Source organism: Cottoperca gobio, chromosome 9, assembly GCF_900634415.1.
Source record: "Cottoperca gobio chromosome 9, fCotGob3.1, whole genome shotgun sequence".
NCBI classification, from domain to species: domain Eukaryota; kingdom Metazoa; phylum Chordata; class Actinopteri; order Perciformes; family Bovichtidae; genus Cottoperca; species Cottoperca gobio.
Genome location: NC_041363.1, coordinates 25,554,155 through 25,619,952, shown reverse-complemented (window position 1 = coordinate 25,619,952; position 65,798 = coordinate 25,554,155). Strand labels below are relative to the sequence as shown.

General features: G+C 38.7%; 4 protein-coding genes across 5 annotated transcripts; all 4 read left to right on the top strand.

The window, feature by feature from the left end:
- Positions 1–8,350: 8,350 nt before the first annotated feature.
- Positions 8,351–22,069, top strand: gramd2b (GRAM domain containing 2B). Its single transcript, XM_029440416.1, has 14 exons — positions 8,351–8,427; positions 9,316–9,435; positions 10,739–10,826; positions 13,204–13,273; positions 14,302–14,405; positions 15,393–15,488; positions 15,680–15,751; positions 15,974–16,063; positions 16,738–16,849; positions 17,462–17,608; positions 18,494–18,569; positions 19,076–19,180; positions 19,913–19,994; positions 22,028–22,069. Exons 1-14 carry the CDS (start codon positions 8,351–8,353, stop codon positions 22,067–22,069), a joined length of 1,281 nt encoding a protein of 426 aa, XP_029296276.1.
- Positions 22,070–23,693: 1,624 nt separating this feature from the next.
- Positions 23,694–26,145, top strand: LOC115013747 (testis-expressed protein 43-like). Its single transcript, XM_029440226.1, has 4 exons — positions 23,694–23,735; positions 25,148–25,256; positions 25,409–25,581; positions 25,696–26,145. The coding sequence occupies exons 1-4, from the start codon at positions 23,704–23,706 to the stop codon at positions 25,739–25,741; spliced, it is 360 nt and encodes a 119-aa protein (XP_029296086.1). The 5' UTR covers positions 23,694–23,703; the 3' UTR covers positions 25,742–26,145.
- A 2,784-nt stretch (positions 26,146–28,929) lies between these two features.
- Positions 28,930–50,802, top strand: LOC115014098 (solute carrier family 12 member 2). Its single transcript, XM_029440749.1, has 26 exons — positions 28,930–29,373; positions 32,278–32,403; positions 32,486–32,561; positions 33,321–33,416; positions 33,856–33,995; positions 34,142–34,252; positions 34,375–34,483; positions 34,622–34,749; positions 35,689–35,773; positions 36,388–36,536; positions 38,841–38,948; positions 39,344–39,467; positions 39,574–39,675; positions 40,487–40,642; positions 41,933–42,032; positions 42,189–42,300; positions 42,408–42,548; positions 42,884–42,990; positions 46,091–46,170; positions 46,256–46,396; positions 46,678–46,791; positions 47,865–47,976; positions 48,072–48,158; positions 48,911–49,046; positions 49,146–49,213; positions 50,151–50,802. The coding sequence occupies exons 1-26, from the start codon at positions 28,930–28,932 to the stop codon at positions 50,284–50,286; spliced, it is 3,288 nt and encodes a 1,095-aa protein (XP_029296609.1). The 3' UTR covers positions 50,287–50,802.
- Positions 50,803–52,041: 1,239 nt separating this feature from the next.
- Positions 52,042–58,319, top strand: nudt12 (nudix (nucleoside diphosphate linked moiety X)-type motif 12). 2 transcript variants are annotated; one of them, XM_029440751.1, is made up of 8 exons: positions 52,042–52,165; positions 53,732–53,965; positions 54,559–54,862; positions 55,464–55,728; positions 55,873–56,040; positions 56,724–56,837; positions 56,942–57,141; positions 57,961–58,319. In XM_029440751.1, exons 2-8 carry the CDS (start codon positions 53,760–53,762, stop codon positions 58,066–58,068), a joined length of 1,365 nt encoding a protein of 454 aa, XP_029296611.1. In that variant the 5' UTR covers positions 52,042–52,165; positions 53,732–53,759; the 3' UTR covers positions 58,069–58,319. The 2 variants fall into 2 exon arrangements, with proteins under 2 accessions (XP_029296611.1, XP_029296610.1); XM_029440750.1 differs by having other exon boundaries at positions 52,051–52,165; positions 53,751–53,965.
- Positions 58,320–65,798: the final 7,479 nt, after the last annotated feature.

The window sequence follows — 65,798 nt, the reverse complement described above, 5'->3', positions numbered from 1 at the left end:
TTTAGAAACAAAATATTTGGGAGGCAACTTTTGCACTGTTTAAAAAAATTGGGGCTTTTAAAACTTTTTAGAGGCACTTTGCTCTCTGTAGGTTATTTTCATATTACACATTTCTGATGTGTTTAATCTCAAATTTCTCTTCAAAATAAAGACTTTTCTTCTTTAAAAGAAATAAAAACGGCTGACAACTACGAGGACGAGGTTATGTCTAGAAGGTTTGCAAAACTCGCAAGATTGTTAAGGTTAGGCATTGAAACTGTACAATAAACTCAAATGGTGAATTAGCCTAATTAGTGCATAGATTGTATACAATTAAAAGGTTTAATAATGGATTAGGATATTGGCCTTGACTGGTGAATATATATCATTTTTGATATATGCAATTGTTGCCCCTCGATCACATTTTTAGGGCCATTCTGAGATTCCTCGTAGCATTTTTGCCTTTTGCCCCGCCTCCAATGACCCAAACACTTTTTATGAGTATATTGTGTTTTTTTTTTTTATTGCTGTAAAAGATATATTGAAAAGGTTGCATACAGTAGACAAATCCAATGTGCTAAGTTTTCCAAAACAGGTGACAGTAAGTTACATGAGGAAAGTAAATGGTAATAAAGAGGTTTTATTTACACTTTGCAGATAACAATCTAAGGACAGCCTTCGGCAGTTAACAAAAGATAAAACTGTACAATAAGATCATTGAAATAATTAATAGACTGAAAAGCTAAGTTCAACTTCACAAATGCATACATTTACTTATGAACGTTTATACCTAGAAAAACAATGCTTAAGGTTCAAGTAATTCACTAGAGAAATCTGACCTGCATGAAAAAGTCTTTGTGTCTCTTGTAAGTCTAAGCTCAGGCAGGCTTTCCCTTGCTTTAGAAAACAAAAAACAAAAGTGAATGAGCAGCACTCTACACAGTAAGGGGTTTTAGCAGGAAGATCCAGGGAATTGAAATAATCCTGCATACTAACTGCATAAAGGCACTGTGACAGAAAGTCTCGCATTTCTGAAATATTTGTAAAATGATAAAGATGATAGTAAAATCATCATCGTACAGTATGACAGGAAGCACGATTCAGACTCAGTGCATTCATTATCATAACAAGGCATGTGTTTTACATTTTGAAACAAAACTGTTGAAAAATTTGTAATCTCCTGCCAGCAAAGCTTGAATGGGTCCAGTACGGTGTCTGAGAGAACTATATATATATGTTTGAATGCTCTTTCATGCATGCAGGTTGTAGAAAGTCCTCTTTACAAAAAGATGTTTATTTGTATGAAGGTACATGGAGAACAAAACGCTGCACAATGGTTCGGCCAGACTGACAATGTGGAGGTCAGAAAGAGACAAAGAAGAAATATCTGTCATTGGTAAAATAAACTGGAAGTTTAGCATCAAAATGTGTGCTCCAGTAATATAATATACATTATTACGAATAAAATGGGCAATTCTGCATCCTGATAGTATTTCTACATGTTGTATTGGTACTTTTACTCAACCCTCTATGGAATGATGCTAACACTTTGGTACCTTTACTGAAGTAAGATTCTACTGTAGGTTATTTTCATATTACACATTTGTGTTTAATCTCAAATTTCTCTTCAAAAGAAAGACTTTTCTTCTTTAAAAGAAATAACAACGGCTGACAACTACGAGGACGAGGTTGTGTCTAGAAGGTACGGCAAGATTTGCGAAACTCTTGCAAGATTGCTAAGGTTAGGCATTGACCTTGAATGGTTAAGGTTGGGATCGGTTGTAGGGTACCAAATCTCGCAAGAGTTGTCGGGCAGTTTCGCAAATCTAGGGTTACCTTCTAGACAAGACCCGAGGACGACAACAGAACTGTGGCAAACAGCCAATCAGATTGCAGGCAGGAAACAGCCAGACAGCCTCTTTGTGGCTTCATGGTTGTGACGAAGAAATAATATTTAGCTGAGGCGTCAACACAGACAGGAAATCATTATCACTTAAGGGACAGGTGGTATATTTAAGCAATAGCTCACAACAGGCCATGGTATATGTTCATTATATCACAGTTAAGGGGCGTGATAACCCCCTTAACTGTGATATAATGACCATATATCACGGTCTGAAGTGAGCTATTGCTTTTATAAAACGGTTACCAAGTGTGGCAATATGAAAGAAAAATACACACTCCAATTTAAATAGTTTTTATTATTAAATAATGATGCTCAAAATAAAATAGTCCCTCCGTTGCCTTCTGCACAAAACATAGTGCTAACAGCTAGCGCGATAACAGCTAGCATGCTAACAGCTAGCGTGGTGTTCTGTTCGTTTCGTTTTTTTTCCATTTGGTCTACCTACTAGACCAAGCTTCCAGTTTGTGTTCGGGAGGCAGATACACTATCCACATTTAAGAGTAGGCTAAAGACTTTCCCTTTTTGATAAAGCTTATAGTTAGGGCTGGCTCAGGTTTGCCCTGGATCAGCCCCTAGTTATGCTGCTATAGGCTTAGACTGCCGGGGGACACCTCCCTGCTCTCTTTCTTCTCTTCCTCTCTCCTCCCCTCCCTCTCCCCTCTTCTCCCTCTCTATCTGTATACCTAAGAACCAATCAGATTGCTTGATTTGACATGTCCGTTTTATAAATAGATATAGTTTACACCAGGAGCCCACAATCAGCACAAAGACATTTGATAACAGAATATGAAACTTTAATCATCCTGGATAAACTGGGTAAGTATTTAACTGTATATGGTTCTGAACAGTGTTATTGCAGCTGGAGGGGGACGGCATTTGTTCTGAATGAATTAGGTGGAAGTTAAGAGATTATTGTTTGGGAGAAGCTCTTGAAAGTTTATTTATGAGGTTGAAATGTCCAATGTGGGTGTCTGAATGCAAAGATTGATATATCAATATTTTTGCTTTCGGAACAAGTATTTTGTGCCAGCATTCAGAAGTGTTTTGGCTTGGACCTAATTTATTCTATCTCCCTATGGACACATAGGGAGATAGCCACCTGCTCTCATTAAAAAACATTTTTTATTACATTAAGAAAAGTACATTTTGAGCCTAATTTGGTTTCCCGTCAGGTACAGAGCGATCAAACTGACTTAGGTGTGTGTCAATGGAAAAATAGTTGTTGTACCAGCCACAGATGTCATTACAGCCAACTTAATATGTGCACACCTTCAATTCAAGATAATAACAATTACATTACAAACCAGCATCAGATTTAAACATGTCTTGCACTATCTTTACATTGGACAGTGGTGGGAAAAGTACTCAGAATGGTCTAAAAGTATTTGTTACATGTGAAAGTCCTGAATTCTAAATGTTAATTAAGTAAATGTATATAAGTATTATCAGCTATTTTAATTTTCCAAAATAATTAAAAGTAACAGATACTCATGAAGCATAATGGCTCCTAAAAGAAAATTATAGTATTCAGTTTTTATCACTAATAAAAAGAGCATTTTCTGTAGTTCATCAATGTGCAAATTTTAGATACTTAAAAAACTACTGGGTACATTAGTATTGCATCATATTTTATATTTTTATTTACAAAGTAGCTAACAAGATTTACTACTGAGAGGCAGTGGAGTAGAAGCATAATAGCAGAATGGAAATATTCTACTAAAGTTGAGTACTGAGATTACTGAGTAAATGTACATCCACAAATGTAAATGTACATTTGGACGCATCCCTATAAATGTTGGAGGGGTGTTTTAAAATGTAGAGAAAAGTTTTTCAGTGAAAGCACAAAACCCAGTCAGCTTGTGTATCATTGACCAGAGTCCCTGATAAGAGATGTTGGACAGTACGAGGAGGAAGAGGGTTCAGTGAAATGTGTACATTATATGACTGTTGTCAAACTAACAGAGCCAATGTACTGTACAGACAGTCACAGACAGAAATATAATGTTAGGGGTCGAGGAGGCGTGTCATTTGTGACCATGACATGTCCTGCAGTATATATTTGAGGGGGGAAAATGGAACAGTCACACAAAATTAATCCCAAACAGAAAATGATATTTTGACGCTGCGATGGAGAACTACAGTGTACGATTCCTTTTGAGTTAAAAGGAAGAGCACAATGCCAAAATCGGCCCACGCTCCGTCCAACACAACTGGACATTACCGGTAAGGAAACCTTCATTCTTTTCGTAAAATACTAATCTGCTGCGTTCCTTTTCCCAGAAAACAAAACTCTCAAAAACTGAAAGTCTCCATTTCTTTTCAATGTGAAGCTTTCTGCACAACACGTGACAGAAATGTTCTCTGAAGTTAAGCTGCCTTCACATGATGGGAAATGTTCTCCGCGCTCACCTCGAGGTGAAGGCAGCTAGTTAGTTTTGTTTCTATGGTGACCTCCTCTGCTTGCCCGTGCCGCTTCATACAGCTGTTATCTCATTGGTTGCTCTCTGAAACAGTTGCAATTGAGGTCAAAGTTGAAATATTTTGAACTTTGAGCGTAATGCAGCGCTCGGTGGCAATTTCGAGCGGTGTGCTGGTTTTACCGCTGATCATGTGAAAGTGGCTAAAAACAACATTTGAAAAAAATGTTGTGTTGTATTACGTGTTATTTAAACCTTAAACAAGCACTCCACTGATTTAGCATTGCACTCTTGTCAGACTCACCAAATTGTATCAAAATTGATGCAACAGAATCCAAGATATTTTCTTTTTGTCAAACCTGGTGCCTACATTACCCACGAAGTAACTTGAGCACTGACAGCTCATTTATGTGTGTTGTGCTAGTACAGGCTAATGTAGCCTGAAGAAGTAGTTAGCAGCGAGCTAAGTCTCATTTCTTTTTAATTCAAAATCTCCAGATGTGTTACATTTTCAAACTTCTTCAACCCCAACCGACAGCTGACAGAAGTGACATCACTTGAAGACATTTCTCAGACTTCCCGCAGCTCTCTTCTCACACTAAAGGCTTTATAAAACCTTTTTTCACACAAGCAGTTGTACTCCCCAACACCTGGAAACACACTGTGATCTGTATCAATCAGTGGAGTTCCTCTTTAATATAACACATTTCCTTCTGTGGAACCACGCTGCATCTTCTATAGCTTGTCATGTGGATGAGTGTAAACCGAGTTTTAACATCAGAAACATCTGTCCTGTTAGAGCAGTGATTCCCAAACGTCTTCCCTCAGATTCCCCTCCTGCAGATAAACATATTTAATAATTTGAAATATTGTCAGATAATAACGAGGAACCTAATATTGCTTTTCCTTTTACAGCTTGAAAAAAGATCATAGTCAGCAGACAAACGTGTCCATGTTTTTGGAAGCAAACCCTGATCTGCAGTTCATTAAGTTTGTGTTTGAGTTTCAAAGGTCTCTGTTTACACAGCGTAACATGCAGGAGCCTCATTCAAGTCACTCAATCTGTATATGTAATAACCCAAAAACTAAAGTCAATTATACTTTCTCAACTTTATTTCATGAGCAGTTGGAATTAAATTATCCAGCACTTGGTCGGGCGTTCAAAAGTATGTATTGTTCATCAAAGAAACATATAATACACACATAAAGATAAAATGTCAATTTATAACATGAATAAAGAAAAAAGGGATATTAATTATTACAATAACAAATCCATTAGTATTAGTATTATAGATGAACAGCCTCCAAAGTTAGACATAATAAAGAACATAGAAATAAATATTCAATGACAATAAATTATTGTGTATCAATATGATACTCATCTAATCATTATAATATATATATTATATATATTATGATTCATGTTGGGATTATGAAGGAAATGAGACAAACTGGAAAAAAGATGAATCAGCAAAGTTGAAAGTAGAACAAAACTGATTTTTCAAACAAATCAACACTGTTTGTATTTCAAAGTGCAGCATTGTGTGTGTGTGTGTGTGTGTGTGTGTGTGTGTGTGTGTGTGTGTGTGTGTGTGTGTGTGTGTGTGTGTGTGTGTGTGTGTGTGTGTGTGTACATTCACTTGCCAGCTTGTCAGTCTGTAAAGAAATTGACCTGACAACAAAACAAATATCTGATACAAATCTGTTTGCTGCTTGAGGGTTGGAATTATTTTTAGGTTCAATGAATAGTTTGAAAGTGACGGAAGGTAACAAAGTGCATTTACGCAAGTACTGTTCTTAAGTACAATTTTGATGTATACTTTATACTTCTACTCCACTACAAAGCAGATGTAAATAGTGCTTTCTTTGCAGCTTCAGATTGCTAATGCAAAATATAATCAACAAATAGAGAGCGGTAAGACACAGGGTCAGCAGTAGAGCCACGCCCCAATGATGATGTATTCTTATTATAGGTTAAGATAAGAAAAGACTTTACTGATTTGTGGGGGAAAGTTCACCAGCAGTGCAGTAAAGTCATTAAAATTAGCTCCTCCTCCTACCAGCTGAAACATTAAAGTGATGAACACATTATAATCTAATAATTCAATATATATTATTCTAAAAAAGGGCCATTTTGCATACTTTAAGTATATTTAAATGCTCATACTTATTTACTTTTACTTCCGTAAGATTTTAAATGCAGGCCTTTAGCTTGTAACAGAGTATATTTACACTGATGCATTTCTACTTGAGTAAAAGAGAACTTCTTGCACCACTGTTGAAAACTGCCATGGTGGTGGATACAGTCAGGTATAGGTTTGTTGTGTTTCTGTTGGAACCACACACTGAAACCTAATGGAGATGAAATAAATAATTGGCTTAACCAGTTACTCTGCTGCTTCCACACTGACCAACTACAGCAACCAAACAGGCTCAAAACCCAAACTCAAAACTAGGTGGAGACCAATGAGGGCCAGGAGATGACATCACAATAGTGTTCATTAAAAACTTCAATATTCAATAATAAAACGTTTTCATTCATTCTGTTGTTCTCTGCCACTAGCCAGCCCCCACGCTGGTGTAGCGTGGAGCAGAGACCCCCTACTGCAGGGGTCGGGAACCTATGGCTCGCGAGCCATATATGGCTCTTTCGATGACGCCATATGGCTCGCAGACAATTTTGAGCCCTGTTTCGCATTTTAATCTCATAGTTGTTGTTGTGTGCACTTCCAACCACCAGGATGACACGGTAGCTTTTTCTTTGGTCATTTTATTACAGATGTTTTACTGAAAATATATTGAATGATCAGAAGCTAAGGTAGCATGACTGAATAAAATAACGAAGGACAGACAAAATGTTTGCAGTACAGTAGCAAGAAATGGGATGCGACCCAAGATTGGATTACCAACACAGCAAAGTGGGAAACTGCCTGGCACCTCCCAATCCTCAATAAGCCCCAGGGTCACTACGCGTCAATGGATTTTTGTTCATTTGAATAAAGTGCAATATCAACTATCAGCAATTATGAAGCCATGTCTTGTAGACCAGCTCTTTGAAAATAAAAAAAGGTTTGAGACCTTAATTATTTTACTTTATATTTATTGATAATTTATTTATTCAGAATTTACCCTAAATGATGAACAATTAAGAATTAGTCTTCAACAGTATTTTACCAAAAATATCATATCTGATGCCAGCAAAGCAAAATTAAATCATCAGATTTTTGAAGGGAGTCTGGTGACTTTCTCCCTGTAACACAAGCCTCTTATTCTATACTTACCTGCTGAAAACACAAACTCACAGTTTCCTTGTGAAGAAAGCACAAGTGCACAGGACTGCAGGCACTGCAAAGTGATGCAACTGTCCTGCATGTATCTTTACAGTAAACATTAAGCAAATGATAAATGTAAAATAACAGTAAATGTTGATTTTATCAACATAGGGAAACTGATCGGACCTCTTCCTGTTTGTGCAGTCATTAAAGGTAAAACACTGAACAAAAGAGAAGGAAGTTTATTCCTGTGTAAACTGATCTGCATAGGAAATCACTGTGTTGTGTGTGTGACACCAAATATATCAACTTCTGCATCTGTGAAGATTTAATCTGAATATAATAGAAACATTTTTTTTTAAAGTGTACAGCAACATAGAAGACAGCAAAAATTAATCTTAACCGTCCAAACAAAGCTGGATAGATCACTGATCAAAGGTTTAAATGCTCGCTCTCTCTCTCTCTCTCTCTCTCTCTCTCTCTCTCTCTCTCTCTCTCTCTCTCTCACACACACACACACACACACCACACACACACACACACACACACACACACACACACACACACACACACCCACCATACTGCTGTCTGATTGGCTGTGACATGTGAGACAAGGAGGCCCAGCAGACACTCCCACAGGCAGGTGAGGGAGGGTCAGGCTGTAGGGTCAGTTCACCTCTCAGTTCTCAGAGAAGGACAGGCAAACAGACAAACAGACAGACAGACAGGCCGGCAGGACAGACGGGTGTTTGGTTGGTCAAAAACGGTTGAGCATGATGACAGAACATTGTGTGAAACTGCAGGACGATGCCATGAAGTATAACAGAGGAACTGCAAAGCATGAGGACTATCAGTGAGTTTGTGACTGCAAGAAGAAGATAAAGCAACATACTGGATATACTGGAATTAGGAGTAACATAATTGTTTTAATAAGTAGTAGTATTTGCATGATGGCATTAGTCGTACAATGAGTTCAAGTAGTAGTTATTATAGCAGATGTACTTCTATGAGAAACTAATACTGGCTGATTGACAGAAAACTAAAAAAGCCATGTATTTTCAGGGTTCAGCTTCTCAAATGTGTTGCTTTTCTTGCACAGCGTTAGGGTTAGGTAAACTAGAATATTAATTGACAGGTTTATTTTGTGTAAAGTGTCAATACATTCTGTAAGAATTAGATATGTTTGTAATGATCTTTTACTGTTGAGTTTTACAACTCTGTGCTGCACGGCTTCTGTGTTTAGGTGCATTATGTTATAATTTCACCAACTTGTATCTGCATCTGTTAACTCTTTATGAAGATCCAACATGATGATCATTGTCATATTATATTTATGTCTTATTGCTTATTGCTGTTCTGCATGTGTCAAAATATGGTTATAGTGAGTATTGCTTGGCTGTGTTTTGTTGCTTCATGTTGCTTACATGGCTACATGTACTGAATAGTGGATATTGTTGTAATATTTTGCTGTTTCTTGTTGTCCTGCGTGGCTTGAAAATGCTTTTATTGCTGCTTTTGGGTGAGTCTGATATGTCCTTAAGTGGAACTAAAGTGGATATAAACCAAGACTAAACTTCAATTATGAGCCATTCTTGCTGTATGTACAGCACAGGATACATTTATTCCACCTTAACCTACTTTCTCCATGCAGCGGCTCCTGCCTGCTGCCAGTTGCTGTTAAATAAAGTATCTCTGATTATTTGGTTGTGTTGTCTGAATGTTGTTTTCTTGCTGTCGGTAGTTCAGATATAGAAAACATGGAGGAGCGGCAGAGGTATGAGCGGATGGTCAACGAGCCTGTGCGGGCCATGGATCCGGAGCAACAGGAGATGTCGGGCAGGAGGAAACCAGTATTAATCAGGTAAACTATATATAAAATAAAATATCCTGCAAAACGCTTCACATACAGAATATAACAAAATAAGAATCAAACGAGAGTTCCAACTTTACATCCTGTCATTCAATGCCTGTGCACATCGGAGATAATTAAGTGAGAGTTTTCTCTCTAATAACATTAAATTATGAAATTGATGTGATGTATCAGAGGATTTACTGTGAGGAGCCGGGTAATTAATTAAGACTTCAACTGCAAAACAAGTGTTAAAATCCATCAGTGATGCAGCCGGAGAAAGTCTTCTGCTATCGTAACATTTTCACAGGAGTTGGTCGAGACCAACTAGAGATAAAGGAGTGTGAACATGAACGCAAACACGACTCCAAAAGAAAGATGATGTCGCTCTGTCTCTGTTGGATGTGTAAACAGTATCTGTCAGCTTGTCGTGATGTTTCTCTGCGTCCGATCGTTGTCCTGTGGTCCTATGATCATGAAGGCTGGGTCATGACTGAAAGAACGAGATCACGGGTACAAGCGGCAGAAATAGGTTTTCTCAGACGGGTGGCTGGCGTCTCCCTTAGGGTGAGAAGCTCAGCCATCCGTGAGCGACTCGGAGTAGACCCGCTGCTCCTTTGCGTTGAAAGGAGCCAGGTGAGGTGGTTCGGGCATCTAGTAAGGATGCCACCTCGGCGCCTCCCTAGGGAGGTGTTCCAGGCACGTCTAGCTGGGAAGAGACCCCGGGGAAGACCCAGGACTCGGTGGAGAGATCATATCTCCTCACTAGCCTGGGAACGCCTCAGGATCCCCCAGTCGGAGCTGGAGGATGTGGCCCGGAGAAGGGAAGATTGGGGTTCCTTATTGGAGCTGCTGCCCCCGCGACCCGACCCCGGATAAGCGGTAGACGATGGATGGATGGATGGATGGATGGACGATCGTTGTCCGTACGTCCGTCTGTCCGTACGTCCGTACGTCCGTCTGTCCGTACGTCCGTCTGTCCGTACGTCCGTCTGTCCGTACGTCCGTCTGTCCGTCCCATTTCATGAATGCAAAATCTCAGGAATGCCTTGAGGGATAATTTGAATAAAATGTTATATATACAAATTTAAATAATATAAAATATAGTACTGTGGTAGACAGGTTGTGCATTATTGTACTAAATGTGATGAGAACCAGTTATTATAATAAGTGTTACATTTAATTTATGTAATTTAATTTACTTGGTGACCTATAATAAATACTGTTATATGAATATGTTAGAGTACAAAGGGCCACAGACAAGCGAACGGTCATGTAAGGTGTAATATAATGTGTTGGTTCTGTCTGTCTGCAGATCAAAGACCTTTGACCACTCTCTGCTGACTCAGGTTCAGACAGAATCAGACCCAAAGATAGAGAGGAAGAAGTCTCACTACAGCCAGGTGAGCTTGCATGAAGTCAACTCTGACACATATTTTATTACGGCTATAAACATTACGGCACGTGAAAAACTCTCAGACAGCTGAGTGATGTCATACTGTATATAATTTCTGCTGACTGGAGTTTTGTAATAAACCAGAATCTATATCAAGTCTTTACTTTAAGTGATATTCATGCAACTTGTGATCAAATGTTACATTAATGATGTTTATGCTTAAAACTTATTCTTCATGGTTATATTATAATAATTCAACCATCTGTTAATAATAAAGCCAACTAGAGTATGTTAACCTGTTTATATTTTATTTGTAGTAATTAGAGTATTCTAATGTATTCTTTATATTGTGTATTGTATATCTCTCTCTTCTATTGTTGATATATTTACTGTGTAGGTTTTACTGAAACTCTGAGAGTCTAAATAACTCTGCTATCTAATAATCTTCACGTGGGGCTTAGATACAGTATCTGTGTTTACTGAGGCACTGGGGACTGTACAGGACGTTTAACGTGAGTAATTGATAGTTTCTACATTGGCTTGGGTCCGGGCGGCAGAGACCAAGAAACGACTCGTGTTTTTGTTTCGTCACTATGTCGGTACAGAGCGTGCAGTTGCTCCGGCGGCTCGGATTCGGCCGGAGAAATTTTCGCACTGGTAGTTACTGAGGGCTGGTGATGCGCTGGGTCCATACCTGTCAACAATCCCGTTTTTCCCGGGATTATCCCATACTTTTCCTTCTATCCCGTTTTCCTCCCGTTTAAATATTTTGCCGTAATAACCCCGTATTTTTAACCTTTCAAAAAAGGCCAAATTAAAAAAAGTGTACGGTGGCCTCCGGTAGAGCAGGTGGCAGTATTATGTTTAACATGAGCTGAAAAACGTTATCCACCAGTAAACACACAGTAGAAGAAAACAGGAACAATAACACAGAAGGTGAAGACGAAAACATATGGATGAGAGTCACAGTGAACGGGAGATAGATGGAGACGCAGTTGTACCTGCCAAACAAGTTAAAACTTTATGTAAGTACCAAAGGAGAGGAGACCTTCCCTTATTTATTAAAAGCAGAGTCGGGAAAACTCGTGCTTTTTGTAAAGTGTGCCATTCAGATGTTAGCATCGCACACGGCGGAATAAACGATGTTCGCCAGCAAGAACAATCGTCCAAGCACAAGCACGTCCAAGAGGCACAAAAACATATACTGTCAATGACTTCATGGGTGACAAGAACTGTGTCGGAGGCAGACCAAGTGACCAAAGCTGAGGGAAAGATGTCGATGCTTTGCGCCAAAAATAATGTAGCCTTCAGCTTCTGCGTTGATTTCAGTCGCAGTGTAGCGGACATGTTTCCAGACTCTGACATCGCAAGGAAGTCCTCGTGGGGGAAAGAAAAGCCTTAACTCATAAAAACTCATCAAACATCAAATAAATTGATGATATTAACTAATAAATAAAATACATAAATCTTATAAACATGTCTGTACAAGTAATACATACTTTAAATAAAAATGTATTTCCTGAATGTATATACCTGTCCCTTATGTGTTTACATTTACATTACATGGGGGCTGGGTGGCTGAGAGCCTTGAAGGTATGGATGGAGTCCGCCAAAAGATGTCCCTTATTTTGAAATTCCAATGTTGACAGGTATGGCTGGGTCTAACCTGTGTAACAGCAGTAAAAGAAAGTTTGACGATCTTGGGGGTGTCAGCTAAATTGGTGCGATCTGCAAACTGCTAACAGTAGATCTGTTGCTCCCACTGGTAGCTGCTACTTGCGGGATGCGAACGGTGAGGACGAGGTTGAGGGTGCGAGTCATTTTCTTGTTTCTGCCACTTTGGAGTCAGGCAGCTGTACTTCTTCTCTCTCTGTACTGAGGCAGACTGGAGCTACAGTGACTCACTATCACCTCTAGAGGAACATTTGGTATTACAGGACTGGACGGGCCTGTTAGCATGCTAACTTCAGTAGATATCTCTGCAACACAACACAGAGAAGTCTTTGACTTAACATAAACATTGTAACCTCTTCACACTCTGTTGATAAAGTTAGTTCATTGTTTTAGGTTTAAATTCTGGCATATTTTATACATTGAACGTTTAAGTATATTTTGATTGTTATATGTACTTTTATTATAAAATGCCACAAAATATCAAACTAAACATCGACAGCTTAAGTACAGAAAGAGAAATTGGGCTTTCAAAACCCCAAGTCTGCCAAGACCAAGTAGTTTCTACAGCTCTTGAAATATAATCAATAATCACATTTGCAGTCAGCACTCTGAAATATGGATTGTGTGTGTGTGTGTGTGTGTGTGTGTGTGTGTGTGTGTGTGTGTGTGTGTGTGTGCGTGTGTGCGTGCGTGCGTGTGTTGTGTTTCAGCTTTCAAAGAGCAACTGCCAGTATCATAAAATATTTAAGGAGATCAGCAAAGAGGAACAGCTCAGACAGAGTAAGTCATTAATCATCACAACTATCCGCTCCACCTTAAATACTGGATGAGGGATTAGATAATATCTGAACATTTGATACCTCCAAGCTTTTTTTAAACACTAGGTGTTGTATTTATGGGGTTCTATTAGCAGAAATGGAATACAAAATTGATAACTATGTTTTCATTAGTGTATAATCACCTGAAACTAAGAATTGTTGCTAGCTCAGAATGAGCCCTTTACATCTACATAGGGAGTGTGTCCTCTTTACAGAGTCCACCATGTTGCACCGTCAAGTTTCTACTGTAACTCAGAATGGACAAACTAAACCACTGTAGACACACTTGTAAGCCTCCACCTGAATTGTGTTACTCCTAAAGTCCTTCTTAAAACAACCCTGACATAAGTATATGCACATTGAAATACATTTTGGTAGTAATTGAGAGATCCATTCCTAAAGTCATTTTAGTGTGATGGGGGGCCTAAATCTAAAGTCCTCGTTCAAAAATGCATTATTAACATTATGTTGAAATTAATATGAGGCTGCAAGAGTCTGATTTTGACAAATCACGTGTATATCTTTGTATATTCACGTGGTGTTTAAGTATTACATTCCCACTGTTACTGTCCCATAGCAAGGAAACACTGTGGAAGCACAAAGAGAGAACGTCATGATACAAACACTGTAACTTTTTAAGATTCCCACCTGATTTGTCTAATAGCTTAATAATGTCTAATTAATGTCTAATAGTCTAATAACTTTATTGAGAATAATTACAAAGGGATCTCTTCACAGGCCAGTTTGGACAGGAGGAATAATCACACTTACCAAAAACTATTTGAATGTACATGTGTGCCCATCAGTTTTGTAACTTTCAATGCTTATAACACAATTCCAGAACTAATTCTAAGTAAATCAAGTAATTGTGAATAATTTCACCTCATTTAACTTGTTTGAGTTCAAATCCTTGTATCTTTTTAACGAAACAAACCCTTTAAAAATGAAGTGTTCCCCTCAGTAACCTGATGCTATTCACCTGTTTGTCAGGTTACACCTGCGCTCTGCAGAAAGACATCCTCTACCAGGGACGCATGTTTGTCTCTGACCACTGGATCTGCTTCCACTCCAAGGTGTTTGGCAAAGACACAAAGGTACCGTGAACTGGGACAGAGTTTACTGTTGTTGTAAAGTACTGTTTCCTTTATGTCAGAAAACATCGAGCTGCTACATCGCTGTGGAAAAGTGGCCTGAAGTTTTTTATCCCAGAGGTTTATCTCAGTTGCGTCTCTCGTTCTCTCGTCTCTCCACTTCTTGTTTCTTCTCACACAGAGACTTCACAGTGTTACAGAGAGTCTGTGTTTTGCTGCTGTGGTGTAATACAGCTGAATATCTTTGTGGTGAATACAGTGAGGTGCCAACTGCAGCAGGTTTGATTTGAGGAGAAATGTTTGAGCTAAATTATTAACATTCACCGCGGGAAGCTTCACAGAAAACCATCAGTTCAGCACACAGATGACAGGATACATTCATTTTGATCACAACTTACTGTGTAGGTCGTCTGTTTGACTCTCAAGAACATGTAAACACATGGATGGATTAGTGAATGGGTCTACCACTGTGTACGTGTACGCATTTGTACGCATTTACCAACCAGGAAGAGACTCAAAGTGACCACAATGAAACATAAAACAGCTGCAAAGAGACACAAAACAACAACAAGAGCTTAAACAACTATAAAGTCCGTATGTCTTGCTCTTATGTAGGAGAGATGTTGGGGCCTTTTGCATGTCTGTGCCCACGAGCCCATTGTCTCATCATCCTACCATGAATAAACATGACAAAGAAGAAGTTGGTGAGGCGAACATTTACTGGGATCCAGATATCTCTGTGTCCTGGTGAACACAGTTTACACGATTTAAAGCAACAGTTATATCTGACAGAGACACTGCAGCTGCTTTGCTTCTGGTCTCAGCTCATACTGTGAAACAGGGTTTTACCTCAATCACCTGATGTGACTCCATTTCTTTGATTGATGAGTGTGACCACTACTTCCCACAGGATGAGTGATTATGTATCAACAGAGTGTAAAGTAGTCCCTGCAGGGATGACCTGTTCATCCTGGTCTTTGTCCGTCCCAGATCGCCATCCCAGTGATGTCCGTCACGCACTTCAAGAAGACCAAAACGGCCATCCTGCTGCCAAACGCCCTGGTGATCGCCACCGCTAACGACAGGGTGAGAAGGAGCATTTAAACTGTCGGAAGTATTCCTTTAAAATCTAGAATGTTTTGTAGCAACCCAACCTGAAGGGCGTATGCAATGTGTGTAGTGTGCCTGCTCTAAACAAGTTCAACAGTTTTGGTCAATCAACAGTGTGATCTCTCTAAATAAGTGTCCCACAGTAAAACGTGTGTGTTTCGTTTCAGTACCTCTTCGTGTCCTTCCTGTCCAGAGACAACACCTACAAGTTCTTGATGTCCATCTGCTTTCATCTGGAGGTAGGACAGATTTAGCACACGCAGCTATATCTTTTTAGACTTTTTTCATGGTTTCAGTGATTTTAAAATTGTATTTTATTATTTATTTCCATCATGGTTAGAGTTAGTATCAAGAGACAAAACATTGCAGCAACTTCATGTTTTTGTGATATCAACTTAAGAATATTTTGAGCATGGCAATGTAGTACTATAGCTTATTGTATATTATATGAAAATGTACAGGAGAAGAGTCCATGCAGCAGCCCCGTCCCCTGCTCAGCTGAGAACAGCTTCAGAGGTCAGAGGTCACCTCTGCAGCCTCGCTTCCCTCTGGTAGGTCAGAGTTCACCAGAACAACACTAGCTACAACATGATGAATGTAGTAGTACTCTATAGTATAGTAACTGGTAATATATAAACTGTATACTGTGACTTTACATCATACAAACATCACTGGTACAATGTTCTTCCCAGAGAATCTAAAAACAAATATTAAATTAAGGATGAAGTTGTGGAATCTTTTTTTTTTTAAATAAGAGCTGATTCAAAGGTGAAAATAATACCATAAAATAATGTTTATGTTTTCTTTTTCTTTCTACTCCAATGCATTCAGCTTACATAAAGTGAAGACTCGTGGGAGATGTAGTTAAAATGTTAACAAAATACTTGATAAATGGATAATCTTATCCTAAAATATGAAGATAAACAAGACAGTAAAAGCTTTCCAACTGCAAACTCTTTATATTCCATATTGTGCTATTTTTAATTATATATTCTTTTTCTGGGGGGGTTAACTGTATCCAAGAGTAATTGTTGTGTCGTCTCTTCCTCGCTGACCTTCAGCGTCAGCCCAGACTTCATTTTGTGTTGCTCAGCTTCTTTCTTTCTTTTTTATTATCCCTCCTGCTGACAGACATGTAACAAGATTGACATTTAGATTTATGCTGCTCAATAAGTGACTCACCCACTGACCAACGTATTGTCTGTGTGTCTGTGGATTTCTGCAGAATTTTCCAGGTGACTTCTGTGATCTGGACGTAGCAGTGAGACAGAGGAGGCAGGAGATGGAGGAGAGCAGCAGCTCGGACTCCCAGACCCCCGACTACGACAAGATAGCAGGTTTCACCAACCGACCAATCAGCAGCAGCGTAGCAGTCTCATACTAATGAGCAGCTCATATTTTTGAGGATCCACAAATATTACTCCTGAAACTCATCTCTAGCTGTGAACAAACTCTAACAGCTTTTACTAAATTAGCAAAAACACATCAGTTTGAATTTCAGCTGAAGCGGCTTAAAATGTTTCTTCTTAATTCTTTATTTATTTCAGTGCTCTTCCTTCTCCAGTGTTTCACCTCCATCTCCCTCGACCCTGCCTCCACTGGTTGTGTTCACATTTCAACTATACAGTGGTGATCCGAAGCTCCCCCCCCCCCCCTTTTTATTGAATTCATCACTCTAACAGGCATCGAGGATTATTCATTACACCTGAGAAAAGCTCAAGAGAAGAGATGAACAGTAGAGGGATGTAATGTAACACCTGGACAGGATCAACTGTTTAACAACGAGGAGAGAAAAGAAAAAGCTTGAGTGTCTTGTTACGCGGTGGAGTTAATTTACCAGCTGCACCAGCAACAGCTACACAAAGCCAGTGTTGCTCCAGGACAGAGTCAGGTTTTCCAGTGAAAAGTCTTCCTATTCACACCGCTCCCCCTACTTCCTGTCTCTCCAGAGTTTCCTGTTCCTCCGTTTCTGGATGTGGTGAAGCGCACAGACAGTGCAGCTCCTCCTGAACATAAAGACTATCAGCACAAAGTGAAGAACCAGCACCAGAACAAGCAGAGCCCAGACACCCAGCAGCACCACACACACCACACTGGTACGAATACAAATACAAATACGAATACTGCTTCATTGTACAGTTAATGTTACTGCTCATAAGCTTTCGTCTGTTCCGTATTAACAATGAACCCAAATCTATTCCTGAAAACATTTCTATACAGTAAGGGGCAATGCAGCTGCTGAATCTTGTTTCATTTTAGTACTACATGGCTTAGTTTGACAGCTTGGTCCAAGATTAGTGAGCCAGGCTCATCATGCTGGAGGGACTCATTTACATAAAGTCTAGTTTATGCAAAACCGAGCAGCGAACGCACCACAACTCCCCCCCCATACTCGCCACAACACTCCCACAATGCAATGCGTGACTACTCCTCCCCCTGCGCTCCATAGGAAATGCGGCGTAATGTTAAGATAATATAAACCTTTATATATCCGGAGGGATATTGTTGAAGTTGCAACTTCTATATAGAAACTATATACAATATAAGAATTATTTTCCATAAAAACTTAAAAATGTGCACAATGCCATCAATTGTATCTTAGTGACAAATATCAACCCAAGTTGCTTCTTACTGTGTTTCACAAATTAATAAAGGACCAATGAAGTCTATTTTTATCTTACAATAATAAACAGAAAAGTATGTCAGCTTACTGCTTAGTACTGCTATTTTATACTATTTTAATTCTGCTATTTTTATAATGGTACTTATTATTTACATGTAAATACATGTAAATGCTCTTATTTTGTCCTTGTACTAATTGTTATGTTTTTGCTGTGAAGCACTTTGGGCTGCAATTCTTGTATGAAAGGTGCTATACAAATAAAGATGATTATTATTATTATTATTATTATTATTAGTGTTATTATTATTATTATTATTATTATTATTATTATTATTATTATTATTGTTTCTGTTTCCAGGCAAAGAGCTGGCGATTGACAGCAGAACTGTGAAACCAGTGTCCCTCAACGCACTGCTGTTTGTCTACCTGCTACTGTGAGTTCACTGCCATTCATTCATTCATTCAATTCTTCAAATGTTATTTCTTTCATTTAATTTATTCTATTTGTCTATGATTCTTACATTCAGTCTCTCAGTTTGTATCAGTGAATTATTTATTAATATTCATTATTATTAATATCATTCATTCATCCATTAAATTGTATATCCATTCATTCGGTTGTATGTCAATAGATTTATTTATTCAACTATATTAAACATTTTCATTTTTATTCACTCTTTCATTTATACACAACCAACATTCAGTAATTCATCATGTATTTATTCTTCTATCCACTTTTATTCATTCATTTATTAAACATTTTGCACATCCAGTCCAAGTCGATACAGTAACTTCATTAAGTTTTTGTTTTTTGAATTATTTTCACTCACACGTTCACTCACCTTTCTTACTCTCAATCCCTTCTTCAGTGATTGATTGTGTGTGTGTGTGTGTGTGTGTGTGTGTGTGTGTGTGTGTGTGTGTGTGTGTGTGTTCTCAGAGTGTGTGTCCTGGTCTTGTCTTCCTGTTACCTGGCCTTTAAGATTGTCGCGTTGGAGCAGAGACTGACGAAACTCGGCTCCATCTCCGAGTTCACGCACCAGGAGTGAGTTCACCACCTGTCAAACTTTATGTACAAACTGAATTGGAAGAGATGGAGAAATATATTTATATATAGTTGTTTCTACTTGAGGAAAAACCTCACCTCAGCCTCTTCAGTTATTCAGATTGTCTCAACTTTAAAAGTATCTGCAAATCTGCCAAAAGTCTCCCAAGGTTGGCAAGAATGGGACCAATTAGCTATGATGAGATAATATTTTCCAACACAGGGGAATTGAAGTGTCACAGCAGCAAAAGGAAGAACAGGAACATATGCACAGTATATATATATAAATAACCTTAAAAAATGACATTACTATTTACATTAAGTAGAGCCAAAATCATGAAGTCACATCGAGGTTAGCCTCTGGGAAATGGTGTTCCTTAAAGGCCACCAGAGAACAGAAATAACTATCTTACTTACTTCAGTTCTCTGTAAGCATCTGCTGTATATAGATACAATATGGAGCATGAAAGAAATAGAAAGTATTAAATTACGTTTATTAAATCTTACATACACATAAATATAAATATATTCTTCCAAAATGACAACAATCTGATGTTTCCAATCAGTGTAAACAGCAAAGAGTTGCACTTCTGTTCAGTTCTTCTGTGGACCACAGTGACACATACAGTATAGTATTATACAATGGATCCTGGTGGCAAGATGATATGATTTTTCTCTTTATTTTATTCATATTTAAGAATGAAATATATATTATTTGTTTTTTTCCTCCAGACATGACTTTTTGCGGGGCAGTGACGTGAACACAGAGCTTTTCTCTGAACTACTGACCATCAACCTGATGAAGCTGGAGAAGGTCAGTGACTCCGTCTATCTGTGTCTTACAGGTTACATTTAAGATAGAACAATTCCAAATGTGTTCCCATTAACATCCCTAAATTTCCAAAAAATCAAAACATCAACAGTTGCCATGGAGAACATTTGGGGATTTGTGGGAGTATGCCTTTGTCTTGAACGAAAAACCTTTTCAATCAGTTAACAAAAGAAATCGGAAGAGTGTGAATAAGTCTTAAATATCTAGTAATGTATCATATACGTCCAGTATCCTGCTGCTTCAATCAATTCATTGTCTAGAAACACAGAAGTATTGGTTGTGTTTACCATAGTCGCATTGTTGTTTCATTTGTTTATGTAAAAGTCTTGTTTTTTATGAAAATATAATAAAAAAGTACGGGAAAAAAAGTCACTTCATGATGTTTAACTATTTAATTCTTGCTGATTGTCTTTTAATACGATGCAGCCAAAGAAGTGTTTAACTTTGCCACAAATACTTAATAAACTCTATCACTAACAATTACACAGTGGATAAACTTCCCCCTCATGAACATGTGAACCGAGGCTTTGTGTCACAAACAGAGCAGGAAGGCTTCAGGACAAAGTGTAACCAGATGCTTGTTTGCCATTAATCAAACATTTATAGTCAGCGATCTGTTCATAGAGTGGCGCGGACGTCATCTGTAAGAAGAGCTCGTTTCTCATCCATCAGTCAGCACTTGGTGTGTCTGAGCTTCATTATCATTTCAGGCTGACACTCGTCTCCTTACAAACAAACAGCAGCAGCTGACAGCCACGGCCATGTTGGAAATTGTGAAAATAAGGTGCAGTTTTATCAGCAAAAAGGTAATAAGACTCAGAAATGGATCCGATTGTAACTTCTTCCACTTCTAAATCCATTTAATATGGATGCAAATATATTATAAATTAAAAATAGGAGCCTGATTAATTAGAAATGGGAACATATAATAAATATTTATATTAAAAAAAGAAATAGATCAGGTACAAGTACAGGTTCAGGTTCAGGTTGGTTCATGAGTCAGATGGCTGGAAAGCAAAGACGTAAGCATCACTGACAGTCTGGCCAGGAGCGGGTGGAGATGTAAGATAAACATTGGGGACGGGTGGATGTAGTCAGGTGAATGGGACGGGTGAGAAGTCTGAGGACATCTGGTGGATGAATCAGAATCAGAATCAGAAATCCTTTATTAGTCCCACAACGGGGAAATTTACGCTGCAGCAAAAGAACAAGAAAGTAAAGTGGCGAGTACACAATAGTTAAATAGAATAAAATAGAGTAACAGTAGTTTAAGTACGTATTCGTTGAATAAAATTTGTAAAAGTGAATATTGCACATGGAGAATGGAAAGTCGGGGAGTTCTTTAGATAATGCATGAGTCTATAGGGAAGTGAAAAGAAAATATAATATATAATAAAAAAAGCGTGACAAATAACTACAAGGAAGGTGAAGCACAAGTTAACTGATCAGCAAAAGATGAAGCATACAATAGACAGATGAATAAATATAATAGATAAGATAAGATAAAGAAAGGAAAGTTTTTAATGTCATCATGAACATTGCGTTAAAGATACAAACATTTGTGAGAATAGTTTTCTTTCCATGAGTGAGATGGGAAGTGTGTGTGTAAATAGCTGGAGTCAGGACGTGGTTAGCTTAGTTTACCATAGACACAAAAACACAACTTCCAACACTCACTAATTAACACTTTCATCTCTATTTAATATGCACATAAACACAAATGATTGAAATATATCATAACTCCTCATAAACCCGCAAGTTATATTTCTGTTGTGTTTCTATAATATGATACAACATATTAATCAGTGACGTTTAGAGTTGTTGGTAGATGTTTTAGTTTTTTTAACCGAGCCAGGCTAACTGTTTCCCCCTGCTTCCAGTCTTCAGCAGCTTGTGGAAATGTACATATGAAGTTATAGCAGCTATGAACTGACTCATAAAAACATCCTTTATTATCAGATATTATATTGATTGTCATACAGCAACAGTTAAAATAATAATGTCTGTTCTTCCAGGTGCAGAAGAACCTGCAGAGACTGCTGGACGAAGCTGCCTGAATGTATACTGTGCTGTATACAGTTCTGTAAATATACTGTAAATATGTAGTTTATTAGACATTATAAACTGACAGTACCGAGATGTATTAATGCGTTAACACAAAGGGCTTGACAATCATGATGCGCACATTAAATATTGTTATAGAGTGCAGCGTTTCACTTCCCTCTCTGGAAAGTCTGTTTCAACGGTCACCACACGCAGAAAAATATGTTAAAATGAACTTTAACACCGTGGTGTTGTCAATCACAAGGTAGCCTCGCCCCAGAGCATACCCTGCTTTATTGTCTATTTAACTCTAAATGGGAGCATCATTTAAACAATGAGCATCATGCTGTGTTAAAGACCAGACACTCATGTTTACAATGTTCACTGAGGTAATAAATCAAGTGAGAAGTCGGGTCATGTTCTCATAGACTTCTATACAATCCGACTTCTTTTTGCAACCAGTGCAGTCTCCCCCTGCTGGTCATTAGAAATAATGAAAGTTGATGACACCACAGCATTGGCTTGTGATGAAGAAGTGAACATTTCTGATGCAGAGCTTGTTGTGGGAAAGATGGTTATTGTAATGGAGCATGTTAGCTTGTTGACATTCAAACATGGCAGACTGGAGTTAACTAGACTGTGACGAGGAAGCAGCATGAAGCAGGTCAAACCACTTTGTAGCTTTTAATATTGCTCCACTGTGAGCATCATGATCCTTTATTCCTCTACGATCTTGATTCATCTTTTTACATTTTTCCTTGTGCTATTTGGTTGCGTGTCATACTCGTGTTGTATATAGTAATTTGTGTTGTGTGACCTCACATGTCTTTGTCCAATCACAATCGGCAACACTTCTGACAACAGCAGCCAAATCTTATTTTTTTGTCCTGAAAGTCCGAAACATAAATCCCTGCTGCTGCATACAGGAAGTAGATTGATTGAATTTATTACGGCAGCGATTATTGTTTCCACCATGTTGCTCCTGCTGTTACTGTTCACCTCTAACGGTAAAGGATAGGGAGAATAACTGTAAGCATGCATCTACTGCAAACTTGAAATGCGGCTGTAACGGTGTGAGAAACATCGTCACTTCTGATTCATTTACTTTCTGCTTGAAATATATGCAACAGACTGTTACATATATATATATATATACAATATATACAAATGACTGTGACGCTGTAAATATAGAAATTATACACAGATTTAATGATGTGATTTCATTTTAATCTGCTGGAGAATAAAGTTCTATTTTTGCTTTAATGTTTCTGCATCTAATTTATTTGAGTTATTTCGTAAACGACACATTCTCTGTTAAAATGCTGTCGACGACCGCGGTTACATATATGTCCAGGGTTATATTTACGTCCAGGGTTACATTTACGTCCAGGGACACATACAAATGCAACACAAATGGTACAAATGAAATTACTCAGTCGTGTGTCAAAGACTATTTAAAGGAAACACTGAAACATCAACATGCTGTTCTTTTTTAAACAACAAACCATGTGCAGGAGAATTCAAATGAGTCATCAGTCAGTTTGAACCAACAGTTTCCTGATTCAGTCCCAAAGTCTCTTGTTGTAATCCTACCCTCTACCCAGCATGCACTGGGAGGTTTCTAAGGCGACCCCGACAGTCAACAAACATGGCCGATGCTGCAGGGAGCTCTGAACACGAGTGAGTAATGCTTCATTCAGGATTCATTCAGATATTCTGCGAACATTTTAAGATGAAAACAAAACTGTAGTTTTTGTTCTGATTCTCTTAAACTTTGAGACTTTTTTTTTGCCTAAACAAGGGAAAAACATAAACACCAAACATTTTAATAAATATTAATGTTTGATTACCTCAACACAGCGGTGAAATGTAACATGTTCTTATTTTGCAGAATATTTCCGCTGTCTTTATCTCAGTAGTGGAATAAGTATTACGATATTTTACTTCAGTAAAAGTATAAATGTATTCGCATCAAATTTTACCAAAAGTATCAAAAGAAAAAGTACTAATTTGGAAGAATGGCTCATTTCATAATAATATATATTACATTATTGGATTATAATTATTGATGCGTTAATGAGATCATCACTTTAATACTGCAGCTGGTAAAGCTGGAGCTCATTTTAATTACTGTATATACTGCTGTAGAGCTTCCCTTTATAATACATCATAATGTATTCGTTGATGTATCATTTGCATTAACAATCTAAGTCTGCAAAGCAACTACTGTCGTCAAATACATATAATTAAGTAAAAACTACTATATTTCCCCCTGAGATGTAGTGGAGCAGAAGTATAAATTAGCATAAAATGGACCTCAACGTTGTACTTAAGTGCAGTACTCCATCAATTAGTACGTTACAAAAGAAACATGCTTCACCTTAAATACAGTTTAAATAAAGTTTAACAAGGAAATTATAAATTACCATGAATGCGACATTTATGAAATACATTACTCATCTTGTAATTAAAATGTATTTCTCTGAGTAAAAAGGAATAAAAGCAAGAATGATGAAGTTCTTTCCTAATTTTCCTAAACATTTCATAACATTTGTAATAAATATGTGCAAGTCTCCTTCCTCATCAGCCGACGTAGCCTTTATCTAACGTTCCTCTAACGTAGTCATGTACTATATTTACGGAGGTAAATATTCACGTACGTATTCCGTATTCACGCATGTCTAACGTAACGTAGCGTCTGTATATCTTAAAAGTTGGACGTATTTGGACTGGAAATGTTCGTATGCGCCGGCATACGTTTCTGTCATACGGATATGTGTGACAGGGCCTTTAAGCGTGATGTTGATGCTGAGAGTTCCATTTTTAAAAGATCGATAATAACACCTCAAATGTATCAATTATTTCCCTGTATAATGTATAACAATGTATAATAGTTTTTAGGTAATCAGTTTTACATTAATTCTGTTATTTTGGTTTGGTCCATATTTAATTTTTCTCTGTGCTGACAAACAGCAACTTACAGTTAAATATTTGCAACTTCAGTTTAATAAAAGTAAGAAGCAGATAAAAGACGTGATAAGAGATTTGTTGGACGCCTGAGGAGTAAACTATCTTCTCGTGTTCCCTCGGAGGGGATCCTGTGCCCACGTCCCAGCGTTCTCTGCCCGACATCCCATGATCCCCAAACTCTATGTGATGCCATGGAAACAGGACATGAAGAACCAGAGGCTCCTGATGAAGGTAGGTACAGGAGAGGAAAACAAACACACCTCACTGCAAACTGTTCTGTCACATTCACTGTGTGTGAGTGTGTGTGTGTGTGTGTGTGTGTGTGTGTGTGTGTGTGTGTGTGTGTGTGTGTGTGTGTGTGTGTGTGTGTGTGTGTGTGTCAGAATGCAGCTCTAGCTGAGATCCCTGTGGTTCCTCTTGAGGAGTCTTTGTGTTTTTGTGGTCGGGAGCGTCTCTGCCACAGTCAGGACTCCACCCACCGCTCCACCTTTTCCTCCTCCTCTGCTCTTCTCAGCCAGACAGGACTGACAGCTCATCCCTCCTCCCACTTCTCCAGGTGAAACACTTTAAACACCTTCAACTATTATTTTTGATGATTTTTTTCAATGTTGCGAGACAAAATAAATCATTCATGAATAAAATGACATCACATCTTTTTACTCTCCTGCAGATACAACAGCTCTGTGGTGACGACCAGGCAGCTCTACCAAACCTGAAGACAGATCGCACACTAATGAACCCGTCTGCGAGGGGGTTTCATCACAGCTGTGCATTTAAGATTGCTTATGCAGTTGCGGATATAGGAAATTAAAATGGTCCCTTAGTGCAGTTTGCATATGATGAATAAATCCCATTTTAGATGTTTTTTTAAAGAAGAACCAAGATGCTACACAAAATAATAAAATGGCTAAATTAAAATAAAGAAGTAAAAATGAGGCAGAAAGAAACTACAGAGAAGATATGTAAAATATCAAGGCCATGGAATAAAAAAAAAATACATTATGTACGTCTAGTACAAAAAAGATTGGAGACATAGAAACTGACATATGTTATATAAATGCCATATATGCAGATACCAAAGGGATATGTAATGACACGAAAAGTAAAAAGACAATTTATTGATACATTTGAGACATAATAAAGAAATAATATAAAATCTTTACCGTGTCCGGGGAAAAGACTGGTTTCTGATTAGCTTGCAAGTGTCTTTCCAAAAAAGTCATACATATCCCTTTTCTACCTGCACATCAAGTAATGCCTATATATCTTCCATCTACATCATGTTTTAGTTCTCATAGAGTAAGCTCAGTGACTTGACAATGTTCCTACTTTAGTTATTTATTATTTTCTATGTATGTATTTCTTTTTGCTTGCAGTACCTCTTAAATAAACACGGTCATTGTCCATTTGATGAGTGTAGTTCATATAACGCAGTCAGTTCCTGCAGTTCTCATGTTCACCACAAGGTGTCAGTGTTTGTGAATGTAACACATCACAGGAGCTTCAGCACCACAGAAGAACTCCTCCTGAGTCAGGTCTGTATGTCACTGCAGGTTCAGTTTTAATGTAGTCTTTGAGACTTCTGATTGTAGTGTTGTTAACACAGTAGGCTGTGGTGTGTGCTAACAGCATAATACATTTAGTTGTTTTTGCTGGGGTGAGTTTGAGTAGAAATTAAAGATGTTTTGTGAAAAGAACTTCGATAAGTCCATTAATTCAAATTGCGTTAAATATTTTGGCCTATCTGAATTTATGAAGTGTCCCATAAGTAAATTGTAAGAAAATGTACAACTCACTCCATTTTCTAAAATTCAATTAATTGATTGAAATTTAAATAGAAGTATTTGTATTAAGTTGAAATATTATGTCTTACTTAAAGCCATTCAGTCATTTAAATGCAAATGTCATCAATATATTCATAATTGTTTTTAATAATTACCGATTAAGTGATTACTTTAAAACACTGAACAAGTGGCACACTCAGGACTCCGTATTACATCAACTTTATTATAACATAGTTAAATTAACAAACGTATTATTTTTATTTATACAAAACTTTATTTTACAAAATGAATATATGTATCACGTCAGGCACAAACAAGTTCAACACAAGGGAGGAGAGATGATAACAACAATAAACAAAAACATATTCAAATATAGAAAATAAGGGATACAATTCAAATAAAACAATGCAATGAGACAAATGCATTTTCTAAATAAGTTGAACAATAAATGATAACAATAATAATAATACAAAAATAATTGAAAATATAATGAATAAATAATTGCAGAAATTAATTTGACTTCATAGGTTTTCATCAACAATGTTTCTGTAAGATTCTAAGAACCTGTTGCCTTTTTATTGATTGTAGGAGCAAAAGAGTTGAATATTGAAATAATTTAAATTAGAAAGAATAAAGAAAGTAAAAACCTTCTTATGAATTAACTGTTTCACTTTTTTATTTTATTGGAAATATTCTGTATGAACAAATGTATCCCAGTAAAAAAACATTGTGATGATTGACAGATTGCTTCCAACTGTTAAGATGTAATCTTAATTTTTAAGTTGAACAAAGTTCTACTGGTTACATTGGTTGAACTGGTTTCTGACATTCTATCCTTGTATTTATTGTCCAGTGTTTGGCTTCAGCATCAAGCAATTTGTCAGAGAAAGTAGCTGTTGTTTCCTATGCAAACGATGCATGCACACACACACACACACACACACACACACACACACACACACACACACACACACACACACACACACACACACACGCACACACGCACACACACGCAACACACGCCCTTCGTCTCCCTGCGTGCCTCTTGGCCTCTATGTGAATGTCTCAGTGTGTCATGTCACCAGCAATGATGACAAATGTCTTTGTTTAAGGCTGCCACACACACACACACACACACACACACACACACACACACACACACACACACACACACGCACACACACACACACTTTAATGTATTACTGACATGTGCTTTAGTGTTTATATTGCTTATAGTTTTATGTATATTGTTACTCTTTGGTGATATTTGTGCAACTTTTGGAGAAAATACTTTTGGTTTCATGTCTGCTGTCAGTCAGGCCACTCGCAGTTGAAATAAACAGACGTATGTTTCAGTGTTATTTAAAATGTATGAGGTAAAATCTCTGTCCCTCTCTCATCATTTCAAGTGTCCTCTCTGGCTCTTCCTCTCTTTTCTTCCCGACATGCATGCGCCACGACGCGTGCCAAAGTCTGGTGCGTAATGGACACCGATCCATCATTTATTCCCCTTCCTCCTCCTCTCCGCCGTGTTCCCGACATGTTGAGATGTCTCGAGAGTGCAGAGAGAGGAGGAGAAAGGGAACAAGTCAGATGACAATAAACCGTTTGAGTCGCCATCTGAAGGGACAATACGCTCGCCAACTTGTGGATGGATGGACAGATGGAGAGGGAGAGACACCGAGAGACGGACGGAGAGGGACACTGAGAGAGAGAGAGAGAGCGAGAGAGAGAGAGAGCGAGAGAGAGAGAGAGAGAGAGAGAGAGAGAGAGAGAGAGAGAGAGAGAGAGAGAGAGAGAGAGAGAGAGTTGATGTCCTTTACGCACATTACGCACAGATCTTTGCTGTGCGTCCTAGTGCGTCTGGTACCCAGAGTTTGCTGAGGAGTTAATGACTGTTTGTGCTTAACTTTTGTATCTAAATGTTTCATTTGGACTCCCGTGTTATTATTTATTCCTCTTCCAGTCTGCTGTGTGTGTCTGCTCGGACTGCTTGGCACTACATGCTGCGACGCTGCTGCCCCGCGGCTTTGGAGCAGGTGTGTAATTCACGGTAACCGTTTGTCTCTCGGTGCATTAGTAAATCTCTGGACGGCTTTTTGGCGTCTCTCCGGCCGGACATGTCGGGACAGAAACCGTCCTTGAAGAGCAGTGGCTCCCCTCAGAGCCGCTTCCAGGTGGATACGGTAACGGAAGCATCCTCTGCAGCAACCATCCCGGCGTCCACCGATGGATCCAAGCAGCCTGAGGAGTCCAAAAGCCGGTTCAAGGTGGTGGGGTTCCTGGACTCAGGAGCCCTGGGCAGCGCGATGGACATCGGGCTCCCGCCTGACGTGTCCTACGAGCCGGACACAGCGAGGAGCGATTCGGTCAGCCTCCATTCTACGGGCACGGGACATACGCACATCTCCGACTCCCACTCCAACACTTACTACATGAGGACCTTCGGACACAACACCATCGACGCTGTGCCGAACATCGACTTCTACCGGCAGACTGCTGCGCCTCTTGGGGAGAAGTGGGGCAGACCGTCGCTGTCGGAGCTGCACGATGAACTCGATAAAGTAACGACAATGAAATGTGTCTTCATTCCCTTAAAATAACTTCACGTCAGTTTTCAAAGCAAAAGTCAACATGTTCAGTTTTCTGGAGAAAGTATTCAGACGTTTTAACGTGAACTTAAAGTAGCAATACCACAATTGTAAACAGAGGTGGACGAAGTATTCAGATCCTGTAATTAAGTAAAAGTAACAATACCACAGTGTACAAATACTTTTATAAGTAAAAGTCCTAAAAATAAATATTTTACTTGAGTAAAAGGAAGACATAGCATCCAAATGTACATATCGAAAGTAAAAGTACTCATTCTGCACAACGACCCATTCCAGAATAACATATGCTATATATGTTTGAATTATAATTATTGATGCATTAATGTTGCTTCTGGTAAAGGAGGAGCTTTTAATTTTTGATAGTTTTATCGTAACCTGTAATAATACATGATACGTGATTTGTTGATTATATATTTGTGTATTTAGTCTGAATCTTAATCTTCAAAGTAACTACATTTATAAAATAAATGTAGTGCAGTAAAAGTACAATATTTGCCTCTGAGGTGTAGTGGAGTAGAAGTATAGAGAAGCAGAAATACTCAACTAAAGTACCTTAAAATTGTACATACAGTACTTGACTAAACGTACTTACTGTCCACTACTCATTTTAAAACACATCATTACAAGTAAACAATCTGCTTGCAACATTTGACTTAAGTATTATTGGTAAGCTTGTGGAAAATCATTTTAAATAAGATACATTTCTATAAATATTATTCTAAGTATGAAAATGTCACTAAATAGCACAAACACACTTGCAGAAAGATTATGGGGATATTTTGCCCTGTAAGTACTTTAAAATTCCTGCTTTCTCAGTTTGCATTTAATTTAATTCATTTAAAGAGTGAACCACTTTCATTTATTCAGGCATGTTTAGTTATGCGAGGTATGTAGAGGTATGCAGAGACTCTGAGTGGGACTCAGTGACATCACTGGAGACATGACCCCAACACACACACACACACACACACACACACACACACACACACGCACACACACGTGCGCGCACACACACACGCACACAATGCTTCCTCTCATGACCCTGCAGGCTTCCCACTCCTCTGATTCAACTAGGTAGCTGTAACATAGACGTACATTGTACATTGATAGTGAGTAGTAGTATTCTGTCAAGAGGATGTTGGATGACGTATGAGCTCTCTGTACAATTACTGACTTACAGATGTTTCAAACAGTTAAATAAACTACATTTTAATCGTTTTATAGTGCAAAAATCAACACACACATATCACCAGACTCTTATATGTTAGATTGGTTGCACACAACTCAATGAGGTCTCAACCTCCAATAATATAATAATAATAATAATAATAATAATAATAATAATAATAATAATAATAATAATAATAATAATAATAATAATAATAATAATAATAAGCTTTATTTGTATAGCACCTTTCATACAAGAATTGCAGCCCAAAGTGCTTCACAGCAAAAACATAACAGAATAAGAGCATTTACAGTACAATAATCACAGTGTTGATGTAAATGAGTCTGAAGTATCATTATTAAAATAGTATAAAATAGCAGAATTAAAATAGTATAAAATAGCAGAATTAAAATAGTATAACATAGCAGAATTAAAATAGTATAACATAGCATTGGAAATCATGCCTCGTTTCCGTATCTGTGCCGTACTTAACGACCCTCCTGCCGGGAAACCACATTCATCACACCATTCTTGTAAATGTTTTAAACAATACAGTATAAGTATATGATAGTTTTTATGATATCTACATCGTACTATACTTACACATTTCACACATAAGACAATATTTCTTTGCAAATGGAGTCACTTCAAGCAGTTCTGAGAAAGTCCAGTTATTGTCAGTTTTAGGCATTTGTTAAACCAATCATGGATGGGCTACTTAATGTAACCTAATGTAACTAATCACAAAGTGTCAGGACCCCCTCTCCGGCCTTTACCTACAAAATGTCACTCAAAGAGACACGTACCAACCAGGAAGAGACTCAAAGTGACCAAAGACAAACATAAAATGACCACAAAGAGACCTAAAACAACAACAAAAAGAGTCTCAACAACTATAAAGTCTGTGTGTCTTGCTCCCACGTAGGAGAGGTGGTGGGCCCGTCTTGCATGTCTGTGTCCAGGGGTCTGTGTACTTAATCAGGATTGGTGTTAGGATTTCAGCTTTATATTAACACTTCATATCATTCTGTCAATCTCACTGTTTAAATGTACTTTCTGTTAGCTTGACTTAAGTTTTCATGAAAATGTGACTTTTCCTATAATGCAAATGACAAAGTTGTGTTTTATCTTTATTCCAGCACACTTGTCGATTTGAGGTGATACAGTAACTCTGAGGTTCAAGAGCTAAATTATTATATTTTTTTATTTGAGGGGAACATTGTTATTGTTTATAAGAACAGCAGTATTGTTTATGAGACGTGATGTCCTCCAGTCTCAAACCCCCTTAAAACTGAAAGTCGGCACTTTTCTGAATGTCAAATTAATGTCAAGTAAATTAATAATTTAAATCACAAGTTAGCAGAGCAAACTTTTTTTTAAATCATATTTTAATGTTTTGATGTGAAATTCATCTCATTTATAATTCAACAGCCAAAACCACACTATCTTTTTTTATAAAGTTAACTCATAATGAATCATGTTGCTCTTCATAACCAACAAATGTTTGTTCATTTAATGTGATTAATCAAATTAAATCAAACAATTAAACAATTGATGTTTAAACGTATGATACACGTAATATTCTTTTCCGTTGATCCACAAATACAAAAAACGTACTTTCTCTTTTACTCACCTGTCTGTGTATTTGTCTTTCACTCCTTTCCTCCCTGGCTGTGATTGGTTGTCAGGATCCATTTGAGGACGGTCTGGCCAGTGGAGAGGAGCCATCAGCAGCTGAAGAGGCGGCGGCGGCCTTGGCGGCAAAGAATGCGAAAGGAGGAACTGTCAAGTTTGGTTGGGTCAAAGGAGTCTTGGTTAGTGTTATGTACAGGAGTGTTAAAGGAGTATCCCTCTGTTTCTCCATGTGATGTTTAATTTGATCTGTGTGTGTTGCAGATCCGATGCATGCTGAATATCTGGGGTGTGATGCTTTTCATCCGAATGTCCTGGATTGTCGGACAAGCTGGAATCGGTACATACAATTAAATCCAGTTTAACTGTTTGCCTTTAGGAGAAGAATCCAAATGTGAGCTAATTCTCCTTCAGAGGGCTTTCTGCCTGCAGACCAGCCAATCAGAGTCTCATTAGATGTATTATTTGGCAGCTACATTACTAACAGGTTAATGTTCTATATTTCTTCATTAACAAATCCCCTGAAAAGACTCAAAAACAACACTGAATGTATCTTCTAACAAGTATTGTGTGCGTATCAAAGCCTGATATATCTTCTTCCTCTTTGCCATAGAGCTCCATTGTTGTCCAAATCTTTATTAAATCACATCAGTGAGCCTCACTGTTGCACTGGCTGACCTGTTCTTATTATTTGCTGCCACAAATCCTCACTTGAGCACCAAATATGGAGTAACCCACCGCTGAAAATAGTCCCCAACAAATGCACTGTTTCCTCCTGTTTGTGTAATGTTTGATAAAAGCTCGGAACTGAGAGCCACACACAGGAAGTCAGAAACTAACATCTTTTCATGGAATATGTTCACATTAATAAATATATAAAATATTTTCCACAGAAATAAGTTAAGCCATAAGATTACATAAATGAGCATTCTGTGAAACCTTAAAACAAGGTGAGTTATCTTTTTTAAGACGTGAATAATATAGTATAGTATATCAATGTTGAAAAGTTGGGCCAGCTCGCTTTCTCATATTAGCTAGTAAGCTAACATAACTACCCCAACGGCTACATGAAACATCTGTTTAACACATCTGTTTTTAGGACTGACCATTGCGATCATTCTGATGGCGACTGTCGTCACCACCATCACCGGTCTGTCTACCTCTGCTATAGCAACCAATGGCTTTGTACGAGGAGGTAAGACAGCAACTGTACACAGGCTTTTATTTTGAAAAAATCATCTGATTAGGGAGGAGATTTTGTTAGTCTACCACACAGTTTTAATGAAATACAGAGGATTCATATTCTGTTAGAACAACAAAGTATGAATTTTTAAAAACCCTAACTGATTGTGAAAATATTTGCATTTACCAACCAAATTTAAGACAATATTTTCAGATTTCTATTGAGAACTAGCTCGTACTACAGGATCACTGACATATTTGAAGTAATAATGATAGCTGCACCAAGGCTCAGTCAGGAGGTTGTAAGAAAACTGTATCAATGTTTCCAGTGAGTCAACATGCTTTGAAAGTGATTATTTTACCAGTGTCCTTGAGATAGAAACTTAATCTTTAAAGTTAACCAGCACCACATGACTAAACAATGATTAATACTGTGGGTCACTGCTGTCCAGGAGGAGCATACTACCTGATCTCCAGGAGTCTGGGCCCGGAGTTCGGAGGCTCCATCGGTCTGATCTTTGCTTTCGCCAACGCCGTGGCTGTGGCCATGTACGTCGTAGGCTTCGCAGAGACAGTCGTCGAGATGCTTAATGTGAGAAATACTTTGGTATAACCATTCAAACATGTCTGTCTGTCTGTCTGTCTGTCTGTCTGTCTGTCTGTCTGTCTGTCTGTCTGTCTGTCTGTCAAACACAAATTCTTAACTGATCTTGTTCCTGCTTTGGTTGTTGGTTGCAGGATGTTGATGCTCTGATGACTGATGAGCTAAACGATATTCGTATCGTCGGGACTCTGACTGTCATCCTTCTGCTGGGAATCTCTGTAGCTGGGATGGAGTGGGAAGCCAAGGTAGGACAGAAAACAGTGGACACCCAAAATCCTCTGCTGACATCTCAAAGACTGACATCACTGTGTCCATCAGTTATACCCTGCTCCTCATCTCTGTTTTTCTCTCTGTCTCTGTCCATCAGGCTCAGATTGTCCTCCTGGTTGTCCTTCTGGCAGCCATTGCAAATTACTTTATAGGAAGCTTCATGTCAATAGAAAGCAAAGAGCCCAAAGGATTCTTCGGCTACAACTGTCAGTCTGCATTCTCTTTGTTTTACCAAAACGTTTGGTCTATTCAAAAGTGTCCCTGACCTAACATTTGCAGTTTTAGAATTTAAATGAAAGGTATAACCTTTATATGCCTTTGTATTTGGCTCCTTCTTCCTACAGCTGCTATCCTTTTAGAGAACCTGGGTCCAGACTTTCGAGAGGATGAGACATTCTTCTCAGTGTTCGCCATTTTCTTCCCTGCGGCCACCGGGATCCTGGCCGGAGCCAACATCTCCGGAGACCTCACGGTGAGTTTTTACATTTTGCATCGTATAGTATTTGACAATCTAATGATGGATGAATTATGTTTGACGGATGTTTGAGTAGTTCTGAAAAAGGGGGAAAAAATCATGCTGAAAATCAGTACACTCTGATTTAACTGTTGTGTGATCTCAGAGGTGCAGCACAATCAAAACTTTGATGTTCATGTTCAGAAGGAGTTAATGTTTCTGTTATCCACAAACATAGCATCCATTGATAGGCAGATGACACACGACTCTATGTCTCTGCTTCGTTTGATGGTTTGAGCCCTGTCAACGCTTTTCAGAAAGTGATCTTTTTTGATTGCATTTTACCACTTAAAGAATAAGGTCACACCATTTCTCTTGGGAGTCAACTGTTCAACTCAAACTCTTTCAAACTTTTATTTACTTTCAAAATACTGCAACCTGGATCCTCACCAAAACTATACTGGGTTCACATATAACTGTAAACCATAGAACTGTTTTTAAGCTGATTTTCAGACTGTACAGTTTAGGTTCTCACCAGTTTACTGTGTCCTGCTGATTCTCTCGCATGAACTGTTCATCACTCCAGGACTTAAGTCTGTGTTGATGCTGCATTTGTTTCTTACAGACTCTGAAACAGTCTTTTGTTGTATTTACTTTGTAATTTCTCTTTGATTTGACTCAAAATCCTTCCTGCTGTTTTTAATGGCTTCTATTTCTATATCTGTCTTTTTATGTGTTTTTTATATATTTTCGGAACAAATTGTATTACATCTTTTTGTATGAAAAGTGTTTTACGAATTAAGTATTTTTAAAATGTATTAATATTAGTTTAACCAGTAGAATTCACTGAAACAATGCTTTCAGCTTTGTATAATGCCTTTCAACTGTTTGAGGCTCAAGGTACATTTTAAATCGAGCAGACAATAAACTTGAAACCCATCATGTCTCCTTCTATAGGACCCTCAGTCAGCGATCCCTAAAGGTACTCTGCTGGCCATCCTCATCACAGGAATCACCTACGTGGCTGTCACCATCTCTGCAGGTAATATTACACACTTGAGTTTAACACTTATCAAGGTGTATGTAACTCGGTCTATTCTGCATCAAACTCTGTTGAGTTTTCCTAGATATGAAGATATTTATAGCTCGTCTTCTAAAACTCATATAAATTCGCTGACTACAGTACAGCTGTACTGAAAAACTGAGGCACAACTGTGATGATATGCTTTTAAACTGTGGATTATTATATGTTGTTCAACACCTGTAGTAAGTATTTGAAAATGCTCAAATATGTGGCAAACATAAAGAGGTGTTTACAGTTGTTCCTTTTTGCTTTTTGATCCTATTAAAAGAAAGAAACATAATTCTCACTATAAAAATAGATAAAGAATAGTTCTGTACACATCTCAGTTACAGTTTCACTTTGAAATGGCCTAGTAGGCGTGTTGTAAGTTAAAAGGTCAAGCTAAAGACAGAAATTAAACTAAAAACAACAAAGAAAAGAATGCAAAAAGTTGTGATTCATCATTGAGTGGTAAATGTCCTGTAGGGATGATAAATACAAACAGAGGGACTGGTTGACTAATCCTCCCTGATGATTTGGCTCTGCTGTTGTTACAATATGTCAGCGTGTGTGTTGGTTTTCTCCTCCTGCAGGCTCCTGCATCGTCAGGGATGCCACCGGCGACCACAACGACACGGTGAGCGACACGGTGAACTGCACCGACGCCGCTTGCACACTGGGCTACGACTTCTCCATCTGCAAGGAGGGAGGCTGTCAGTACGGCCTGATGAACGACTTCCAGGTAACTGACACACACTGGACACTTGATAATGTGGATATGATATGATGACCAATTAGGTAGAATACTGTTTATTTCCTTTAAAACATTCAGGGCAGCTCAGGAATTTCTGTTATATAAAAGCCATCACACTGGCATGGTGTGACGTGCATGGAAACGCCCACAGCTATTGTTTTCTATGGAGGCCTACACATTGACGCCGGTGCCGTGCCAGGATACGACACTGTCCTGTTTCTCATCGTCAACAGTCGACATCGACAGTCCATGAAAGCAGCTATTTTGATCCCATTCACTTCCTGGATTAACAATTTAACCCAGCAACATCTTCTGTGTGTATAGTGTGTGTAACATGGACTTTGTGTGTTGCCCTTAATGCAGCCTTCAAGACCAGGACAAGACTCATTTACCTCAATACTGATATTACTTTCAACATCTTTGCATAATAAAGACACACACTTTACACACCAATATGAAGTGCCTTAAACACTGCTATCTGCAGACACTTGACACACCGCACATCATTCCCTCAAGTGTTTTTGGATGTGATTTCCTTCTCTCTTCGTTTTAATTTGTTACTATTTTGTCTCAAGACTCTTTATGTTTATTTAGTTTATATATTATGAAGAAAGTTTTAGTTTTTCATGCTTCATTTGTATTGATATCACAATACTGATTTTATACTAATGGAGCACCAACCCCATCTGGTCCCTGGGTGTATGCTTTAATGACAAAGATGGAAGTCAGGTGTATAAATTATAAATACCTGTTAACTGGCATTAACAGACTGAAATGTTTCACAATGCTGCTCGTTTTTTCTGCATGCTGTCTTAGATGCCTGCACTGTTTGTGTGTGTGTGTGTGTGTGTGTGTGTGTGTGTGTGTGTGTGTGTGTGTGTGTGTGTGTGTGTGAGTGTGTGTGCGCGTGCGTGTGTGTGTGTGTGTGCATGTGTGTGTGTGTGTGTGTGTGCATGTGTGTGTGAGACGGAGCTGTTCGCAAACAAAGTGCAGCAGTGATAATAGTGACTGTTGTTTTCAGTCACAAGGTTGGAGCTGGTTGGAGCCTGAGCTGAATGAGAGCATTGACAACATCCACCTACACACACACACACACACACACACACACACACACACACACACACACACACATGCACACACTAACACACACACAGCTCACTGACACTGATATCCCTGACATTGTGCACAGTCTCGTCCGTTGCTACAGACTGTTGCACTTGCTCTTGTTTTAATACAATTCTTTATTTTAAGTTCTGCTCTGTATCACTATAATGTGTCCAACAGAAAAGCAGCTGTAAATAAGTCTAACATGTGTGTGTGTGTTTTTTGTCCTCTCACATGCTAACAGACGTCACATAAGGTTGGTAGGTGTTGATGTTTGAGAACAGAGCTGCCTTCTGTACTTTGTTTCAGTCAGTAATAAGAAATATTATGTTATAAGTGGATTTTCATGTTCAGCTTGTTTAGGAACAAAACAAATGTCATGTCCTAACTTTATTACTGAGCGGCAGCATTGGGTTGGCTGTTATGCTGCTGTTAAATGTGTCTCAGCTCGGTGTGTTGAGTCCAGCTGGCCTCAGATCACACAACGAAAATCTCAGAGTTGCGTTGATTGTGATATTTAACAAAAACACACAGTCCCTATAGAGCACATTGTGACACGTTCTGTCCCAGACACAACACTAAATACCAACTCTAAGAAATAATAATGTAATAACAATAGATTAGATTAGATTAGAGATTAGATTAGTAGAGGTGTCCCTGACTAAGAATTTAAATAGTTAAATCAGATTGGTCATTGGTCATTGATCATAGACTGATTGTTGAACCGTGTTTTTATTTTATTTATTAAGCTTTGAGTATCTATATAAAAACAACAAAATTATTGGCCGAGCTACATGTGAATATCACTTAGCTGTAGGTGTCAGTAGTACTAAAACGGAGCGGTGATCTATAGACAGCCGTACCGAACACGATTTCTTACCGTGCTAAATAGAACTTTTGACTCTGATCCTTTCCCCCCCATCGTAGTAGTCAACGAGAGAAAGAGAGACATATGCAAAACAGCTGCTAACAGTTGCTTCTGCGTGTAACAAAATCCCATAATTTCTTACTTGGATGGCAACTCAACTCTACGCTACTTGTTTACACACCTTGAATAGTCAGTGTGAACCTAAATATGTGTGTGTGTGTGTGTGTGTGTGTGTGTGTGTGTGTGTGTGTGTGTGTGTGTGTGTGTGTGTGTGTGTGTGTGTGTGTGTGTGTGTGTGTGTGTGTTTGTGGGATTTCCAGGTGATGAGTCTAGTGTCGGGCTTCGGTCCTCTGATCTCCGCAGGGATTTTTTCAGCCACTCTGTCGTCGGCTCTGGCCTCGCTGGTCAGCGCACCCAAAGTCTTCCAGGTCAGAAGGTTTATCATCTTTATTACAAGATAAAGCAACATCAGCATCACTTTACACAGACACTAAAACAGCCTCTGACAATAACTGTAAATTGAACATATGTATCATCAGCAACAGAAATAGTGAACTGAAGGAGTAACGTATGGGTATTATTTTTAATGGCTTCTTAACAAAAAGCCAATGACATAAAAGAAAATTAATTTGAAATACATTATGGCTTAGAAAATTTTTTTGGTCAAACATCAATTTCCAGAAAACGTAGATAAAAAGAACAGTTTTATTACCGCACAGACCAAACATGAGCCCGATCCAACCATTTTAATGTCAAATCTCTCTCCAAACAACTGAATTAACAAATGAAATGAATGAATGAACAAAAGCTATTGTGATTCTAGGCTTTGTGTAAGGACAACATCTATCCAGGACTGGGTATGTTTGCAAAGGGTTATGGGAAGAACAACGAGCCTCTCCGTGGTTACGTTCTGACCTTCTTCATCGGCCTCGCCTTCATCCTCATTGGTAGGTTGCTGTATGTTACTGTTGCAGCTAAAGCTTTAACTCCTCAATAAGAACCAGAGTGAACAGTTTGTATTGAATATTGAAGCTCTCTGTTGTTGCCTCTTAGCGGAGTTGAACATCATCGCTCCCATCATCTCCAACTTCTTCCTGGCCTCATACGCTCTCATTAACTTCTCCGTCTTCCACGCCTCCCTGGCCAACTCTCCAGGTAAACCCACAGTTTCATTGATTCAGTCTTGATATATGATGAGATATATTAGAGACTCTCTAACCTTTTAGATACATTAAAGGGGAAAATTACACATTTTTACCATATTAAATGTTTCTTTGCTTGGTTGCCCTGGACGTTTGTTAGGTTCAGTCGGACAAAAGAAAAAAAAAACTTGGATACTCTTCGGTTTTTGCTCAATTTGCCAACACTCATACTTATATGCCTGTACTTGGTAGTAAATAACTATTTGGGTAAACCTCAACTTTCAGCCTTACTAAGATATTTATTTTCTTACTCTGTCCTTCAAGGTGAGACGAGTATAAAGCTGCCAGTGTTGTACTGAAAGATAACCTGATGTCTGTTGTTGCTTTGCCTTCAGAGGACGACAACACTGTAATGAGTCTTGAATCTTTGGACAAGTTTGCCAACAATGTTTATAGTTTTATGTTTTATAATAAAACTCCAGTGGTAACAAGTACATTTCGAGGCTGCACTTAAATAAGAAATGATGTAATTGGCTGTGATTAAACTAAAGTTGTGGAGCCAAAGAACCACAATATTTACAGCTTAAAGTTAGCTAATTAGCCATTTTTATTTATTTATGCACTTCAGGATGAGGGTATCAAACATGGATTGTTAAGCCCTCTGCGTGTGTAAATGTGTAAAAACAATGATTGACCTCTTACTCATAACTAAAACTCTGATTAAGCTCATGGATTTGGTTCAAATGTGTCCTTGTATTATGGTCCGTTAATATTTGCTAATATTAGCATGGCTCTTTTTGTCACATTCACATCTGTCACCACAGGATGGCGTCCCAGCTTCAAGTACTACAACATGTGGGTGTCTCTTGCCGGGGCGGTCCTGTGCTGTGTGGTCATGTTTGTAATCAACTGGTGGGCAGCTCTGGTCACTCTGCTCATCGTCCTCGCTCTCTACATCTACGTCAGCTACCACAAACCTGGTGAGGACATGATGATCTCACATTTTGCTATGAAGCAAAACTGATCAGATACCAACCACCATCAATGATGAAGCCACTGACAATGTGCCCTAAAATGCAGTTCCTCTAATGGCCACTATATGCTGGCTGTTTTACTTCTGCTGAAATACAACAATATAGTGCTGCGAGGAATTAATCCGAAAATGAGTTAGCATTATTGCGCCTCCTGTTCCCTCAATGTCGATGGGTTTTTTGAATGAGTATTTAGTTAGATGTGTGAAATAAGGTCTGTGGTTAACACAAGGTTTAGAGATTTTAACATTTTGTTCTATGACATTAAATATGTCATATGACATTTGTGAATTAGAAGCTTTTACTTGTCTGAAAAGTGGCAAAATTAGACTACTAAAGGTCATCACACTGAACACAAGTCCGCCTTTAGCTCGGTGATGGTGACATTAAGTAGATGGTGTTGTTTGTTTATAGCCTAACATTAGCCTTTTACTTCTGCCAATTTCATTTGCTCTTAGTCTTACTCATGAAGTGGCGTTCATTATTTTGCTAAACAAAACATGTTAGTGCCTTAAACGTTTCTTTGCCACAGAGCATATTTTCTGTAGTAATCCAAAATCCAAAGGAAAAATCCCATTCGTTTTTTGTCGAAGGAACCATTGCGATGTTAACTTCCGGGTTACTACAGACATATCATCAGTACTGTATTACCACAAGGATTTAGGGGATTAGTCGCTATATCCCACTGATTCTCTGATCTGATACTGATCCAATACCAGTGCTCTCTTTTTCACAATTATAAAACCTGTATAACACACTGTGTGAAACTCATTGGAATCATGTTTATTTCAGGGAACATAAGGTCAGGGATACTGTTGCACTAACAAACTGAATTAGTGAATGAATGTGACTGAAAAAGAAAATGTTATTTGGACATTGACAAATAAAGATGTATCTAATGTTGATTGGTCATGTCATGGCAGATACCTGATCCACTTAAAAAGGTCAGCATCGGCGATACTGATCCAGTATATCGGATCAGTGCATCCTCATTTTTAAGTGAAGTAGTGTCTGCTAATAACCAAAGAGTGAAGTTCTTCTAATTTCCTTCGAAACTGAAGCACTTAAAAAATATGATATGTCACAATAAAGTAGCAAAGATCAGAGAAAATATCAGAGAAAGTTTTATTTGTACAGCATAATTATGTTGGTAACCACCAACCTACTGTACTCTGTCCCACTCAACTGCCTTTTTCATTCCGCTTGACACTTAACATTAACTATGTGTGTGTGCTGCAGATGTCAACTGGGGTTCGTCCACTCAGGCTCTGATCTACAACCAGGCTCTGACACACTGTATGAGCCTTACTGGAGTAGAGGACCACATTAAAAACTTCAGGTCAGTTGGAAGTTTTAGATTTGGACTTTGGTTCTGGTTTCATACATGCAACTGTTACAGGTTTTACAAATGCGAAAACATGTATCCATTTAACCAGTACAAGATAAGTGCTATCTTCTTGTTAGCAAAATGATCAATTGATTTCCCTGTTTCCAGGCCGCAGTGTCTGGTGATGACTGGTTATCCAAACTCTCGTCCTGCTCTGCTTCAACTGGTTAATTCTTTCACCAAGAACGTCGGCCTCATGGTCTGCGCTCACGTCAGAACTGTACGTACAGATTCAAATCAGTCTGTGACCTTCAGTACATTCTTTATATCGCCAAAATGCTTTCTGCATGATGGTAATCTTCTCACCTGTGTGTCTCTTCTGTTCAGGCGACCCGTCGGCCAAACTTGAAGGAGTTGTCTCAGGAAAACGCCCGCTGTCAGCGCTGGCTCAATAAAAAACGTATCAAGGCCTTTTACACTCATGTGTTCGCTGACAACCTGAGGCACGGGGCGCAGTTCCTCATGCAGGTATGAACACCTGGATGAACATTTAATTCAGTCAGGTCCACAAGTGAATGCACATTTGATTTATTAATATTTATTTATTTAATATTAACACTTTTTCATACGGACACCTATTTTCTATTCCTGAACATTTTGTCAGGATTATAAACATTTTCTTCATGGCATCATGTTGTTTAATAATTGTTATGCCTTGTTCTCTATTAAGTTTTAATTGTATTGTTTTGCTTACTTGTTTGTTAATTGTGATAATATATCTAGTTATATTGTATACCAAACCTCCTTCATTAAAGTAAAAAATTAAAATTAATAAAGTCACATGTGTGTTCTCTGATGTTCAGGCTGTCGGTTTGGGTCGTCTGAAGCCCAACACGTTGGTAATGGGTTACAAGAACAACTGGTGTGATGGAGACATGAGAGATGTGGAGATTTACATCAACACTTTACAGTAAGGACTGGTGTGTCTTCTTAAAAGAGCTACTAACAAATTTACAAAGGTACACAGTTGAGGTTTGGGATTCGTGCCATTTTTGGGGTTGGTGTCTCCAATTGGCTACATATATAAAGTCATATGTCTACATACTTTTGAATACAGCCTGAGGATATTTAGCCTGAGAAGCATAACTCAGGTCAAGATAACCCTATATATATTTTATACAGGGATGCAGCAGCGCAAACACCAGGCCGAACATGCCATTATCAAACGTTACAGGAGCTTGTTTCGTGATCATTTAATAACACAAGTTACTCCTGATCTAGATGTACATTAAAACAATTTGTATATATCCTCACCCCCATTACACCTGTTAATTTATGTCCTACGTCGTGGACATTTTGTTTTGACTTATTAGCAAAATCTCAGTAGATTCAAGGAGGATCAGTTTTGGGCAGGTTTACACCTAAAGATCTGGTTCCTGAAACAACACAGGGATGATACATTGTTTAAATGTTCCAACTGGTCCGATTTGGGCAAATATTAAAAGTCTATATAATAAAAGTCTTGTGGTGGAAATGTCGTTTAAATATCTTAATGGTCCGTTCCTCACTCACCACTGCTAGAAGACTATGAGGCTGCAAACCGCACCAAAGGAATTAAACGTTTGATTTAAACTAAACAAGGCTGGTGTGAACACGCCCTTAGACTTTCAGTCCTGTTCCACACTTGCATTAGAGAACAGCACACTCAGAGATGTTGAGAAGTCACAATAAATTATGGAAATAAAAGACTGAAATAAAACTGACTGTACCATCTCTAAAACAAATTGTCTTGGTTTAATGTACCTCCACAGCTGGAATTCTTAAATTGTATACTCCAGTTTTACATTAAAACCACTCCACTGTCTGCTACAGTGGACATGCTATACTAATCGTAATTTATTTTTATTTTTCATCCAAATAATTCATAACTTAGACTGAATGTCTTGGTAGGCTGCATAGATGTGTTTATCTATTAAACAGATTTCTCGAGCAGGACAGTAAAGTTTGATTATCTGTTCTATGATGCAGCTGAAGCGTATACTCAGGGGAAATATACAATACTGAACAGTGGAATCTGGCTACGGGGAGGACGGTGGAAGAACCAGCAATAAATACACTTTATTATTCAAGCTCTGTCTGCCCCGTTGTCACCTCTCCTCAGTAACCTCCAGCTGTTCACACAACTTTTTAAAAGCACAAACAATGAAGCGAGCAGTCAGCAGTCAGCGTCAGAAACTGAGACTCTCTCGCCAGGTGAGCGACACGTTTTCCTCCCAACGGAGGAAAAAGCACCTGTCGCCGGTATCACTCTCGGAACACACAGCGGACTGCTACCAGCGGGCCCTTAGCCCACAGAGATTCATTTTCAGCTGGGTTTTCAGTCCGCTTTTCGTCCGGTTACCACCGCAAGCCCCTCTCGTAGCCTTCCGTTATTTACTTTTAATAATACCTAATCAAACTCCCGCCCACTGGTTTCGTCTCTGTCCTGAAGACACTTATGGGCCACGGAGAAATTCTTTCAGCACCGGCTACGAGGAAAGGAGAGAGGGACGGGGATACGGGACCTCTTACATTATTCCTGCTAACCTTTAATCGGTCTCGGGAGTTAGGCTCGGCTTGTTATCCTCAGTCTAAGACAACCACTAGGAAAAAGGCCTCTTATACAAAGACGAGAATCACAGTCAACTCTCTGGATGTCTCGATTGAAGAAAAGTGAAAGGAAGAACTCCGAACTAAGGCTTTCTTAAGTTTTCACAACGCTTTTATTTTCTATACGTTTAAGTTTATCAAAAAATGGAATACAAATAATTAAAATAAAGAACCGTTTACAATATGACAGTTATTCAAGTGACTTACTCCAAGTGTTTGGTTATTGGAAGTCCCGTTATTCAGCTCAGGTTCATTGATGATCAATTTGTTTTTTCTCTATTCTAGCTCCAGCGGTTAAATTATTAAGTTTCTGTTTTGATTTCTCTTGAAAATGCAACTGGTTATTTCCAACGATCAAAACTCGTTTACAATTCTGTAACTTCATCGATCTCTAGAAGCTCTTAGTTAGTTAATTAAAATGTAATTACCTCGCCAGAGTTTCATATGTCTCGCTATAGTTCAAGAATCATGATATCTTATGTCAAGCGTGTTAGGGCTCCGCTGCCCATCACTATCAGCCTCCTGACTTGTCAAAAACATCCCCTTATATCTTAAGGCTCGTTCCTGCGCATTTTACACAGGACATGCAAGCGTGTTCTCGATGGACGTTTTTTCTATTGTTTCTTCCAAGAACCAAAACAGCTGTGAGTAGCAGTTAACCTATATATCAGAGGTCAAAAGTTTAGTCAACTGTCACCGAATGTAACACCTAGAGCCCCTATTGTTAGAGGAAGTGGTGTCTTACTGGCCTCAGCAGGGCCTCAGAAATGCAGTAGATCTCAGTTGGCCAAATCCTGTCACGTCTCCTAATCATAGGGCATGACCTTTTTGTAAACTCATAAAAAGAAAATGTCATTACTATGCATAAAACATATAATCACAATTATTACAGATGAAAATACAATATTTATTTTATTTTAGGAGTTGTTAAAATTAACATGTACCTCCCTTCACACAGTTCCAATTAATGGAAGAAAAATTATTCTAATGAGGCGACTATGAGTACTAAAGATTCCTGTACTCTAATTTAACTTTAACACAAGTACTACTATATATCAGTACTTCAGCAAGCAAATAAATGATAAAATATAACATATTTAACTTTAAGATAACCCATAAGTTATTTAAGTTCATTCTATGTAATTGACACACATCTTCTGCGATAATGACAAATACTTCATCCATATGTTATCCTGACCATAAATATATATATATATATATATATATATTTTAATATAAATATAGTCAGCACTTATATCTTACAGGGGGTAAAACCTCTCCTTAGGCTGTACTACTTTTTTGTGCCTATTTTTGGAGTGCCTGTGCCCCTTAACACTCATCGACGGATCATGCCGTCACAACAACGTAAAGAATAAACGCATGAATGTGAATTGCACCCCTATCCACTTCTCTCTACACAGCGATGCCTTTGACCTGCAGTTTGGAGTGGCAATCCTTCGTCTGCAGGACGGACTGGATATTTCTCACATCCAGGGACAAGGTACCGCTGTCTTCTTCTGTATATCTGTCTATCTATCTATACTGCATGTAGTGTACTGCATCTGTCTCCCTGTCTGTCCCTGTAGACGAGCTGATGTCGTCCCATGAGAAGCCACCGATTGGCAGTAAGGAGGTGGTGGTTTCTGTCAGTCTATCTAAAGACCCAGACTCTGAATTCTGTCCTTCAAAAAACACCAACAACCAAAGCAGTCCGCTCATCATGATGGGTACACTTGAACACTCATCTACACAGTTTTTTTCTGGTCTATCTTTATCTTTATCCCTGCATGATATAGTGTCCAGTTTAGCATAGCAGGAGCAGGGTCAAACTGCTAGCAGAGTTTGATTCAATTAACAACGTGTAAATCAAACAGCTTTGAAGTTATTGTTTTCTCTTTGATTGATCTCTTTGCTGAACAGATAGACATTCATCTTCTCATCTGACACTTGTGTCAAAGTGTTTCTTTATCCTGTGTCTTATCATGTCATGTGATGTCACCTGCTACAGAGACCAAGTCTCCTCTGAGTCTGACCGACCAGCGTCTGCTGGAGACCAGCCAGCAGTTTAAGAAGAAACAGGGCAAAGGAACCATAGATGTCTGGTGGTTGTTTGACGATGGAGGTCAGTTTGTCTAATACACTTGCTTCACACCACAGCTTACCTCTAGACCAACTTTGTCTCCACCCTCCGGCAGTTGGAGTAATTACTATAGAGAGGCGTAGTCCCACCCTTTCCGGTGCACCACCATGGGCGCTTATTTCAGAAAAATATATATGGTGTTCAACGGGGACACAAAAAATGTTTTGCCATGAATTACACATGCAGTATGATGTTTATCAGTTTAAAAGATAATTTTGTATGTCAAGAAAGTCTCAGACTTTCATTAATTTGTTGAAGTATAAGACTGTGAATATACATAATTAGAAATACTACACACCCAAAAGATGTGTAACTGACTTTTTGTATTTTGTAGTCCTACTCACAGGAGCAACTTGTGTTATTTCGATTCTGACTGGCTGGATAAAACACATAAGATTAAATTACTTTACCTTTGTGCGTTCAACCTAGCTAAGCTACCTAGCTAGCTAGTAAGCCAAGGTAACAGTTGGTGACGTATATTGTGCGAGACGAGGGATGTAGTTCACTAAGCGGTTTCACACAAAACTAAATGTTAATACGACAAACTGCGACTTTCTTGACTTGCAAAATTATCTTTTAAATTGACAAAAATCATATGTGTAAATTATAACACAATTCAAATGGGATCAAAACATAATTTGTCTTTGGCCGTTGAGGACCTTTAAGGAAAGCATAAGAAGCATAAGAAGCACGCTTTATACAGAATTATGCTCATTTCTGTCAGAACCATAGTGCATGAGATACACTTTGTTTAAAGTCTTTCTTACGTCACATGACATAGTCTATCTCTTCTGTTTTGTTACTGAACCAACTAACTAATGATTTTTTGTATGCTTTTATATTCTTGGATATGGATATTAACACATATAAGAAAGTACAGCATACACAGCATATACAGATTGATCTTAAGTTACAAAAAAGAAGTTCACCCACTGTGAATGTACTGCATAGTAGGGGTTTGGCAACAGCAACAACAACAACAACAACAACAACAACAACAACAATTACAGACGAGAGGAGAAGGATTCAAACATTAACCTTTCTTGTGTTTGCAGGTCTGACTCTACTGATCCCCTTCCTGCTGACCAACAGGAGCAAGTGGGGCGACTGCAGGATCCGTGTCTTCATCGGCGGGAAGATCAACCGCATCGACCACGACCGCCGAGCGTGAGTCATATCAGCTATCATCTTATTTACACTTCATACACAGAGTGCATTCTGTATGTTGATTATTGTGTGTGTATGTGTGTGTGTCCCGTCAGCATGGCCACGCTGCTCAGCAGGTTCAGGATCGACTTCTCTGACATCCACGTCCTCGGAGACATCAACACCAAACCCAAAAAACACAGGTACGACCTCTGATTAGTCTGCCTCTTCACTTCAATTTATTGTGATTGATTTTTATTGAGTGAGTCCACCTGATGATTTAAAGGATGTCAAAATTGGTAGATTTTCAGCACAAATGATGAGAATCCTTTTTAAGCTATAGAGCTCCGCTGATGAATGTGGGGCAATCATTTATTTCAACTTTAAGTTTATTGGATTAATGTGTCTGTCACACATAACTTGGACATAAACATAAAACATAACAAATTTAGCAAAATACTCTTTAAACATTCATCCATGAACATATTGTTTAGCAGTACCTGGAAAATGACCCTTTACCTCTTTTTTCTTGCAAAACCAAACCGGGCAAACATAGTAAAAAATGTATTTGTAAAAGGATAAAGATTGAAAAGCAAGTTCAATTATTATTTTTAAAAGAGCTCAAGCCGCTATTAGTAGATTTTTAATAGGATTATAGAATTTTTACAAATTATTCGAATGGCAGGAGTTGGAAGAAAACAAGGGTTTTTGTTGCTTTCGGTCCATTTCCAGTCATTCTTGATAAAAATGTCCACGGGTCGGATCCTTTGGATTTACCACAAGGAGTCGAAGAAATTGCACATTTTTAAATCCTACACATAGCAGCTTTAAACTGAAGATGAAAACATAATTTAAACACCTTTAACATGGTTTCTAGCTCATTAGGAACCTGTTACAGCTGAGTGGAAGTGAGAACATCTCTGTACTAAAGTGGCGTCTCTGTGTGGTTCTGCAGTAAGCTGAGTTTTAAGGAGCTGATCGAGCCGTACAGGCTGAAGGAAGACGACATGGAGCAGGAAGCGGCAGAGAGGCTGAAGGCCCAGGAGCCCTGGAGGATCACTGACAACGAACTGGAGCTCTACAGGGCCAAGGTCCTCTACATACAGCCGACACATGCACTCTGTTTACTGTGAAGTTAGAGCTGTTTAACAAGGAGATGTTAACGTCAACATGATGTCTGTGACTTTCAGAGCAACCGTCAGATCCGACTGAACGAGCTGCTGAAGGAACACTCCAGCGCGGCAAAGCTCATCGTCATGTAAGAACCTACTTGTTTGAGTGGAGCTGTCTTCTTCACCTTCATGTTTTGTTATATTCAGTCATTACTATGTAACTCGAGTTGAGGACAAACCTGGACCAGGTGTTCACATGACCTACATTAGTAAAAGTACTAATACCACACTGTCAAAATACTGTGTTAAAGTAAAAAGTCCTGCATGTAAGTAAGTATAATCAGGAAAATGTAGTTAAAGTATTAAAATTGTCCCATGTGACTGTTGTACAATTACATATCATTAGATTTACATTATTAGATTATTACTTATGCATTAATGTAAAAACAGAATTTTACTGTTGTTGTTGGTTGAGGAGGACCTCATTATGAACTATAAAATAATGATTATTTTCATTATGGATTAATCTGATGATTATTTTATACATGAATCGATTGATTGTTTGGTTTGTAAAAATAGTCAAAATAGTGATAAATCAGTCACAATTACCCAGAGCCCAAAGTGACACCTTCACAAACTTTGTTTATTCCAACCAACAGTCCAAACCTCAACATTATCACTAATACGTAGTTATTAACATTAGGAAAAGGAAAAGCAGAAAATCTTCACATTTGAGAAGCTGGAACCATGAAATGCTCTTTATCAATATATATATATATATATATATATATATATATATATATATATATATATATATATATATTATTTTATTGATTAATTGACTTATCATTTCAGCTGTATTTGTATAAACTGTTGGTTAAATTAATTTATAAATAAACTAACATGAAAAGAAAAAAACTCCAGTAAAGTACAAGTACCTCAAATGTGTAGTTCAGTACAGTATTTGAGTAAAGGTACATACCACCGCTGCATGACACAATAAACTGGTTTGAATCTCCTGGTAGCATATCCAAAATGATAAATAATAATAAATATTTTTTGTGATAACTTCTTTATTCTCAGGAGCATGCCTTTGGCCAGGAAGGGCACGGTGTCGAGCGCCCTCTACATGTGCTGGCTGGAAACTCTGTCCAAAGACCTCCCACCTCTGCTGCTGGTCCGAGGAAACCACCAGAGTGTCCTCACCTTCTACTCCTAACACACACACACACACACACACACACACACACACACACACACACACGTACATGGGCAACACACACAAACATGGTGTGTGTTACAGTACTACACTGCCTGCAGCTGCACAAGAGCAGAGATATTATCATGCTTAAAGTTTTGTGCCACAGATCTGAAACTCTCCTGCTGTGAAAAGAGAAAATCTAATTTTGCATTTCCATTCAGCTTCACTTCAGTAAATTTCTGTTTCATTAATAAGTTAATCAACCCAATCAACATTTAGATGGCTTTTTCTTTTGTCTTCGACAATAACCGGCTGTATATTCTATGGCTTCCGTGTGTTTTTATTTAAACTACAGTAAATATTAACTTATTTTATTGTTTATTTATATTGATAAAATCATGATTTCAGAATGTTTTCTGGTATTCAGGTGACCTGTGATTATGAAGTGGTATTTTATTTTACTGGGTTTCAAGTCGCAAGACACGGTATCTCTTATTTTGTACATTACTTTATTAAAATATTAACTAAACCACATGGTTCTGTCACGTTTCTTTCCAATCAGCTTTTTCGAATTATTTGTGGATCATTTTAGCTTCTCTTGACCCCAAATTGTTGTAAAGAAACTAGTATAAAAGTAGTTTCACCCACAGATAATAAAGTTTTACCTGATAACATGAAATAAGCTTAATGCAGGGACAGAATGTAACTAAGTACTTTTACTCAAATGTTGTACTTTAAGTGCACTTTTGTATATTACTTTACTTGAGTATTTCCATTTCATGCTATATTTATACTTCTTCTCCACTACATCTCAGAGAGAAATATTGTACTTTTTTACTGCACTACATTTATCTGGCTTTATCAGCTTTAGTTACTTTGCATCTTCTACATTAGTAATACAAAATACAATCCACACTACATTCTGGTTAATTAAACTACACAGCAGTATATCTTTTTTTTTTTTTATTAACCCAATTTTTACCAGCTGCAACATTTAAGTGTTTATAATTGTAATCCAATAATCCAATGTACAGTACAGTATATTATTCTGAAATTGGCCATTCTACTGCATAATGGCCAATTTGAGAATGCCACATTTTTGCATAATGAATACTTTTACTTCTGATACTTTAAGTATGCACCATTATTAAAGCAGGACTTTTTATTGTAAAATAGTATTTCTACACTGTACTTTAAAAGGTCTGAATACTTCTTCCACCACTGCCTTACATTTCCATACTGAAAATCATTGTTCACTTTAATACAGAATATAATCTGTACTGTTAAAGCCTGTCTGTTTTTGTTGTGTTTCTTCAAAATACATTTTATCTGCTTTTTTATTTGTTTGAATATTGTAAATCTGCTATATTATTATTATTATTATTATTATTATTATTATTATTATTATTATTATTATTATTATTATTATTATTATTATTATTCCTATTACTACAGTAATTTAATCAAAACGTTAGTGTAAATTCACAGTTTCAGAATAAGAGTATTAATAAATCTTTCTGAAGAAGCTGATTTGTGCACTTCAAGCTGTTGGTGCTTTTGGTGTGAAATATAGTGGCTCAATGTTATTACACTGATGGTTTTTGCTTTGTTTCTTTTATATGTCAAATTTTCAGGCAAAATATGTGTGTGCCAGTGAATCATAATCCACTTTATTGGCCAAGTATGTGTGCACATACAATATATTTGACAAAGAACAATAAAAGTTGTAAATTGTCTCTTCGAGTCTCAGAAATACTGTAGTTTAAGGAGAACTTGAATGAGTCACAGTCGTATACAGCGTTGCTGTCGCTCTTGAACGCAGCTCGTCACCTTTTATTCAACACAACAGACAAACTGCTTCCCGGACAGAAGTGAAACGAGCAAAGCTGAAGACAAGGTGAGACTTTATCAGCTCATTATTAATATTTACGCTGTTGTTTTGACTGCAGTTAGGAATAAAGTTATTTCCAGGACAGAGACGGAATCAGAGAGACCAGAAGACGTTTAAACCTCTTTAACTTACGTGACCTGTCTTCTTGAGTTACATACACACACGGACTGATGTCAGTTTGATTTCCAGCTGTGACAGATGAACACATAATATTATAACAGTCCTCACAGGTAGGCCTCTGTAACAGTCTGCTCTACCTGCTGTAGGCTGTGTAAAGACTGCACAGTGACTCTGAGCACCACAGTACATAACATATCCCTTAATAACACTTAAGTAACACTAATCATTATGGGAATATTAAAACCGAAACACGTGTTTCGCAGTGTGATCATGTAAACTGCGTTTTGTAACAGTGTGGTTTGATAGCCGTAACCCAAGATTGATTGGCAGTTGTTTGCACCAATGAGAGGAAGGGAGAATGACATTTAAAGGCACAACGTCCCCTTTATGTTTAAAAATGTCATTTTAATTTTAAGAATCAAGAATAACTTTATAGAAATCTTCTCGCTGAGGGTCTCGTTTACGTATGTAGGTCATATAGAGGCTTTAGTACACTGAGCAGGCTACAAAGGACACACAGTACATTGAAACAGTTGCATAACCAATTAAAAGTCCCACAAAGTAACTTTAATGTTGACTCACAATGAATTATGAGTTGCGAAGCGGTGCTCTGTCAACTCTGTCATAGTCTCAGTCCTTAATCTAAAAGTGGTTTTTTTTTATGAAAAAGTATAAATGTAGTAATTTTCAATCCAACAAAAATATTCTGCTTCAATCCATATTTGTTGGCATTTAGTTTTCAATGTGGCCAAATAAATGTATTCTACTTCACTATATCTCAGAGGTAAATATTGTGCTTTTTACTCCACTAAATTTGTCTGACAGCTTTAGTTACTTTAAAGATTTGTCATCCCCTTCTTGTACAGTAAAAAAATGCATATCTCCAAATGTGTTGATTTTAAATGTCTGTACTAAAAGGATTTAGTGTTTCTTTATGTGTTCCTACTTAAGATAAATAAACTAGCTGGAAAATGCATCGTCACAAAGCTGAAAACAGGCTTTTTTTCTGAGAAACTTTTTTTCTATGTGGTTCTCACAGCAGTAGCTCGGTCCATAGGGACTTGGTTCGGTAACCGAAGGGTTCAAGTCCCTGAAAGGTCCAAGTATAGAGAGTGGACTGAGGTGCCAGTACGTCTCCTGGGCACTACCTTGAGCAAGGCTCCAGATCTCTCTCTTTGCTTAATACTTAAATAATTTTATTTAAGAAAGATTTTGAATGCAGGACCTTTACTTGTAGTGGAGTATCTTCAGTGTGGTATTAGTACTTTTTCTGAAGTAAAGGATCTGGACACTTCTTCCATCTCTGTTCAAATTCTACACATTGTAGTTTTAACAACTGAATAAAATATACACAAACCTTTTTAATGAAAACAGGTTTATCTTATGAAAATGTTTCCTCTCAATCACATCCCCTCCCAACACATTTTCTTTCTATTCACATATTTATGGCAGGTGTATTCTTCTTACCCAGGCAGCCAGAATGACGAGCCTCCAGCTGAGTGCGAAAGAGGAGATGGTGGAGAGGTTTCTGGATGCTGCAGCCAGAGGGGACCTGACGCAGGTGTCCACGCTGATGTCTCACAGCCCCACGCTCATCAACCAGACGGGTTACAGCGGCTGGACGGCGCTGATGCTCGCCGCTCGCAACGGACATTACCTTGTGGTGGAGGCGCTGCTGTCACATGGGTACAGAGAGCTGAGATGAAGAGAAAAACTGAAAGCAATACTTCACTCAAAATGTTATTTAGAGATTAAAACACTCAACCGTTAGAGGTCTGAAAGTGACTGCAAAACTTTACCTTTTAAATCCACCTTTGAATACTCAAAAAGAAAAGATTTTGGGTTTATCACTTTAATGTTGTATCAATATGTTTTATATAGTGTATATATATTGTATATAATATATACAGTATATATTTAAATATATATATATATATGTGTGTAGTAAAAAGTACAATATTTGCCACAGAAAATGGAACTCAAGTTAAGTACAAGTACCTAAAGTACTTCAGTAAATGTACTTAGTTACTTTCCATCACTGTCTATCTTCATCAATAAAACTACATATAATTTTCCAGGTCTGTGCGCTAATAAACAAAGAATTTCAGGCCACATTTCTAAATCTTTAGTTCGACCCAGTAAATATAATGTTTTAAATATATGTTAACTAAAATCATTCAGCATTGTGTTCCCCCCACTTCCACTTCCTACCCTTGAACAGATGAACTCAGTGCTTGTCCTAAATAATCTTATCTCTTCTCTGTTTTTCGAACGTCAAGCTGTGACAAGTTCTCGGTGAACAGCTCGTCACAGACCGCCTACGATATCGCCAAGTTCTGGGGCCACACGCACATCTCCAACCTGCTGGGCCGGACGGACGACGGCTGCCAGCGGGTCCTGCCGGGCTATGACCTCCACCAGCAGGAGAACTACTTCAGCAGAGAGACGCTGGACCGGCTGAGCGCCAAGAGGACAGACAAGGTCTGGTTGGAGGATAAACAGAGCGACCCAAATACAGTCTACCTCCTGTTCTCCAACCTCAGCCCCATGGTCAGCAGCTCCCAGGAAGACGACAATGCAGGGGTGCGTGGCTGAGTGCAAATGTTACTATTAAATGTTTTATTTGAAGCTGCTGAACTATGTGTCTAGATTTAAGAGCATTCAGCTGAACACGTCTGAATCAGTGATAAGTGATAGATAACATCTAAGGACTCTTAAAGCATGAGAGGTTGCCTCTACAAGAAGCTCTCTTGGGAAAAAAAACATAAAACAACTTTCCAACCCTGAAGGTAAATCTCCCATAAACCAAAAAAACATTTTATCACAAGGTCCACTCTTACTTGTTTTTTTCAAAGCTTGTAGATGGTGTAGTTGTTATCGCATAAAATATATTTTTGTTTGGTTAAGACTGAACCTTTAAGCTCAAACCAAATAGTGTCAAATCTAATTTGGAAGCATAAATGTAAGATAATGATCCACTGTTTGAAATGCCTTGGAGAGGTATGGCCTGATCCATATTTAAACCTTTGTTCTAAATCAAAGCACTCTTGGACCAGGTCACTTCCTGTCATTTCAGTGCTGTTATGTTTTCAGCCTGCAGCCAATAGTTCAAGTCACAGTGTAGGTCAGACTTTTTCATATCAAGAAGTTGTTTTCTAATGATTGTGATTCTAACTCTTAACAGGGTGAGACCAGGCTGTGTCGGTTCAGATATGAGGCAGTTAAAGATCTTCTCCAGAAACCTGCGGCTGTGCTCATCTTCCTAGGAGTGGAGAAGAGGAAAAAACCCTCCTCTCAGACAGCAGGAAGTGTCCAGGAGGCTCCTGCTTGGTTTGCCATCAACACGGATGAAGACGCTGCTGAACTTCTTAAACGCTGCCGAGAGAAGAACTGCTGCTTCCCAAAGACACCCAACAGAGACCTGCTGAAGCTCAACGAGGAAGAGGCCGGTGAGGAAGATGTCTTTTTCTTTACCAGAGGCATCTTTCTTCGGCCCCCAACTTAAACAACATATTTTATGTCTCCCATGTTTGATTAAAATATTCTAAAACCAGCTAACTGAATAATCTTTGTTCCCTCTCTTCGTCCTGCAGGAGTTGTGGCTCAGGCTCGATCGGTGTCGGCCTGGCACAGCCGCTACAGCTTCTGTCCGACATGTGGCAGCAGCACCAAGCTGGAAGAGGGAGGATACAAGAGGAGCTGCCTGAACTCTGATTGCAGGAGCCTCAAGGGGATTCACAATACCTGCTATCCACGAGTCGGTATGGAGCTCCAAACTCTCCTCACCTATCTGCTTTGGATTAATACTATCAATACTGAGTGTAGCAGTCTGCAGGAAATCAGTTGTGTGCAAGAAACAACATCCTTTGTGAAAGCACACATTCAAAATCCATAGACGTGCGTTTGTGCTGATGTACATGAGTGAGCATGTGAAACCCTTTTCACATATGAATGCAGTGAATATCCATTTTTAATGCTTTTTGTAAAAAAGGTTTAAAATGAAAGTTTTCTGCTCTGGGATGTAGTAATGACTAATTAGGAAGGTGTTATCATAGGTTTGAGTCCAGTTTATCCCTAAATAGGGCTAACACCTTTAGTCAATTAATCAATTATTCATTTGCAAAACATTTGATGATCAGATTTGTCATTTTTATAAGCAAAAATGACAAAAACAGTAACCCCATACACTAACTATATTAAAAGAACTCAGTGTTGGGGAGTAGTGAACTACATGTAAATACTTCTTTGACATTTGACTACTGAAACTACAAAGAAATGGGGAAGTCAAAAGAGAGGCTTCTGTGTAAAAAGGAAGTGGAAGATGTTTTAGTTTTTTAAGATTGTGTGTGTGTGTGTGTGTGTGTGTGTGTGTGTGTGTGTGTGTGTGTGTGTGTGTGTGTGTGTGTGTGTGTGTGTGTGTGTGTGTGTGTGTGTGTGTTTTCAGACCCAGTGGTCATCATGCTGGTGATCCACCCTGATGGAAACCAGTGCTTACTGGGAAGGAAGAGGATCTTTCCAGTTGGCATGTTCTCCTGTCTGGCTGGATTCATAGAGCCCGGTAACCAACACAAGCGCATACAGGCACACATTGCACTGACTTACTCAAACCTTGATCTAACATGTGCCTGAAACCAAATGTAACCTTGAACTCCTTCCCTGTAGGGGAGACGATGGAGGAGGCGGTGAGGAGGGAGGTGGAGGAGGAGAGCGGAGTGAAGGTCGGACCGGTTCAGTACGTCTCCTGCCAGCCCTGGCCGATGCCCTCCAACCTCATGATCGGCTGCCTCGCTGTGGCTACGTCGACCGACATCAAAGTGGACGAAAATGAGATTGAGGAAGCGCAGTGGTTCCCACGGCAACAGGTGCAAACATAACAAATTATACTGTTTCTACTATTAGAACTAACACTGATGCTGCTCATACTAATAATGACAATAATTATAGTATAAGTACTATTATTTATGAATATTAATATATTCGTTCATAATTGACCTTCGCACAAGTTCCATTTACTGGAAAGTGTCTAGAGCTTTCAGCCATATCTCATGGCCATCATCAGTGGATGGTGTGGGCTCAGGCTGTCATGGAGATGGTTCAGCAATGATAAATATTTTTATTTTTTTATTTTAAATTGATACAGGATATATAACACTATATATACAACCAAGTATTGATAAATGTGCTACAATATACTATACATAAATATACTACTATAATATTAGCATAGGAATAGATATTGGTGTAATACATAATATATGTTGTATTATTTTAAATGCAAAATGAGAACAATAACTTATAATGATTACAATCAATGAAAAACAAACATTTTTCAGGCAAAATGAAAGCTAGAACTAGAAGAAAAGTCATAGTAATAATATATTACAATTGAGCATAGCAAAACTATGTGTAGATAGATATCTTAAGTATAAAAAAATAAATAATAATTCCATGATTATCTGAATTATTTTACAAATCTATCATACTATTTTTATGAATACATCTTTTTCTCCCTGGACTGTCCAGAACAAGGACATTGAGATGTCTTTTTAAAAACAAAGTAAAAGTGACGATGGAGAGCGCAATTGTGCTGTTTTCTAATCAAAAGAGAATTTTAAAAAATGATTTTAGTTTTTGTGTGAAAATACTGGTGTTTAATCTAATTATTCTCTGTTTTGGTTTAGGTGATTGACTCCTTCAGAGGAACCCGTCCAGCCTTCACTGTCCCTCCAAGACAAACCATCGCACACCAGCTGATCAGACACTGGATCGGCATGAACTCTAACCTCTAACCTCCAACCTTTAGCACTTGACGTCCAGACTGTCAAATGGATCTAAAAACCACCAGCTGTCTGAACTTTCACAGCTTTATTACGGCAAACCAGCTACAGCACCATCAAGGGAATCACCAGATTGTACATGACGCAGTACTTTAAAGTGGTTTGTATTTACTGTTAAATCCAAATCATGTGCTCATATGTGGAGAATCACAGTATAAGAGTCCACACATGGTTTTATTAAAAATGTTGGCTTCTGTACCATCCCTTCGGTATGTTGTTTTGTCCGCTAATGGACTGATTACATCTAGCAGTATATGCTTGCCGCTGAGTATATAATATAATAATAATAATAATAATAATAATAATAATAATAATAATAATAATAATAATAATACATTTTATTTGGAGGCGCCTTTCAAGACACCCAAGGACACCGTACAAAATACAAGAGATAAAAACAGCAGGACATTGGAAGGGAGAGCAGGCAAACAACACCAATGATATGGTGGAGACACAGTAAGAAAGCAAGAAAGAGAAGAGGGGGGGGGGAAGACAGAGAATGATGGAGACTACAGAGTAGGCCAGTTTGAACAGGTGAGTTTTGAGTTGGGACTTGAATGTTGTAACAGTTTCGGACTAGAGAATGGGGGTGATGTGTTCAGAGGATTTGGTACGGGTCGTGATCCGGGCAGCAGCGTTTTGGATGATTTGAAGTCGGTTGAGCAGTTTGGTTGGAAGGCCAGAGAGAACAGCATTGCAGTAGTTGATCCCTGATGTCACAAAAGCATGGACCAAGATTTCTGTACTGGATTGGGCAGGGACTGGCAGAGTCTGGAGATGTTGCGCAGGTGGAAAAAAGCAGTGTGGGTGATTTTCTTTATGTGGGGTGCAAAGGTAGAGGGTGCTGTCCAGAGTGACACAAATGCTCTTGACCTGAATGGAGAAGCCATCGATGATGAAGTTTGGGGCAGCGGAATTTTGTGTTTTGGATTTAGATGTCGAAGGTCTGCGGTGAACCAGGGAGCGGTGTGAACAAAGGAGACTGCGAGTTTTGAGGGGGGCCAGAGCATCCATGGGAAGAGTAGAGACAGTCATTGTAGTGACTCACCAGTTCAGCAGGGGAGAAGGATGGGGGAGGACTAGGGGAGGAGTTAATGAGGGTGGTGAGATCCGTGGTGTTTAATGTTTCTGAATGGTCTTCGGAGATGGTCCGTTGCTTTTTTATGGTGGATAGGGGGGCGTTGACCTTAAAGGAAACAAACACTGAGGTTAGAGGGAGTAAGACCAGTGCAGCAGATTAAATCCAGTATGTGACCTTTGTTATGCGTTGGGAGGTTGACATGCTGTGTGATACCAAGACATTTAAGAAGTGAGGTGAAGTCATTGGCAAGAGCACTGGAAGAGTCGTCGATATGGATGTTAAAGTCCCCCACGAGGATGACAGTGAGGGACATCGCGCAGACAGATGTTAAAAGTTCTGATAGTTCAGTGAGAAAAACAGCAGAAGTTTTAGGAGGTCTGTAGATGGTAACAATAATGATGGGTGCAGAGCCAGTGAGTTTCACAGCTAGGCAGATAACTCTCATAGTCTCAGTCATTACACTCTGACTTTGGCTTTGTAGCACTATATAACATTAAGCAAGGATGTGCAAAGATTCAAAAATGTAATTATAATTTATAGAATAAATGTGACCACCAGGGAGACGTGGTTTTCTATACATCTTCTCACAGGTTCAGCCAATGACATCACTTGTGCAAAACTGGAGTATTTTTGTCTATTTAAACTTTAAATGCTTACAACTGTCAAAATGTGTTGTTGATTATGGTGCTTTTAATTTTAGCTGGTTTTAGCTCATAAAAGCGTTTCCATCTCCTGCTGTAAAACTGTACAATGTATGATGGTTCTTTTCTGAAGCACAGAGGTTTTGTGCGTTTTTACTCAACACGATAAGAAAGTTAACTTTAAAAAATGTGATGATTTAACAGACGTGATAATCATAACCTCTAAGGATTACATGAATGCTCTGTTTTAAGGCAATTCTGTCTTTCATAGTAACATTGTTGATATTTATTTACAGATTTAAAATTACACAAATTGATCTAATTAGGGTTAATTACTACAGACAATTAAAACCCTGTAATGTACATACATTTATTAATTTATCCATTAATTAACCTCAAATTTGCTTCAGGTTCTTCAAGATGCGAATTAAAATGTTGCTACCTTTTAATGTTATTTTGTGCATTTAAAGAAAAAAATGTAAACTAAACATTGCTGCCCACCAAGATAGCTAGTTTGTTAAGCTAACTTACTCGACGCCCTGGGCTAACATGGATCTACATTCTGTTCTCTCCTTGTTGGTCGATGGTGGAAATTTGTGAATTTGCAAGTTGAAATCTACGGGAAATCGCGATGAACGATGTTTGTTAATATAAGGTTTGTATCACCTACTCACTCCTTTGTGGCTTACCTTGGGTGGAGTTTGGACCCGGGTCTCAGCGTTGATGATCTGTTCCTTCACCACTGGACCATATCCGGCACAGACTAAAGGCCCAAACGCTCTGAAAGCCTCTAATGTGCACATTTTGAAGAACATCTATTGGTTTCAAATGGTTGAACACGCACCAAAACCGTTATGAGGCGCGTCAAATTGCTTCTAAAAAGCACTTCTACCCCGACCTTATTTCGATTTTGAAAGTTTTCAAAGCTGTTTTTCCGGCAGCCGCAGCACCTGTTAGCAAAGAGCTAAAGGAATGAAATAGATTTTTCCCCAGTGGACAATATTATATTTATACTATTTATTTATTTAAAGAAATAAAGTATTAATAGTTGTGGAGACTCTTGTCCACTGTCCGTTACAAGGATGACAGAGAGGAGGTGTAGTGTCACACACACACAGCTTTATTCTCACACAGGTAAGCTTTATATCACAGGCACAGCTGACAGGTCGCTCTGCTGTCGGCTGCTCTGCTGTCCGCTGCTCTCCAGGCTGCGCTGCGTCGTGGCTGAAGAAGCGTCTCCGTCTCCTCTGGAACCCAGTCTACTGCAAGAGAACAGAACCAGGCCATCACCATGCATTTATTATGTGACTGATTACCTCATTCCGTTCAGCTGTCTGGCCTCCAGCTGGGACACTCCTGTCTCTCCCCAGCAGCCGGCGCCCTAACCACATCCCCCCACCGCCCGACTCAGGCTGGGAGCCCGCCGGCCGCAAGCTGACGGGCGAGGCACTCTTTCTCCACCGTACTGTAGTTCACCTCTCGCTGAGCCAGCTTCCGGCTAATGTACAGGGCGGTCGACCCCCTCCACCTCTTGGGACATAATGGCTCCCACCCTGCTGTTCGAGGCGTCGGTCTGCAAAAGTTAGGCGAGAACAGTAGTGGCTCCCCACAGAGGGCTTTCTTTACCCTCTCAATCTGAAGCACCCTTTCAGGTCGGTCAAGGGGCAGGTCAGCTCCGCAAACCCCGGAATGAACCGATGATAGTAGTCGGCCAGCCCCATGAATCTCCTGACCTCTTTTTTCGTCTTAGGCGCCGAGCAGGCGGAAATGACGGCAGTCTTTTCCAGCTGAGGCCGCACCTGCCCGCCACCCAAGTGGTATCCCAGTTACCGTACCTCCCGCCGCCCAACCGCACACTTCTTCGGGTTGGCTGTGAGCCCTGCGCTACTCAGGGACTCGAGCGCTGCCCCCACCTGCTGCATATGCTGCTCCCACGTCTCGCTGTGTATAATCACGTCATCCAAGTAGGCAGCAGCATACGCAGAGTGAGGACGCAGAACCCGGTCCATGAGCTGCTAAAAGGTGGCTGAGGCTCCAAACAACCCGAACGGAAGAGTCACAAACTGGTATAAGCCATACGGAGTGGAGAAAGCCGTTAATTTTGAATTAGTTTAAACTCCATATATTGAAGTTGTGATTTAAGCCATGGGAATGGCAATATACTGATTGCTTGATCAAATGAGTGGACTCTTGCTGAACTTCAAGTGCAGCAATCAGTGTGTTGTTTCACACCTCTTGCTTCACACCAAACCTTTCACATGCCACACCTTACACAACAGCTGTCTCTTCTGTGCACAACTTACTATGCAAAGATGCATGTAATAGAACAGAAATATATACAGTATATCTCAAAAGTGAGTACACCCTTTAGATTTTTGCAAATATTCTGTTATATCCTTTCAGGGGATAACATTATCCTACTGAAACTTTGATATAACTTAAAGTAGTCAGTGTGCTGCTTGAATAACAGTATAGATTTATTGTCCTTTGAAAATTACTCAGTACACAGCTGTTAATGTCTAAACAGCTGGCAACAAAAGTGAGTACACCCCATAGTGAACATGTCCTAATTGTGCCCAAAGTGTCAATATTTTGTGTGACCACCATTGTTATCTAGCACTGCTTTAACCCTCCTGGGCATGGAATTCACCAGAGCTGCACAGGTTGCTTCTGGAATCTTCTTCCACTCCTCCACGACGACATCACGGAGCGCACGGATGTTGGACACCTTGCACTCCTCCACCTTCCTCTTGAGGATGCCCCACATGTGCTCAATTGGGTTTAGGTCTGGAGACATACTTGGCCAGTCCATCACCTTAACCTTCAGCTTCTTCAGCAAGGCCGTTGTCATCTTGGAGGTGTGTTTAGGGTCATTATCATGTTGGAAAACTGCCCTACGGCCCAGTTTCCGAAGAGAGGGGATCATGCTCTGCTGCAGGATGTCACAGTATATATTGGAATTCATGTGTCCCTCAATGAAATGCAGCTCCCCAGTGCCGGCAGCACTCATGCAGCCCCAGACCATGATGCTGCCACCACCATGCTTGACTGTAGGCAAAACACATTTGTCTTGGTACTCCTCACCAGGGTGCCGCCACACACGCCGGACACCATCTGACCCAAACAGGTTTATTTTGGTCTCATCAGACCACAGGACATGGTTCCAGTAACTCATGTTCTTGGATTCATTGTCTTCAGCAAACTGTTTGCGGGCTTTCTTATGCATCGGTTTCAGAAGGGGCTTCTGTCTGGGGCAACGGCCATACAAACCGATTTGATGCAGTGTGCGGCGTATGGTCTGGGCACTGACAGGCTGACATCCCACTTCTGCAACCTCTGCAGCAATGCTGGAAGCACTCGCACGTCTATTTTTGGAAACCAACCTCTGGATATGACGCTGAGCACGTGGACTCAACTTCTTTGGTCGACCCTGGCGAGGCCTGTTCCGAGTGGAACCTGTCCTGGAAAACCGCTGTATGATCTTAGCCACTGTGCTGCAACTCATTTTCATGGTGTTGGCAATCTTCTTATAGCCAAGGCCATCTTTGTGAAGCGCAATAATCCTTTTTTTCAGCCGCTCAGAGAGTTCCTTGCCATGAGGTGCCATGTTGTCCAGCATTCAGAGAGAATTGTGCCCAAAACACCAAATTTAACAGCCCTGCTTATCATTTACACCTGAATCCTTGTAACACTAACGAGTCACATGACACCAGGGCGGGAAAACAACATCATTGGGCACAATTAGGACATGTTCACTATGGGGTGTACTCACTTTTGTTGCCAGCTGTTTAGACATTAACAGCTGTGTACTGAGTAATTTTCAAAGGACAATAAATCTATACTGTTATTCAAGCAGCACACTGACTACTTTAAGTTATATCAAAGTTTCAGTAGGATAATGTTATCCCCTGAAAGGATATAACAGAATATTTGCAAAAATCTAAAGGGTGTACTCACTTTTGAGATATACTGTATATATTCATATTTCAACCATGCTTAAAATTAGCTGGCTGAAATTTTATCCAACTCAGCATAGGAACTGGCGCTGTGAATTTGAAGAAGATTGTTCAATAATTGACAGTTTAAGGTTAATACTCTGTGTTTGGATTCATGTCAGACATGTGTAAAATGTATGAATTAAACACTGTATTGCCCCTTTCTGCTATATACTTGCCCACATCCCGGAGCATGATTTCGGGCTGAAATTAAATCCACTATTGCCCTTTTTGTAGTGTCATATTTCCCCATATACGTATATACGAGCTGGTTTTTGGTCATGAATTAGTGTGTTATTAATGTCCCTGTCAAAGAGGGGGACATCATGGAGCTCATGTGCCCGAAAATAGTGACTTATGGCCGGGTAGATTATTGAGATTTCGCCCCTGGGTCTTTTACACTTATTTTCTCCACATACATGTAGGGAAGTGGCACGATTCTACGTCAATTACACGATAATATACATGGTCACTTTGGGATGCCTTCCCAGGGTCCCACAATAATTGGAGGCTGCCTGGGAAAGCTAAATTGAATTCTGAATCAATTTTTCTTATTTGTGGAGCACTGGCATTTTCCTCCGCAAAGTTATATTAATAAAAGTGTTTTTCACGTTTTTAATATTCAGAATATTTGCATTCGAAAGCGCATGAAAAGGACATGGAAGAACATCAATTTGGGGTAACTTCCCAGGGTCTAGTTCTAAAAGGAAATTAAATTCTGAATACTTTGGTGCTATTTGTGGAGCTTTAGCATCTTCCCCCGCAAAGTTATATAAATAAACATGTCTTTACATTTCTTTACATATTTGGCCTATTCCGTTTACACCCACCAGGAGGCAGCATCATTTTAGGGTAACTCCGCCTGAGTCCACTTTCTGCCATAAATTCATACTTTCTATTATTAATATCTCCACAATTATATTTTTTTGACAGTATCCAACAGTACATATGAACTGGCGCTGTAACTTTCAAGAAGATTGGAGAAGGATTAATTTTTGCCATTTTATGGCTATTTATATTTTATTACATTGTTACTCAATGCTAAGGGCTAGCTGGCTGAAGAAATCAAGACAGTATCCAACACCCCATGAGAAGGGAGTGTTGGGTTTTGAAGCCCAAAGGGCGCTGTGATTGCCTTTCAAATGAATCCAGTAAACTTCTAGATGATCAAGATACTTATTTATTTAAAGTGATGACAGCATTTCAAAAATACCCTCAGCCGACGACACTTTCACACACCAAGTCCACAGTCCGAATCAATAAAGAGCTAGTTAGCTGTCTGTTGGTAAAAGTGAAAGTGGTACAAAAACATCATAAACATTTTGCTATATTCTCTACAGAAGGGTGTCGTCGTCTCTCATTGGTCCATGTTGGCGCGGTTATGCCCCTTGGTGGGCAGTCTTGTTGTGACGAGATGGAGGTAGACCTGAAACTCTTTGAAGAGAACCTACAGTGCTGTTGTGCAATAATACATTTTGATTGAGGTGGACGAGTACATGTGATAATCATTAAGTGTGACACAATACAATCAGGAGTTTATTTACTTCACAAATTCCCTCCGTACACACCATTTATGGTGTGTATATCATTCAGTAAATATAAAGCACCAATTGGTGCAAGAATACAGCATATGGTATAAAAGAATACATTCTTAGTTGTTTGGTTTTTATTTCAATCAAAAACTTACCTGAATTAGAGAACAATGACTATAAAATAGAGAATACCTCAATCAAATAACGTACCTGAATTTAGAGAACAATGACTTATAAAAATAAGAATAAAAAATACCTTCGGTAATATGGCTTTGTCTTTAATAAAAAATACCTTCGGTAATATGGCTTTGTCTTTAATAAAAAATACCTTTAGTTTCACTTTTTATTCCAGTATAAAAATCCCTTTTAGCTTCACTTTTTATAAAAACACTTTTGGTATAAGACTGTAAGTTTCAGTACACTTATAACATCA

What these genes read in the sequence shown, in the direction of transcription:
- LOC115014098 (XM_029440749.1), top strand. Translation starts at nt 28,930, where the DNA reads ATGTCGGGACAGAAACCGTCCTTGAAGAGCAGTGGCTCCCCTCAGAGC. An exon ending in TCTGCGCTCACGTCAGAACT is followed by an intron (nt 42,301 to 42,407) that starts GTACGTACAGAT and finishes TCTTCTGTTCAG; the next exon opens with GCGACCCGTCGGCCAAACTT. An exon ending in ATTTACATCAACACTTTACA is followed by an intron (nt 42,991 to 46,090) that starts GTAAGGACTGGT and finishes CTCTCTACACAG; the next exon opens with CGATGCCTTTGACCTGCAGT.
- gramd2b (XM_029440416.1), top strand. Translation starts at nt 8,351, where the DNA reads ATGACAGAACATTGTGTGAAACTGCAGGACGATGCCATGAAGTATAAC. An exon ending in AGGAAACCAGTATTAATCAG is followed by an intron (nt 9,436 to 10,738) that starts GTAAACTATATA and finishes GTCTGTCTGCAG; the next exon opens with ATCAAAGACCTTTGACCACT. An exon ending in TGCAGCCTCGCTTCCCTCTG is followed by an intron (nt 16,064 to 16,737) that starts GTAGGTCAGAGT and finishes GGATTTCTGCAG; the next exon opens with AATTTTCCAGGTGACTTCTG.
- LOC115013747 (XM_029440226.1), top strand. Translation starts at nt 23,704, where the DNA reads ATGGCCGATGCTGCAGGGAGCTCTGAACACGA. An exon ending in GCAGGGAGCTCTGAACACGA is followed by an intron (nt 23,736 to 25,147) that starts GTGAGTAATGCT and finishes GTTCCCTCGGAG; the next exon opens with GGGATCCTGTGCCCACGTCC. An exon ending in ACCAGAGGCTCCTGATGAAG is followed by an intron (nt 25,257 to 25,408) that starts GTAGGTACAGGA and finishes TGTGTGTGTCAG; the next exon opens with AATGCAGCTCTAGCTGAGAT.
- nudt12 (XM_029440751.1), top strand. Translation starts at nt 53,760, where the DNA reads ATGACGAGCCTCCAGCTGAGTGCGAAAGAGGAGATGGTGGAGAGGTTT. An exon ending in TACCTGCTATCCACGAGTCG is followed by an intron (nt 56,041 to 56,723) that starts GTATGGAGCTCC and finishes GTGTGTTTTCAG; the next exon opens with ACCCAGTGGTCATCATGCTG. An exon ending in AGTGGTTCCCACGGCAACAG is followed by an intron (nt 57,142 to 57,960) that starts GTGCAAACATAA and finishes GTTTTGGTTTAG; the next exon opens with GTGATTGACTCCTTCAGAGG.